Source organism: Lytechinus variegatus, chromosome 13 (assembly GCF_018143015.1).
Source record: "Lytechinus variegatus isolate NC3 chromosome 13, Lvar_3.0, whole genome shotgun sequence".
Classification (NCBI taxonomy): Eukaryota; Metazoa; Echinodermata; class Echinoidea; order Temnopleuroida; family Toxopneustidae; genus Lytechinus; species Lytechinus variegatus.
Window position 1 is genome coordinate 11411565 of NC_054752.1, and position 60948 is coordinate 11472512.

General features: G+C 37.7%; 1 protein-coding gene across 1 annotated transcript; it reads left to right on the forward strand.

Moving 5' to 3' along the window:
* Positions 1 to 29130: 29130 nt before the first annotated feature.
* Positions 29131 to 57952, forward strand: LOC121426163. The gene is made up of 7 exons (XM_041622353.1): positions 29131 to 30464; positions 45641 to 45762; positions 52917 to 53060; positions 53940 to 54126; positions 55698 to 55879; positions 56651 to 56914; positions 57615 to 57952. Exons 1-7 carry the CDS (start codon positions 29990 to 29992, stop codon positions 57825 to 57827), a joined length of 1587 nt encoding a protein of 528 aa, XP_041478287.1. The 5' UTR covers positions 29131 to 29989; the 3' UTR covers positions 57828 to 57952.
* Positions 57953 to 60948: the final 2996 nt, after the last annotated feature.

Sequence of the window (60948 nt, forward strand, 5' to 3'; positions counted from 1 at the left end):
CTACTACTACTACCACAACTACTACTACATATACTACTATTTCCACTACTACTACTATTGCTGCTGCTACTACTACTACTACTACTACTACTGCTACTACTTCAACTATTACTATACTACTACTGCTGCTACTTCGACGAAGACGATGGCGAGGAGGAGGAGGACGACTACTACTATTACTGCTTACATTAAGATCAGTGACGAATTCAGCTAGGTACATAGAGGATGTAATAAATTATCAGCACTGAGCGTTATTATTAATGCACAATTTATTGTCATATCCAGCTGGCTCCACCGTTCTGCTACTACTGATATACAGGCATGACAGTATTGACAACTACTACTACTAAAACTACTACTATACTTCTACTACACTATTACTACCACTAAAACCGCTTTTACAATTAATACTAATACTACTACTGCTGCCACTATTACTACTCCTACTACTACTGCTTCGTATATATTTCAATGAAACTTTAAATATAATTTACAATACAATGGTTTCACAAAATACACTTTATTTTGTGTGGGAAACTTCGTAGTCACTGCCCCCCCCCCCCAAAAAAAGAGAAAATGTTATCAAGTGTCCCTGCAAACTTGTTTACAGTCCATTTTAGCCCCCAAATTCAAGTGATGCTACTTGATATCACGCTCTTGTCTCATAATATTTCCTTGAGCATGTCGAGAGATTCCTTAAGTAGGTGCAGCGAATGAAATATTAATGTCCTGTTCATGAATTGAGTTGAATTGAGATAATGTGTAGCACCGGGATTGCGTCCGGTTTTATATACATACACATACACCCACAACCTCACACACACACACACACATATATATATATAATATATATATATATATTTATGTATGTATAAAAATGATACAATGAAAATAAAATGAAGGTCCTGCGTCGGTTGCCAAAGTAACAAGCAAATACAAGGTGAATAAAACAACCGTAGAGAAAAAATAGATCAATTTTCGCCCTAATATATCTATATGTATCTACAAATATATATATCAGATTACCGGGGTATTGTTGAGATATAAATGTAAGACCCTGACCTATCTTAGATATAGCCCCATCCCCCAACCCTCTTTCAATTGCTTGAAAAATCAGTCTGTGTGTGTGTATTTGAGTTTTGGCAGACGTGTATCAATCAGATATGATTATTTACGTCTGGACCGACCTTCAACGTCACCATCCGAAAGACGTGACCAGGGCTCGAACCTCTGCATCAATCTGTAACTTCTCCACATAGCTTTGATTACAGGCGCACGCCACAGCCATGACAGCGCCCAGTTGTGACCCCCACCCTTATGTAGTGCCGCCTCTGCAGTCATGGCAGTGGAAGGCTGTGTGTAGTGCATACCTGACTAACATTTCAGATCTAAATATACTTGACACTTGACGAAAATATGATGTGGATAATAAGTATGTGTGATAAATATACTACAGGCCTAAGTGGTAATTGAATGACTTTCGTTAGGAGTGGATGTTTGTATTTTGATTATTCAAGAGGTAAATAAATAGTACAGGTGTGACATTTCTACATTCTATCCCATGAAATACCAAGAAAATGAAATTTCTTTCGTTATGGAACCGAGAATATGAGCTATATGGCTGTAACGATAATCATGCTACTACACTCACCAAAACTCTCTGTCTTGCTAAATGACCCCTCGTTATGTGCAATAAAAATAAATATATTTATGTAAAAAAACTAATTAGTATCATATTGTAAAAGTTCTAAAGTAATCACTCAGAGTGTGATTCATTAACCTGATTTGTTTTGTTTTAAATGCAAACGTTGGTTGGGTTCGTTTTCTCCTTAAGTTGTGCAATACATAAACACTGGGGTGTAAACTCGACAGGTTAATTGTCATAAGGTGTCAGGAGGACGAAATCTCGTTTTGACCAAGTCATGTCCAACAGATCTTCATCGAGGTGATTTTAAACTGCTTATAATATGGAACAATATAGGAGGGGAAATAAGACCGCACTTTTGAAATGTTTCATGTGGTTGGTCAGACAACCCGGGGGGCCACTTCCATTGACGAGTGGATACCATGCGCGACCATGGGGTCTCGAAAAGCACCCTAAACACGTATTTTCATAATCTGAAAATGCTCCCTTTAAACAAGCATTGGCGTGTGAAACGCTACCCTTAGAAACAAAACAATACTCTTTGCAAGTATTCGCCCCTAAACAAGTACAGCGATATTTTATTGTTATGTCACGGGTCCGTCGGTGGTCGGTTGTACCTTTACACATCATTTTGTTTAGTACGGCCCCACACCTCGCAATAATCGGACTCTAAACACGTAGTGTTGTCGCAAAAAGGACTTCCTTTATAAAACATTTCAATTTGGTTTTATCATCCCCGCAAATTTGACCATAAACACGTAGCTTACCTGGCGAAATAGATACCCTTTTTTCATTATTTTTGTGTTTTTGACACCCTTATCACGTTACGTACGTAACGAGCCGTATCTTGAAAAAGACATTCTTTTTACGTGATTTTGGGGTCGCGCATGGTATCCACACGCCAATGTAAGTGCCCCCCCCCCCGGATCAGACAGTCAAACGCAACACAGGTTGTATGTGAATTCGTCGTTGCATAGGCACTTTGCGTGCGTACAAACGTAAAATGCACCGTATGGAAAGGATACGCACGCAAAATGTGCGAAAGGAGTATATGTTCACAATTTACCCTAATGTATTCTGGCCCGTATGGCCAACCATATGAGACAGCAAAAACTGTGGTGTTAAAGGGTGTACATAGAGGACCACATCAGTTGTTTTACACCGGTGTTAAATTGGTGGTGTTAGTTTTACACCCATAGGTGTTATTACAACACCTTTGGTTGTTACATTTACACCCTTTGTCGTTATGTTCAATCTCTAGGGTGTAGTTTTAACACCTCAGGGTGTGGTCCTCTATTAACACCAACTGGTGTCAGTTTTAACAGGAAAAACAGCATGTGACTTTCATAGACATGATAAAGTCTACAATGATTTTGACACGCGGTGAAAAGTAAATGTACATGTATGTCGGACATAATTGATACGGGTTATTCTTTACGCTTTGATGATGTCAATTAGATATACTTAAGTTTTGTTCGGATAGCAGTGTTGAATTGACTTTTGAGCTTTGTCTGTATGAATGAAAGTGCGCTTGAAATGACAAGATATTGAATGGCAGGAGAGCCTCTCCATTATTTTTTTTTATAATAAAATAAAAATTGTTTATTCTGAACAGACGTTTGATTATTTTGTCTCCTTTCACTTCGTGTGTGTATTCATTATTTGAACTTTGATAGGTATTCTAATTATCATTTTAAAAAGACCTTAACTGTTGCATTTGGGGTGGGGATATTGATTAGATACAAAAAAATCAATACGACAGCAGTAGAAATTGCGTTATAATTAGGAATGACATGAAATGGTTAGGAGAAAATAGAAAGTGAGAGGTAATAAGGAACAGAAGAAAAGGTAAATTCCATCAAAAAAACACACAGAATAGGTAAGGAGTAAGGGAGAGAGAGAGAGAGAGAGGGGTGCATGCGATGAGAGTAAAAACTTATAACAAACAGTGGCGTACAGAAAAGGTCTCCCCCCCCAAAAAAAAAAAAAAAATCTCGACCAAGAAAAAAAAACAGGAAAGGGTGAAATTATGATTTATTCTTTGTAATAGAAATATCGAATTATTTGACGCCCGCCTCGCTCGCTCACATTTTTTTTTAATTTCACGCATTACGCCATATCTTGCCCCCTCAAAGTTTTTAGCTCATTACGCTACTGATATCAAATGATGAAAAAGTTTTCTGGACGTACTAAAAGCAAAAACATAGATACTAAGAAATAAAAATAATCCCTTTTGGACGTACTGTACGTTTCGTCATTAACCGGTGGTCTCACGCGCATAAAAATATTTCCCATAGACTAATGTGTTAAAATGACACTTTTGAAAAATTCATTAAAAAAAACGTGAAATTAGAGGGTGGAATGTTTACTACCATTAGATACGATATATATCTGACATTTCACATCTGACCAGACAATGGTATTGTAGCTAGCTCATTTTAAAAATAAATCGCCATTTATGAAGATAGCTTTGATGGGATCAAATTCATTAACTGAAACAGTCACATAGCCCTAATTCTTCCGCCAGTCAAAAAATAGTTCCAAAGTCATTCTATATCTTCCCAATTTGGCCAAAGGGAGTTCAGTAGTTGCCGTTTCTAGAATCAGTGTTAGATTTTCATTTATAATTATACACTTTTGTCAATCAGCAATATCGAATTGAAAAACAAATCGAATGGGTTGGGTCGAACGAATAACTTTAGCCTTCCTGTTGTAATTAGGCTCATGGAACCATGTGGGTGTTTCATGAAAGTTGTCAGTGCTGACAATTTCAGTGAAATCCTTGGTTTTGATTGGCTGAAAGGTACTGGTCTCTGACTGTTACTATGGTAACTGTCGGAGAAAGACAACTTGTCAGTGCTGACAACTTTCCAAACTTTCATGAAACGGTCCCGTGTGTTTACCATATTCACTTTGAGATTATAGAGGGCGACATCATGTCAAATTCATCACCGAGCCCGAAAAAACTTCATAATCTGCCTTCACAAGAAATCTGTAAGCTACTACAAAAATAAGTAAGTAACCAAGTAAATGAATGAATAATAAATGAATGAATGAAAAATAAATAATTGATGAATAAAATCAGTAAATAAATAATAAATAATAAATAAAGAGATAGATAAATGAATAAATAAATTAATTAATTTAATTGATTGATTGATTAATTAGTTAATTCATTCATTAATTAATTAATTGATTGATTGATTAATTAATAAATAGATAAATAAATAAATAAATAAATAAATAAATAAATAAATAAATAAATAAATAAATAAATAAATAAACACATAAATGAAGAAATCAATGTTGTGGCTAAATGGATCAAAATGGATGGATCAAAATGCGTATGCTGGTCGACCACATCGTACAATTCGTGAGTGTTGTTGTTTAATACTCTTAATTAGAAGTGTAGAAGTGTTTTGGCCCTGTGGATAAGCCTTCGGACTTTGCACCACAAGGTCCGGGTTCGAATCCCACCGCAGCACTCGCGTCCTTTGGCGAGGCGTTTATGTACATTTGCCACTCTCCACGCAGGTGTAGCAAATTGGTACCCAGTAGGATGGAATTCCTTGAATGCTCGAGCGCTCAGTATAGCCGTGCTAAAGCTGGGAAAATAGTATGCAGCGCTTAAAATCATTTGTATCAAGCTCTATATAAATGTTGAATATCATTTATGTTATTATGAATAGATAGCTTAATAAATACTAGGAAATAAATGATCAAATAAATAAATATATATGTAAATAAATCAATAAATAAATGCATGTGTAAATAAATAAATAGATAAATAAATAAATGTTATTTAATAATAAAACCGGATCCGGGCATCATTTAAGATTGGTCTGAACAAACATGGCGTACAGATGATGACTTCTTTTTATAAAAAAAAAAATAGCTAAGAAACGTTGTTATTCTGGAAATTTACCATGGTAGCACAAGTATGCTGTTCATAAAAAGGGTCCCCATGATGGCCTTAAAGGAAAAACAACTCCATAAGATTGTATTTGATCTTGTTTGCTCTGTTTATATATACATGTATTTACATCAGGTAGGCTTATGGAAGAGTAGTTTTAACAGATGCACATCGTGCTAGTTTTTATATAAAAAGATTCCATATTTGAGGAAATAAAAGGATCTCTTGTCATAATGAGGGTGACACAAGCAAGACATAAGCAAGAAGAGGGCCGCTAGTCAAAGTAGTTCTGTTATGAATCGTGATATAGCAAACATCTTCCTCCATTTGACAAACAATCGCTTTAGTCCACTTTGGATATCCACCCTTTTGTCTATCATTTTCTCAAAGTTCCTCGAACGTTATGAACCTTTTGAATAATTACCCCTTTCCTAATATAGCTAGAAGGCTCTTTAGATGTGGCATGTTAGGACTGACAGCGACCCTTATGAATAATTTTCTCATGAATAGTGGTGAGCACTTATCGTATTATGAACCGCTGTGCTATTTAATGTGAAATGGATTCTGTATAACAGATGATGGCTCAATTGATTGTTTGACCTCAATGTGACAAACGCCCTCATTCGGTATGATAGTGGTTGTGTTTTCGTTTCGTGGAGGTTGGCAGAAATATTTTTTACCATCAGGCTCCCAAGTCTTCGTGACGACGTCTGTCTCCAATTTTGTTTCATGATTTTGAACCCTCTCTATACACGCAAACATTCTATCCCTTCCCCCCCCCCTGTGTGTTCCATTTTTTTCTTCCTCTACCTGTATGTGACCAGTCCTATTGAAAAAAAATGAAATCATACTCTCCTAAAACAACAGTGCTTGATAGATAATTATCGAAGAGGTAGGCCCTATTTTTAATAATTCTATTCCAAAGATCGACGGAGCTATTGAAATTAATAGATTTTGTTGTCAAAATGACAAGATCATTTTCATATTGACAAGTGCCTGACCTTTTTTTAAATAAAGATATTAGACTGAGTTCCCATCTGATCAAATTATTTTCAAGTGTTATAAAATTTGCCCCTCCCCTCCCTCCTCACAAATTATCCCCCCCCCCCCCTCTCTCTATTTCTTTCTCTTGTCATCTATAGAGCCATATATTTGGCCCAAATTAGATATGAAATTGTTTTGGCCAGCCAAAACGTTTTGCCCTTCCTAGCTCTCTCTGTCTACCTTATCTTCCGTCATGTCCATAACTATCTCTATTTTCCCCATATATACCAAGTATATTTCCACATTACCCGACCCCCCCCCCCCCTCCACTCGTCAGTGAACTCTGTATTCAACATCATCACAAACGCGGAATAACGTAGGCATAAACTAGACCATGAAGGTCATACTCTTAATGAAAACTTAATTCGAAACTTGCCTCAGCAGAGCAGCATTGGGCAATAATTAATATCAGCTTGTTAATAGTTAAAAGAGTGCCGAAAAGGAACCGACAATTTGGGCTGAAATAATTCGTAACATTGAGGTTTGGGGTTCTTTTGCCCTTTCTAAGTTCGCAACCGCTCCTGTGACTGCGCGGCAAATGATCAAAGGGGGCGTCCCAGCTGGAAATCGAAATTGCCGCTGCGTCCCCGTTCATTGAGAGAGACGTTGAGCAGTGAATGATGATGACATCGAGGCGGCTCGTACAACCAGTTAAAAGAAAATTCTTTCAAAGACGAGTGGAGGAGTTTAACGAAAGAAAAAAATAAAAACATTACAGATGCCGCTGATTACCATACGAACTCTACAATTTGATAATCTGATCAAAAGCTTCAAATTAGATGAAAGCTGTTTACGACAGACAAGAAGTTTGCAAAAGAAGTCCTCCAAAACTAAATGATAACAAATAGATAGGATACATTTGGAAAATATTTTGCGCGAAATCTAATTTCAATTTCAGAAGATGGGCTCTCTACTCAGTGAGCAATCTAAACGGGGAAGAGTATTAGCGGCACTTTGGTCGAATCCTTTGAAGTTTATTATTCAGTTACTGGCGATCTTCCGCTTCATGTAAAAAAAAGAATTCTGGGCTGAGTATGTGTATGTAGGAATGAGAAATTAAAATTCGATGTCGTCAAGCAAGAAATAAATCACCACCTCATTTATTTCTGACTACAGGCCCTACAACAAATAAGTGTGTGTGTGTTTTCTTTCTTTTATAATGAACTGTGAAGTCGTGCCGGAGTTGAAACCTAAAATGTAAAATGTAATGTAATGTAAAAGTTTTGTCTACTTGCTATAAACAATAAGCTTAAATCCGGGGAAAAAAGCTTGGGGAAGAAACATACCTTAGTCCAGTCACCACATGGTCTACTTTCATTTAGTCTAATGCCATTCCGTCCATCAACATTTCGTCTAAACATTTGGTCCAATTATCACTTCGTCTGATCACCATTTCGTCTAATAACCATCAGTTGGTCTAATATGCATTTGCTTTCCATTCATACTTAATTCAATTGACTAAATGGTACATGAACTAAATGGCTACAGGGCGAACTGCATGTTATTAAACGAAATGATGAGTGGACGAATTGGCAATTAGACCATTTGTATAGTGGACGAACTGATGGTAGACCGAATGATAGTAGACAACTTGGTAATTGGAAATAAACCACATACCTACCTACGGCTTATTCCTTGTTCGTTCAATTCAATTCTTCTCTAAGGAGTCGAATGGAAAAAAATGACTACATGAATTAGAATATGGGTGGAAAATTAATAATTTGAGTACAAATTAGGTAGGCTTTTCTTGCCTACTGCCTTGCTTCTCGGAATATTTGATTTACGGCATAAGGTCACAATTAGTGATTATAAGACTGGTGTTACCCCTATAAGATGAACTGGGTTAATGAAAACTCACCTACTTTCCTATTTTAGCAAACAAAGCAGCAGGAGGGTGACCGAGCTTTCTAGAAAAGGATGGGAAGGGAACTATTTGGATATACTGTGCGATTTTCCTCCTTTTTTTAGAAAATGTGTAGCCACATTGAAAAACTCTTGCCTTTTTCGCCCCCCCCCCCCCCCCCACCATCGTCAAGAAAATGAAAGGTACTGCCATATTTAGTGATTGCGCCGGGGAGGGAGAAAATTTTGATCAAGGACGGATTATTTTTTCCTGATCTAAAAAATCTCGGGGGGGGGGGGGGGCTCGGCCAATGCCCCCTCCCTGAACTGCCAATGATGGATGTTTTGTTTGAAGATTACGTTGTTGGTCCACCAGTTTGAAATTCCATTTTCATAAATAGAGGGGGTAGGGAAATTCTCAAATCCTGATTTGTCACGCCTGGTAGCATGAATACACACTGACACATGAAGGTCCGGGGTACGAGTCCTGGCCACGTTATTTAATAATTGGCCTAAATTACTCTCTTTATCTTAAATCAAATAAGCATGATAAATGCAAATGCTTTAGGTTTTATGATTGATACCAACGTGTGCACATGTTCAAACAAAAGTATGCACATGTTCAAACAAAAGTCTCATTGCTTTTCATGCACATCTGGCCATATTAAAATGCCAGAGCAGTTCCCCGGCTGGTAAACAAGTGTGTTCGGAAGCAAGCAATCACTGCGTCATATCGTTTCGCCAAATTATCCGACAAATTCGATCCGACAAGCTAAAGATCCGACACGGGACTACCCGCTGACACAAACCGTCTGTCAGAAAATTTGACAGGCGTCGGCTCGCTCCCACAAATTCAAAAGTTTCCCATCCTTTTTGCGAGACCTTTTCACACATGGTGACGCCAAGAAAACCGTCATTTTTATATTCTCACAAAAAATACGCCGATTACGCATAAGGGGCCAGACATTGCGTATGAGGCCAAATTTCTCAGGCTGCGAAGCAAAAATTTTGACCATTTTTATATAAATATCATATTTTGAGATAGATTTTGACATAACATTTCTGCTTTCGTTTTCCCATTTTTGTTGGTAGTTGTAGGGTCCATGTCCTACAAGCCCCCCCCCCCCCCCTCCATCTGTTCGTCACTGGCTTATAGTTATGCCTGTGCCGACAAACCTGCTTTAAATGGGACATCATCCGAAAATAGACCCCTTTGGGAATATGCGTATAAGTATGATAAGAGGATACATTTTCAGTAGCCACGACCCGCTCTCTCGAACCCCCTGACTCATCTCTCCTTCTTCTTCATCCAAACGTTTCTATTTGATAGTGAATTTTCTATATTAGTTTATAATTGTGTTGTCGATGATATGTTGGGGGTCATTTTTACCTTGATTTTTTTTTGCAATAATCAATTGCAGATAATTATTATCATCGAATTTGTTCCAACGAAAAGTTGTATTGCGTGTCATGTATTTTCTGTCATTTGCTTCCCCCCCCCCCCCTCTCTCTCTCGCGCGCGTTAGTCTTTTTTTTCTTGAAAGATGGTCAGTGGTGCATGAACTTGACCTACCAACAACCAGCCCCCCCCCCACACACACACATACAAATGTACACCCCCAGATCGTTCCACGATATCTGCGGCATACATAAGACATTATCGGGTTTTAACAATCATTTCACCGACGCTTTTTATGACGCAAAGAATCTTTTGTCAAGAGTCCTTCATAACATTACGAAAATCCGTTAATCAAAAGAGCAGTGTCGTCCTGGTGAGCGTTTCATGAAAGGATTTTATCCAACATGTCCTAATTTATCCGACAATTACCATAGCAACAGTACCTCTCCGCCAATCAGAATCAAGGAAAATTGTCAGATCTGACAACTTGTCAGACAAAAATGTTGATGAAATCTTTTGTCCGGTCGGAATCTTCGGACGGTCTGATGTCCCCGGATTACCGACTTCCGACAATATGACCTCTAATCTGACCATTGCGATTTGACGGGCATTTTCAATAGATTTTGAACGTTGCAGAAATCGTCTGCGAAGTGGATGCTAAAATACGCTAATTACAAGAGAAACACCTCATAAAATCTGTTGGTGAATGGCGGTTTCGGTGACGGGGAAGTTTGCGCCAAATGTGGAAGGCTTTTGTGTAACTGTGACACTTCTTGTTCGTGTTACAATTTCATTTCGTTCGCTGTCACGGCGCAGCGTGAAGACGGTCGGATGCGGTTTGATGTCTTTACCGCCAAACGAGCCGCCGTGTGCCCGTCATTAGGAGCCAGGGAGGGGGCACCAAGCCAATCGATGAGCCCGTTCACAGGGTATCCGGCTACCGACTTGATTGTTGAAAATGGTCGGTATGAAAAAAAGAATACTATGCTTTTAATGACCGAAAAGCTGATCTGAAAAGAAATGATTTGGTTTAATGGCCTAAACGCCGTAACTTGAATGTTAGTTATCAAAAGTCGAGTCGAGCCACATCGAGTTCGGCATGTTGTGGTTACAGTGCAGTCAGTCCCCATCCCAATGACCCATCTCTACGTCTAATCTTGAAATTAACCGTATGGAGGACAATTGATAGTAATATTACCCATGTTGAAATATGGTTACACACCTGTATATAGCCTCTATACTTCATATAATGTATCTGCCTTCAACATTGAAAAGTTATATACATGAAAAAACACACCACAGCTGAGGAACTCTTTCATTGGAAGGTTTATCGCCTTGTTCTTGCTACATTATGAATATTCTTGCCCCGACACTCACAGCGAATATTACGGATCAACAGGAAAACGAAAAAAATATCATATTTCACAGTTCGTAGTGATGAGTATATATGAAAAAATATAAAGTATGACTGATGAAGAGTATCTTGGAGAAACTTTTTCAACTTAAACTGAAAAGAATTTAGGCTTGGGGAATCTTTGATAGTATATTAAGAGTGCCCCAAAGTCGAGGGCTAGTTAGTTGATTACCCATTCGTATAATTATTTTGGAATTAACTGTGTTTTAATTGTCTTATAAACATAATTATAATCACGAATTTGATTTATTCAGTTGATTAATTCCTAATCTTCATTTTATTTTCATCATAATAGAGATGTCGCAACCAACCATGAATACTAGGTTGAAGAATATTTTTTCTGTATAAACACCTCCCCTATTTTCTCTTTCCAGAAACAAGAATCGATTTCAAGTTACTCACAGAACGAAATTTTATCTTTCTCTTTTGAAGATTTTCATTCATGGCTTCATACTGATCTCTTTTGAAGCGCTACCTTCTCCCATTATTCTATTCTTTTCAATTTACATAACGTATTTTGGCACGAGGTAAGGAGTATCGTTTTGCGATCCATTTCATGTCGGGGTTTATTAGATTTGCGGGCGGCTTTGTCAGCGGGTCGAGTTTCCCCCCGAAAATGCTCGATTAGAAGAAAAATAAGGGAGCGACACCCCCGCTCCGGGGCGATGGCCTAACACCACAGCTGGGTAGCCCATTCTTTCTCTTTTCTTTTATTTTTTGTTAATTCCTCGTACCTAAATTTCGAGAATCATTTCGATACCATAGATATACCTCAATGTCTAAGATGAAAATAAAAGCGGAGCTGGGTATCAAATCGCTAACATGAAGTTGGTGTCATTCGATTTTGTTTTTAGCGATAGGTCAACAGTCATGACAGTCTTGTGAGAAAAAAAATGGAAATCGATTAATTTGACATGAATCTCTGATTTTGGAAATATGTGGTACAATCATTAAACTATTAGTTGTAAAAAGAATAATATGATATTTACAAAAGCTTGTATTTCCTTTTACAACTCATTGCCAAAATATATAATTGATGACAATCAGGGAAGGAAGTTGTTGAGATAGGCTATTATCTTGCAATGTATATGATTGTAACATTGATAGTCTTTTTCACTAAGCTAACCGCCAGCTGCTTGATTTCCCCGTGCATGCCGTGGCGCGAAACTTGTTTTACATACGGATGGGAGGATGGGGTCAAAGAAAACCAGTGGAATTCATCTCCCTTTTTAAAGCATCAGGCGTATATAGAAATATTCTTAATGTGACAATATCTTAGCCTTTTCAGGGTTTGATAACCCCAAATACAGCTTAAAGTTTACGCAATATTGCTGGAAATTTTACCGTCCTCTTAAACATCTTTTTCCGGTTTACCCAACGAACGTTTTAATCAATTTTACCCAATACCTAAAGAGTCTGAGAGTGGAGAGGCAAGGAGACTTGTAGTTACCTCTATTACAATCCCGAAAAGCCCCATTATGTTATTAGCTTTATATAAAAATAAATAATTGTAATTAATTACCAATAAGTAAATAATGAACAAAAAACACCTGCCATGGAAAAATGCCAATCGAGAAAATCAATTTAAAGGTCAAGTCCACCCAGAAAATTGTTGATTTTAATCGATAGAGAAAAATCAGTAGTTGAAGGTGAGACCTCATACCTAATTGACCTTTGACCTTTTCCCCCTGACCTTTGACCTGGTCAGCCATGACGTTTGACCCGGTCAGCCATGAACTTTGACCCACGCCCTTTGACCACATGACCTTTAACCCGGTCAGCCATGACCTTTGACCACATGACCTTTAGCCACATGACCCTGGACCCCACGCCCTTTGACCACACGATCTTTGACCCACGCCCTTTGACCCGACCTTTAGTCCGGTCAACCATGACCTTTAGTCCGGTCAACCATGACCTGGTCAGCCAAAAGTGACCCGGGGGCGTTTCATCAATATTTTCGTTTTCCTTTTTTCAAATGAACTATTTCTTGGGGTGGACTTGTCCTTTAAAGGACAAGTCCACCCCAACAAAAACTTGATTTGAATAAAAAAAAAGAAAAAATCAACAAGCATAACACTGAAAATTTCATCAAAATCGGATGTAAAATAAGAAAGTTATTGCATTTTAAAGTTTCGCTTATTTTCAACAAAATAGTTACATGAACGAGCCAGTTACATCCAAATGAGAGAGTTGATGACATCACTCACTCACTATTTCTTTTGTATTTTATTATATAAAATATGAAATATTTTATTTTCTCGTCATTGTCATGTGAAATGAAGTTTCATTCCTCCCTGAACACGTGGAATTCCATTATTTTAACATTTTGTGCTTCAGGCAATGAGGTCCCAATCATCAAATTCGTAAAAATTGAAATATTGTATAATTCAAACAATAAAAAACAAAGAAATAGTGAGTGAGTGAGTGAGTGAGTGAAGTCATCGACTCTCTCATTTGGATGTAACCATGGTTACTGGCTCGTTCATATAACTATTTTGTTGAAAATAAGCGAAACTTTGAAATGTCATAACTTTCTTATTTTACATCCGTTTTTGATGAAATTTTCAGCATTGTGCTTGTCTGATTTTTCTCTATTGATTCAAATCAACATTTTTCTGAGGTGGACTTGACCTTTAAAACAGCATCGGTTTGATTCCAAGCTGGTGTTGTTTCAATACTTCTCTGGTGTGGACATATATAGATTCCGGGCTGGTGTTTAAATCAACACCGGAGTTTTTTGCAGTGTACCCGGTACATGAATATGTTACCCCCACGGGACCAGTTTGCCTAATTGGGAGGGTGTGGCGGGGGTTAAAAGAGTTTCAGGGGCGCTGGTAATGGGTCGGCAAGGGGCTTTGATGTATGCCGCCCTCACACCTCTGCAGATGGATGAGGGCCAAAGATGGGTGCAAGTAGGTTAGGAAGGATGAGCTGACAGGCTGATATAGTGGAGGATGCGATAGGGGTGTCTGGTATATACATGGTATAAATGGAGCCATGGAGAAAATACCGTGTACTATTAAATCAGATATCAAAATTGAGTTGAGTTTGTTGTTCTTGTTTGTGCTGTTGTAGTTGAAGGGGAAGAAGAAGAGGAAGAAGGAGGAGAAGAAGAAGAACAAGGAGAAGAAGAAGAGAAGAAGAAGGAGGAGGGGCAGGGAGAGGAGAGAAGAAGAAGAAGAAGAAGAAGAAGAAAAGAGGAGGCGGAGAAGAAAAAAAAATTAAGGATGACAACCAAGAGGGAGACATGCTATACACGTACACATTTAGTGAAATTAATTATGTAATTATGTAATAAAGTAATAAAAACAAAAGTGGAGTTATCATCATTCCTCGTTTCATAGTAGGCTCATTCTCATATTCTGCAAATACATGACGGCATGCATGATTGTTTTCAACAAATATTGCTAAACTTTAAAATTCCCTTACTGAAAATTGTCAGCGTTTTGCTTGTTTAGTTTACTCTTTACTCTACTCATCATCTTTATTTAGGTAGTGCCTGCAGTGCCTTCTTAAATATATCATCGACGCCTTTTAAAATAGCTTCTTCTTTTTTTAACGCATTCCACACTCAGGAGGTGTTGGGATGGGGTCGGGATGTTGACTAATTTCGAACTTTTTACTGAAAATTTTATCAAAATGCCCAAAGTCTGCAAACCCTTTCTTTTGAAGCTCAAAATGTGCACAACGCTTCTTAACTCGACTGCGTCCTTCTTGCCGATGATGGCTCGGTAAACTAGCAGCGAACGCCGTACCAACGATTTTCAGACAACTTTATAAAATTTTCTCAAGAGGGCCGTACGCAACCAGCATTGACAGACCCGTTCGTAGACCGTTCGTATAAGTTCGCACCTTCGTCGATGGTCTTGTAGAAACCATCTCTTCCTTAGGCGGCCGTACGAACGTCATTATGTTCATCGTAAGAACCATGTGAGATTATAGGGTTGAGAGACAATTCTAGAAGCCTTAAGTTATTACGATGATCGTAAGAACACCTTAAGTTGTTCATAGATGGCTCTTGCGGTGTGCTTAAGAACGCCGCAAGAAAGGAAATTCGTAGAACCACTGTAACGGCGTTGACAAGGCGTTGGTAAGGGCCATGTACGGCATAGTTATAAAAACTGTGCAACTTTTGAGTAAGATATTCTTACGAATGACTTGAGAATGACATGAGATTATCTTGTGACATAAGAAATCATATATGGCCGTAAATCCGACGAAATAATAACACAGGGCACTCTTAGTCGAAAAGTGTACGAATTCTAGGGCAATTGCGTAACCGAACACCAATTCGTGCCATATCTACTAATCCCAGTGCACGAATTCTAAAAATTCGTACGAACAGTGAGATTCGTACACACGTATTGTTAGTACGAGCCTTTGTGATCGTAGCTCATAGATTTAAATACGCATTAAACGTAACTTCACTTTTGTTCGTAAAGATCCCCCCTCCACCTCCCCGAGCATGCCTAGGAAAAAAACAGTAGATGCGTGTTAATACGGTGTAGACTTATCCTTTCTTTTCTGGAGTACAATCCTAACCATTTTAAACAAGGCAAATAACCCCTTACCTAAACATGCTAAAAGATGTTTAGATGCCTCTGAGCTCCGAACAACTCGTCTCCTATGACGTTTAGACTGAACATTATCTTACTTGTCATCTACCTTCAAATCATATCCGACCACTTATGTCGTCAAAATTGCACTATACTGTAAACTTTAGATTAAATCTATATCCGTCCCCTCTCGTTTTGTTGAAAAGTCAGGTGTATCGCACAAAGTCATTGCGGTTTATTTTCCATATTTTGAAAGTGCGATATACCTGCTGGCGATTCCGGCGGAACTCTTTGTGAACCTTCTTTTCAGTTTTCTAGCCACCTCAAACTTGTCAAAAAAAATTGTAATAGCAGAGATTGGTTTGTATGTTTAGCATATCCTCCAACCGAGGCTCAAAGAACAACAGATAATAATGGCTCGTCTGTGCTTTTGACCAGATCCGTGAAATCCAAATAAAAGTCTGTGTTTGTGTTGCTGAGGGGAGGAGAATTGATAGGATCAGGTATGGCTTTACCACGGTCTAGGTTCTGGATGACGTTGACAGCCATCTCAAGACTGAAAAGGACAGTGACTTGTACTTTTTTGTCCACTTCCGATAGCAACGGGATTGATGTAGACGTACCTACATGCAGGACAGCACGCCAGCGATCGAAATGGGATGGGTAGCATTTACCCGAAACACATTGGCGTACAGATGGTGGGGAGGGGAGGGGGGAATTTGAAGGCCATTGTCTCAAAATTAATTTAGAAAGCAAAAAATTGCAATTAGAAAAAAGCAAATCATGAGGGATGAGATATAAAATCTTTTTTAAGTGGTATGACTTAAATTTACAAAAAAAAAATCCTGAATGTTTTATCAAAAATACCTTAGTAAAAAAAAAAAATATATATATTATATATATATATATAATAAATATATATATATATATCTTGCAGCATTCTAACAATGGTTCCCCATATATTCGCCATGTCTGGCACCCTGTAATTTTCTGGATGATTGCGTCAAACTCGAAATTGATACACTAGGCATAATTACGAAAGGTTAACAGGAAAGGGTGGCTGGGGGGGGGGGGATTGCGGATGATAAACTTCGCAACCTTTTAAACGATAACCCCAAACGTTAATCAATCAATATGGTGCGAAATTATGACATTTTCATCCTTCTTTTTTTTACCGTTTTGCACGTTTCTGAAAAAGTTAGAGACCTACGACACTTGACGGATTACTTGTAATTGTAATTGTCAACACGTCATAAAACTTCAATGAAGCGAAAAGTTAGGGGAAAAAAAATAATTGAAATGGGCCTGCCAAAACAAACAGCCCCAAACCCCAAACCAAAAAGAAATCTGGTCCAAATATAGAGGGAGGGGGGGGGATATTTATATTTCACTTGATGTACAGGGTCAAAGAATTGTTCATTTAAAATGATTCGCGAATGGGCGCAGTTCATTTGACAAACAAAGCAAGTTCTAAGAAAGACACGTTGTTTATGGTCTATCATTAAAGGTCAAGTCCACCTCAGAAAAATGTTGATTTAAATTAATAGATGTTGGGGAGTGATGTCATCAACTCTCTCATTTGGATGTAATTGGCTCGTTCATATAACTATTTTGTTGAAAATAAGCGAAACTTTAAAATGCCATAACTTTCTTATTTTACATCCGATTTTGATGAAATTTTCAGTGTTAGGCTTGTTGATTTTTCTCTTTTTATTCAAATCAAGTTTTTGTTGGGGAGGACTTGTCCTTTAATAACACCTTTCTGGTGTTAGACCAAAACGAAACTGGTGTTGCTTAACACTTCTCTGGTGTGGACATATATAGATTCCGGGCTGGTGTTAGATCAACACCGGAGTTTTTGCAGTGTAAATGAAGACAGGTATTGAACCAGAATTTAGATAGAGATGGATAGAAATGTGCTATGTTTTTCACCTTACGCACTTCTATTTTATCCCTCCTTTTTGTTTCCTAAACGCCGCGATGGTGTTAATTTAACCCCAGCCTGGTATCTATATCGGTCCATACCAGGTGGGCGTTTCATGAAAGGACTTGTCGGACGTTTTATATCTCGACAAGTCCCATTTTATCCGACAGTTACCATAGTAACAGTACCTCTCGATCAGCCAATCAACATCAGAGAAGGATGTCAGATCTGACAACTTGTCGGATGAAAATGTTGATGAAACACTCCCCAGAGAAGAATGAAACAACAACACAAATAAAGAATCAAACCGATATTGGCTTAACACTAATTTGTGTTAGCCTAACGCCTGTGGTGTGGGCCGATATAGATTCCAGGCTGGTGTTAACACCGGCATTTTTGTAGTGCACTCTCTGTCTATATTCTCTTATCTTCTCATCTCTTCCCTCCCCTTCCCTTCCCGTCCCTTCCCTTTCCCTTCCCTCCCTTCCCTTCCCCTCCCTTCCATTTTTTCCTTTCCCTTCCCTTCCTTCCCTTCCCTTCCCTCCCTTCCCTTCCTTTTCCCTCCCTTCCTTCCCTCCCTTCCCATTCCCTCCCTTCCCTTTCCTTCCCTTTCCTTCCCTTCCCTTCCCTTCCCTTTCCCTTCCTTTCCCTTTCCCTTTCCTTTCCCTTCCCTTTTCCCTTCCCTTTCCTTTTCCTTTCCCTTCCCTTTCCCTTCCCTTCCCTTCCCTTCCCTTCCCTTTCCCTTCCCTTCCCTTTTCCTTTCCCTTCCCTTTCCCTTCCCTTTCCTTCCCTTCCCTTGTCCCTTCCCTTTCCCTTTCCCTTCCCGTTCCCTTCCTTTCCCTTCCCTCCTCCCTTTCCCTTCCCTTCCCTTTCCCTTTCCTTCCCTTCCCTTCCCTTTCCCTTCCCTTTCCCTTTCCCTTTCCTTCCCTTCCCTTCCCTTCCTTTCCCTTCCCTCCCCTTCCCTTCCCTCCCTTTCCCTTCCCCTCCTTCCTTTCCTTTCCTTTCCTTTCCTTTCCTTTCCTTTCCTTCCTTCCCTTCCTTTCCCTTCCCTTCCCTTCCCTTCCCTTCCTTTCCCTTCCCTCCCTTCCCTTTCCTTTCCTTTCCTTTCCTTTCCCTTCCCTTCCCTTCCCTCCCTTTCCCTTCCCCTCCCTTTCCTTTCCTTCCCTTTCCTTTCCTTTCCTTTCCTCTTCCTTCCCTTCCCTGCCGTGCCCTTCCCTTTCCTTTCCTTTCCTTCCCTTTCCCTTCCCTTCCCTTCCCTTCTCTTTTCTCCTCTTCTGACTTCTCCCCCTACTCTTCTCTTCCTTTCCATTTTCTTTGTTCCATCATGGAAGTACCTCCATGGTTTCATATACATGATATATCTTAAATTGGAATCCTCGCTTGCTAAGCTCGCTCGATATGTCTAAATCGGAGTGATGTCAGAAATCAACGATATCGATCGTATACTTGCTTTGTTTACTATTTTGTATTCATTTATATAGATTTGTTTTTTTTTTTGGGGGGGTTGGGCATATCCGAAATTTAAAGGACAAGTCTACCCCAACAAAAACTTGATTTGAATAAAAAGAGAAAAATCAAACAAAATACTGAAAATTTCATCAAAATCGGATGTAAAATAAGACAGATATGAGATTTTAAAGCTTTGCTTCATTTCACAAAAACAGTTAGGCCTATATGCACATCTCGGTTGGTATGCAAATGATGGAACTAATGACATCACTCACTATTTATTTTGTATTTTATTACATGAAACACAAAATATTCAAATTTTCTCCCCATTGTCCTGGAAACAGAGTTTATTTCTCCCTGAACATGTGGAATTACGATTATTTAAAATTTTATGGTTCAGTCAAGTTTGTCCTTATTGTCAAATCTGTAAAAATTTAAATATTGTATAATTCGAACCATAAAAAACAAAAGAAATAGTGAGTGAGCGACATCATCGACTCTCTCATTTGCATGTATTAAAACTGACTCGTTCATATAACTTTTTTTGCGAAAATTAAAGGGATGGTCCGGGCTGAAAGTATGTATAGTTTAATAAATAGAGTAAAATTCACTGAGCAAAATGCCGAAAATTTCATCAAAATCGAAACAAATAACAAAGTTATTGAATTTTAAGGTTTAGCAATATTTTGTGAAAACAGTCCTCATGAATATTCATTAGGTGGGCTGGTGATGTCACATTTCCACTTGTTCTTTTGTATTTCATTATATGAAATTTATTCAAATTTTTATTTATTCAATTTTTTCCTCCAAGAACTAGAAAAATTGGATTAATAACTGATTTAATTCATTAGATATTTATTGCTGCAACTTATTTCATTATAAGGGAGACATATTATTCACACAAGTATGAAACATGAAAAAAACTGATTTTATGTAATAACATAAGAAAACGGAAAGTGGAGATGTGACATCATCAGCCCACTTAATGAATATTCATGACGACTGTTTTCACGGCTAAACTATAAACTTCAATAACTTTATTATTTGTTATCCGGTTTGGATGAAATTTTCGGCATTTTGCTCAGTGAATTCTACTCTATGTAAATATTTTCAACCCGGACCATCCCTTTAAGCGAAACTTCAAAATGTCATAACTTTCTTATTTTACATCTGATTTTTAAGGAATTTTCAGCATTATGCTTGTCTGATTTGTCTCTATTGATTCAAATCAACATTTTTTCTGAAGTGGACTTGACCTTTAAAGAAAAAATAGAGAAAGGGAACCTATTCTTTAAAGGTATTGTTTTACTTTGTGAGCAGCCGATTTAAAAATATTCTCAAACCAAGATGAATCATGTGTACAAGTGCATGTATTAGAACTAATTAGCCCTGAAAACAACCATTATTGAGAACAAAAAGCTAAAACTACAAGGCAAACCCCGATTTTGTAAATAGGCGTCTTATAGACACCTAAATAGTACACATAAGTGTATGGGATGAAATTAAGATGGTGTTTCCGGTCACTTTATATTTCAATTTTTGAAGCACTAAATAATCATTTTCGAACGCAATTTTTTCTGGGCTTCATTTTTGGAACATATCACAGACACAGGTGACAAGTGTGACCTTCTAGCTCAGATTTTTTAAAAGTCAAACCAATGTTAACCAATCACTTTAAAATCAATGGCATGCCATTTAGAAGAAAAAGAAGATACGATGAATATCATCTGTCACCGTAGTTTACATCCTACAGATTATGTGGAATGTATTTCCGGGTAATTCTCACCATCTTTTGCTCATCATCATTCCTGTTGCCATGACAACGATCCTACCGGTTAACCTGAAGACTCGATCGCAGTCCATCTGGGGCATGGTCGGGGTTCTAATTGTTCAGGGGGTATTGTCATTTACTTGATGACAGTAAAGAATCATTTCAACAACTTCATTTGAAGAAATATAATAAAATCAACTAAAACGCGGCAACAAAGTCATGTTTACAGATGTTGATCTTCACTATAAAATACTATCACATCACAATGAATCATAAAGATGGCGACCTGGCATTCTTCATCATTTCCAAGGGAAAAGAACAAAAAAATAAACTTCTACGGTGGAAATTATGTTTGATATAATACATGTGCTTCTCATCGGCTCTGCCATTTCCTCACTATGTACTATATTTTGTGCAAGCAATAAATATGTCATCAGTCTCATATTTGAAATTGTGATTATAACTAGATTTTCGGTACTATGTTGTTCATTTTCTATATTTATCAAAACGATTCCCCAACCCTTACTCCTTGGGCCCTCTTTACCCCCCCCCCACCCTATCTTCCACGTACCGCACCCTCACCCCCCCATTCATGACCCTACCCCACCCATTACATTACCCCCCCTTCAGCCACCTTTCGTACCCCTACCCCACCCTTTACCCTCCTCCAGCCCCCTTTACCTCCACCCATCTCACCCCCTTACCCCCTTCATCAACCCCTGCGTGCACCCATCCGTCCCACAAAAGCGTGATTGTTGTCATATCTCTGTCATGCCCAATCAAAATATGTGCCTAGCGCTTAGGGGTCGGGTTACGGGGCGTTTTTAGAATAAATCGCCCTGCGATCAAATCTGATATCCTTTATAACCAGTACATTTGTCGCAAGATGCCGATTGACATACCGCTAGCATGGCTAGTATGAGCAGCGGAGGTTCTTACTTATGGGGAAGAAGAATGATATCATATACAGCCTCTAGTAGAAATATGATATCATTTATAGATGAATACTCTGACATCAGAAAAAAGTATAAGAAAGAAACATTATCATCATTAACGTTATCAAACACTTGCGTACAGATGGGGTGTGGGTTAGGGGCATGGACCACCCCCCCCCCCCCAAAAAAAAAAAAACGACCAATGATAAAAGAAGAAAAGGGATATAAAAAAGAGAGAAGGGATGAAATGTGATATTGTTTTCTATATAGTATTTCAAAATCTATCACAAAAAAATAAATATCGTAGTAAAAAACTCTCTTTTTGCTCGCTTTTTGCCTCTTACGACATGTTTGGACCCCTCAAAATTTATACATATATATGTACATGTATATATACAGCATCTTTGCCTATACATAAATATGTTTAGTGTTGTTGAATTTTTACAAGATTTTCAAAAATACACAAAAGAAAGTGAAATAATACAAAGGAAACAACAATATCAAATTTAAAAGAATGAAAATAAAAGTTTGTATTTCTTTTACCAATTGTGCGTTTGGCATAAATTCTAGTAAATCAATTGTATTTAGTAGCAAATCATTAACAAGTCTATCATACCCGGCCATTATACCTGTGGAGGTCAGTATAGAAAATGGTACGTTTGATAATGGATCCCCATAAGACGTATGATACAATAAACTATCATGCACCGACATTCCACCTTGGATCAAAATTATAGGTATGTAAAAACTAAAAGAAATAAAGTGAAATATTGGTCTGAAAATATAATGTAGGCCCTATTTATTCTGTCCTTAAAATGTGCGTTTCAACACCTTCAGCCATATGCATTTAAAAACTGCTGTAAAACCGTATAGGGAAATGTACAGACAATCAAAACGGTTTTATACAATATGTCTAGATATGCCGCCTCGGATATTATTTTTGTGTAAATATATCAATCTTTATTTCACGGTTTCTAGGTTTGTTTCGGAAAGCTCAAACACCTTCCTTAACAATCCAATTACGGGGAACAATTGCACCGAAAGGACCCCATCAACACAAGTTGATTACCCTTGCTGATAAACCATTAATCATTCCATTTAAAAGCCAATTCTCTTCGGGAGCATTCAACGGGACAGTTACAAATCGAAGCTGAATTGAATTAATTGAATTATGAAAAAAGAAGGTATTTTATTTGATCTTTTGTCCGGCTGCACTTCAGTGATAAAGAGGTCTCGCTCCGACGCGTAGGGGATGACGGTTTTTACAACATCAATGGGAAAACGGAATAAATGGCTTTTCGGCTTTACAAAAAAGGTGGGAGTTTGAATACTTCGTCTTTCTTTCTTCGAAGTATTCTTCCTTTCATCAAAATAATTTGCCTATCGTGTTTGCGCATTGGTACATCGCCGACAGATTCTGTGTAATTCAAACCACGATAATTTTCAATTCACTGTAGATCGGATATTGATAGATGGGAACAGATATATCACCAGGCATAAAGTCAAAGCAAGTGTTTAGAGCAAACAAAATACTATCAAGCGACGAGTCACGCTGACGGCCCTCACAAGCTTTAGAACATGTATGACACGTATGTGTGTGGGGGTGATAATGTTATTGTACAATCATAATTATCAACGGGACCAAATACATATATATATATATATATATATATATATATATATATATATATATATATATATATATATATACCAGGTATACAGTGTGTATAAAAAAAAGTTTACACTTAGAAAAAATCCTGTAAAATTATATATTTGTAATATCTTGAAGATTTTTTCCACATTTGGACATTGGTGCAGATCCATTCAAACAAAGGATGATATTAACTGTCAAAAAATAATTCCGCTTGAGTGAGCACCACTTACTTTTGAAATGTTAGTGAAAAATGATTTGCGCAGAACTTTAAAATAGTTATGCGAGTAAAAGTAGACCTCAATCATGACGAACACGTATAATTTAGCTAGTAAAATGATTTGAAGATAACTTTTACCTTTTTTAACTTGTTTCCTTGGGTTTCCTTGCCCAAAACACTTTGAAGAGTGCATTGCGCCCCACCGCACTCCCCCACACACCGAGGCCATTGTGACGATATTTGCTTTACACTGAGATGTGATTTACATGAAATGGCTTAGGCTTTATTTTTATTTTGTTGATCATTCTCAAGCTTGGGAAAGTGTGGAGAAACAAGTATTAAATGAAAAATTAAAATGGAAACCCACTTTAAACGATAAAAATTAGTTAAAAAATGCTGAAGATGTCTGATATATAAAATTTTGTTCAGATTCAGCTATGTCCTCAGATCCAGCTGGCACAAAAAGGGTAAAGGTTGTGCTTACTAAGTGTTGAAATTTCGATTTGGGTGGCAAATTGTTACAAAATGCTTGAACGTATCCGTTTTATATCACTTGACTAAAAGTGCAATGGAAATGTCTGAGAAATGTTTCACAGGGTAAGTTTAATTTCGCCCTTTCCCCTTGACACAGCCGTGAAAACAAGCATTTCTGCGCAAACAGATTTCTGCGAGCTTTACAAAGATGGACAGTGCTCACTCAAGTGTAACATTCTGTCAAAACTTTTACTTCCATTAGATAGATGAGACCCAAACCCAAGATTATATATGAAAAAATACCCACATGTTGTATATTTTTTTAATTCCCAGTGCTTTTTCAAAGTGTAAACTTTTTTTTATACGCACTATATATATATATACATTATATTACACGAATGAAGAACAAGCAAGATAAAACGTGAATTTTGTTCGATTTTCATTTTTAAAAGGTCAAAATTTTCGCTCTCTCACTTCGGTTTCTACCTTCCTTTTAGACAAAGTTCTACTCATAATTATGGGATGTTGCATGTGCCACTTGACTTTGTTGGCTCATAACACCCACCGAAAACGAGACTGAAACAAAGCTGGGACCGGTTCGTAAAGATCATTATGATACATATCTTGAAATAAAAAGTCAGGTTAGGTCCTATATACACTGTACAATTATTGTTTAGACTATAAGCATGATAAAATAAAACTGCTAATATGTATTTTAACTTGAAAGTGAAAATAAAATACAAACTCGTAGCTCTTTTTTCTATTTCCTCCCTTTCCTGTCCTTATTTCATTTCATTTCATTTAATATTTCATTTGCTTTGAGCAGTCGTAGATTGATAAAGCGCTATATAAATGCCTATTATTACACTGTAAAAACTATGGTGTTAAAACTGACACCAATTGGTGTTAATAGAGGACCACACCCTGAGGTGTTAAAATTACACCCTAAAGATTGAACATAACACCAAAGAGTGTAAATGTAACAACCAAAGGTGTTGTAATAACACCTATAGGTGTAAAACTAACACCACCAATTTAACACCGGTGTAAAATAACTGGTGTGGTCCTGTATGTACACCGGTTAACACCACAGTTTTTGCTGTGTATTATTATTTCCATTTCCAATATTTACAATATGCTTTAATGTTCCATACATCTTGTCTAAAGCGAGAAAACAAGGAAAATTCATAATTATGTACAATATCATGAAGAAAAACATATTGGGAATGGAAGAGGCTGTTAAAAAGCGCAGCTTGTAAAGTATTCGTAAAATATTCGTATCAACATTTACAAACAAATTACAATAATAGCGTGGTGAAAATTTGAGCATAAAGTCGGTGAGATTAAAAAAAAATGAAAGAAAGAGAAGGGGGAGGCGTGATTAAAAGTCTCCAGATTCCAAATTCCTGACCCCGTATGATGTTCGTGGCCTTTCACTTACTTCTTTGCAATCACCGTGGTTAAGGCCCTGATTTTGAATATTGAACGAAAATTATTTATTCAATATTAATACAATGAGAAGAAAACTGGAGTCAAGTTGACATTGCATATTCGCTTTTGTACAAGCATGGCATCCGGTGGACCGATAAATTTCTTGCACCAATTACCGTGATTACCAAGGCCGAGTAATAATATCGATAGTTGGAAATAGACAGCTCGCATCCAAATTGATGTCGAACTGCACGCCTGCATCCTGTTATAATAAATAGAGAAAAATCATGAATAGGACGTAAATTCTTATTTTCTATATTTTTTTTTGAAAATATAGCCGGTTAACAAAAAATCACTTTTCCCCGTGTTTTATTTGCATAGAAGAATGGCTTATTCTTCAAATTTCTGGTCATAATTTTTTTTTCTTCTGAATATTGATGTTTTTCATTATCATTTTCATGTTCAACCGTTTAATGGGCAAGTGCAGCCATTTCCCCTGGATAAATGTAAAATAAACAAAAATCAACCAAGCGTAATCATGCATGGTACACAGCAAAAACTGTGGTGTTAACCGGAGTACATAGAGGACCACACCAGTTATTTTACACCAGTGTTAACTTGGTGGTGTTAGTTTTACACCTATAGGTGTTATTACAACACCTATGGTTGTTACATTTACACTCTTTGGTATTATGTTCAATCTATAGGGTGTTATTTTAACACCCTAGGGTGTTGTCCTCTACTAAAACCAATTGGTGTCAGTTTTAACACCACAGTTTTTATAGTGTATAATGCTGAAAATGTCATCAAAATGGGAAAAAGAAAAGGAAATAATATGACAATTTGGTATCTTGCCTTTTTAATTCGCATTATGAGAAATAATCATAAAGTATTTCCATTTTACTCATTAATTTGTTTACATAGGCTCTCCCTCTCCCTTGGAAGATATGTAATTTATACTTGTACACTGACTTCCTTACCTTCAAATCTGCAAACGTAAATATTTTAGATTTCATACTAAAATACAAAAGGCACTATGCAATATCACCGATCTATCATTTACATACTCCGCTTGCCTTGATGTGCATACAATAACTATTTTGTGAAAATAAGCGAAGTTTTATTTTGGGTTGTCACACCGTTTTTATATATTGGCCTATATTTTACATAGTACAAAATGAATATTGAATATGTACACTCTAAAAAAGGTTTCCCCGATGGAAACATGCTTGTTGGTTGGGTAAATTTTAAGCAATCTTGCATTGAAAAGGCCCCAAATGGGGTGAAAAATATGCCCATCAAACATCCATGTTCCCTTTCTACCCAACATTGTGTAACTGAATTTTACTCGGTGTTTTTAGAGTGTAACATCAACAACTCTCACACTTGCAGCACGTTTCTGTGTTGTTATTAGTAGGCCTATAACTATTTGGTTTAATAAACAAAACTTTTAGGGGTACATCCGGCTCGTGCATGCCTATATACTCCCTTGGAGAGTTTAAGAGGCATATAAACATATATATATATTAGTGTCGTGCATGCAAGATAAGACATTATTTTTTTAGCTTTGCAGGATTTTCGTTATGAATCACCCTTATTCGGGAGTGGAATTTCTTTTTCTTACTTGTCAATTCCATTTTTGTTTTTCTGAACAAAATCTTCCCTTTAGAAAATGCGGGATCTGCCCCTGCTTTTCAGTTTTGATAAAAGTTCAGTATTATGCTTGTTTTATTTTCATCTATTTATACAAATCATTTTTGTCCGGGTTTGGCTTAAATTTCAACGAAACTGGATTATGAGTCTAACGGATGTACGGATATAATATTGCTAGCTTGGAAGATGAGTCGATTTAATTTCATCAGTGTCAAGAAGAATTGTCAAAAGATAGCCCTATATAAATAAGCCCCGGTAATATAATACCCGTCTTCAAAATGAAACCGGAAAGATTTTCCGTTGACCGGCCGCACCTTGACCGCTGAATATCTTCGCTAACCTTGACCTTTGACCGAACATTCCACAGAGAATATCATAAAGAAAACGATTTATTCTTAGCTTGAAATGTCCATGACCTAAAATAACATTTTTGTTCCTTGTCAGTGGTTGCAAGCTCCATCTGATATATTTTCATAGCCAAATGAATGGGGTCCGTTTTTAGATGTTCGATCTTGGATAGGGAGAGGTCTAGCAAAAGAAATGTCGCCATCAAAAGATAGACATCAAAAGCTGACCCAAATCACGAGACAAAACAACACTGTTTCTACGTTTTTACATGATGGTAACTTTTAACTGGTCACTTTTTTGTTGGGGGGGGGTGTTCTCACACCCCGAAATTAGCAAACCTATAGTTTTCATTACAAATTTAACACCAAAAATAAAAAATAAGAATATGAGAATATTAAACTTGTTAAAGATAAAAAAAAAACGTTCTTGTGTGATTTATAATTTACGATCGCTTCGCTCGCTCGATTATGACTACATTATTCTTCACTATCCATAGATCATATAGATAACATTAATGAAACAAATATGACACATTAGCATCAATCAATCAATAATCTATTACTGCAATCATATAATGATTTTAGCATGCGGACGAGGGGAGGGGTGCAAAAATAGGTGTATAACGCCCAAACCTGAATTTGAGTCTGCGACATAGAACCGACTCGACTCACTACTACATGTACAACAGTCGGTGTCGGGAGAGTGCCACAGGGAGTACTTTACACCAGTGTAAAAGTCAAGGTGTTCTCGAGCACCAGTCAGCTTATTAGGATTATGATAACCTGGATAACACTTTAATGTATGTTGTTTGATATTATTATTAATTTTGGTGTCATATTACACATGTTGCAGCAAGTAAGCTGGTGATAAAGACGGTCATATTCCTTGTGATTTTTTTTCTACTATATAAATACGCATACTGCTATCCATGATCATGTTGTTATTTTTTTTTTCGTCTTCCAGCGATACATCATTTTGATCACTTTTAAAACTTCGTAAATGTTATTGAATATTCCAACCAGGGAGGTGTTCCAACTTCCAATTCTCAATTTAATTTGCAATTTCCCTTATAACTGCATGTCTTTTTAGGAAGCCAACATCATTTAATGAGACAGGTGTTCAATGCATGGAGCTAACTCCATGTTCAACGGGTTGGCTTTCGGTTATGGTCGGCTTCTTTTTCGGAATGTCATCGGTGAAATCCCGAAGATTTGTCGGCGATTCGAGACACAGGAACGTGAGCATTCCACCCCCAAAATTATACACATGAAGATGAAAAAAAAAACATAAACCCGCGCGTGTTGGGGTAAATTCCCATTGGCTGGGCCCAGCAGGAGTTGCTCCAGAAAAACATTTGATATGGTAATGAGATAGTAAAAGACGCCTCTGATTGGCTGGAAGGGAGGAGGGTTGGTTTAATGACTGCAGGCGTTTACGGATCGGTCAGCTTTGAAAACCAGTTCGAGTGGTGGAGAGACAGAACCCGTTCTCGGTTTATGTTTGTTTTCGTGGACATTAAAACGAGTCGTTTGATCTCGCCGACAGCGAGCGACGATCCTCAATATCGCGCATAATCGACAGTTGCAGTTATCCATCGCGGCATATATCATTGTATTTCGAAGTACGGCGCAGTGATTTTTTCCCCCGTCTTTGCTGGAATCTTATGACTCCATATTTTATTTCAGCTTTTACAGATAGGTTCTCGCCCTTCGAGGAGCAGTTATTATTTATACCCGCTAATGTTGTGACAGTCTCACACTGGAGACAATCCCCGCGTAACTTGAAGGAATTTAAATAGACCGACCAAGGAGTGTTTCGGTGGTAGACGCTCAATCGAGTTTGCTCTCTGAAGTTTGTTACTGTTTATTTTCACATCGAAAGGTGATCGACATCATATTTTTTTTACTCGCCTGCATGGTTTTATTTGCCTCGTGTTATTTCGGAGATTTGCTCCTGAATTTAGCTCGCTAGCTGCGTGACTACTCAAGGCGTCGAAGTTTAGTTATCAATCACTCGTGATATTGATTTCTCGTGAATTTGTGGGAACTTGGATAAAACATGAAAACGTGTTTTTCTTACACTGTATTGGATATTCATCAGTGTAGCTGTAATTTCTTCGTCGAGGTAACGGACCGCCTATATTCGACAAAAGGAATTGCCTTTGATTGAACTTTTTAATAACAAATTATTTTATATAGGCCTACAATAATACACAACCTATCATCGGACTTGGGAGACCGTCGATCTTGATTGATCTGATTTTAAGGGGAGTTTTTAAAACAATTTTCACAGAAGAGAACGGCTTCAAACTTCCAAGATGGGATTACTCGATCAGCCGATAATTTACAGGACACACATATCGTTATTTCATATATTATGTTGCTTTTTGCAACTTTCGTCAACCCTTGTTAGCAACACGTACAGAACCGACATGCTATCGAACCACGGACATCACACCACGGCGGAGCTCCAGCTGCACCGCTGGGCCGTGGCGGCCATGGATTACCCACGGACATTGGACTGCACCGTAGTCCCATTCATAAGGGAACGCGAGTGCCTTCAGTTGACGCAGCGGCCTGAATCGGAAATGAACTTGTACGTCGCCCCGCCTCGCCCCGGTGGTTACCACGCCGTGTTGCCAGACGGCGGGCTCAGTGGCAGTGGAACACACGACGTGGTGCTCGCGATAGACCCATATCCACGAGCAAGTTTTGGGCATCTCGTGATTATCTTCTTTCTTGACTTTGATTTGGATCTCGATGCTTGCCGAGAAAGACGAGGAAAGTACCTTGGTGAGTGCTTCACGTGTGTATGTGTATATAGATAAATTTATATATTTTTGTCCAATTATTTTGTCAAAATCGTGATATACTCGATACTGCACTCTTTTTTTTTTTGGGGGGGGGGGGGCATGATCAAAATAATGGTAGTCGTGAATGGTATAATGCAGTGCAGGTTTATACATGTTAATTTACCTTATCAACAGAGCCTCTGATAATTTTTGGAACTTGTGATTGTGAATTGCATAATATGGCAAAAAATAAAGGAACTTGACACCAAAGCTCAATGAGGTTCTGACTCATCAAACAATGTTCTCGGCCCACCCATCACCCCCCCCCCCCCCAGGCGCGTAGCCAGGGGGGGGGGCGGTGGAAAAACGTCCCAAAAAGAAAAAAAGGAAAAAAGAGAGGAGAAAAGAAAACGGGAAGGGGGAAAAGGGAAGAAAGGTAGCTTTGTGTTTGTTTTTCTTTTCTTTTTATTCTTTTTTTTCTCAAAAGAGAAACTCCTTCACTCTTGCTCTAAATTTATATTCCGCGCTGCGCACGGTTAAATGACAATATTGAAGTTCTCCATTGTTTCCCCCAAACCCTTTCTCTAACTCTGTTTTCCCACCTCAGCTATATGTGTCTCTTGCCAGTTTAAAGTTCAAATGTATACATTAGGGCATGGAATTAGAGTAAGGTTAGGCCGAAGTATATGAAGTTATCTTTTTTTTTAATTGATCGTGCAACTTTGGTCTGGTCGGCTTTCTGCCGTAACCTCCATAAAGTCAACTTTTCCAGCTTTTCAGCTCATTACTAAACAACCATAACTTTTGGCCATACAGGTTCCTAATTTAAAAAGAGGAAGGTATAAAATTCGTGTCGTATTAAATAAAAAAGACAATATTTTTAAATCAAATTCTATTAAATTTCATGTCATTTCCCTGCACATTTATCTCCTGTCCTGTTTTGCGCCCTCAGTTTGAAATTTTGAATGACACTTAAGTTTGTTTATAATTCAAAATGAAGCGCTTCAGGATAAGTCAAAGAAATTAGGCATCCTTTTCCTTGTAATAAAGTTCAATAATCTTAGAAAATCAATTGAATTAGAGCCGATGGGGTATTTGAGATATTTGCATTAATTTTGATGAAACGTCCGCCCTTTGAAATTTCAGAGTTTCATTGCTCTGCGCGGGGAGGAATATCTTCCTCCCGGCACATACACTTCTTCTCCTCTGTTTTGCGAGTTAAAGATATGCACTGTCGCTAAATTGTTTGTAATCAAATCTGATCATTCCAATTATATATCTTTGAGAATACCCTTTTCTCGGGACCCTTTTCATGGGCCCCCCCAAAAAAAAATGATGAAATGCTTTAGCTTCCGCGCTGTGCGCGGGTTTATTACTACTTTAATTTCCTCCATTGCCTAGCTTTTTTGTGCGTTCACAATCACTCTTAAAAACAAGGTTCATGAAAACAAGGTTCAAAATCACAATTAAGTCAACTGAATTGGAACTGAAATAGATATTAGAGACAAGAGAGACGGCTCCTTTTCATCTCACTTTATGAAACACCAAAAGCTTCGCGTTTCGCGCGGGAGGGGGAACTCCCCCTCCCTGCACCCAGCCCCTAGGGAGCGCGCTTCGCGCGCTCTGTAAGTGTTCGCACGCTTCGCGTGCATTTACCGCCCCTCCAAAATGAAATCCTGGCTACGCGGTTGCCCCCCCCCATGTCCTGAATATCTCGATCCCCTCCCTCCCTCCTGATTACCTTACATGTAAACTTTTTTGTACAGTTTGGGTAATAATTTAGCACTAAAAATGTTATGGAGGAGGAATAAAATGGGCCAGCTATATATGACAGGAGAATTTCACCATGTTGTAAATAACTAATAAGTTGGTAAACTTGGTTTTAAAATACCTTACAAAATAGGCCTATTTAAACAGTAAAATATCACCGAAGGCAGGTTTGATGAAACTCCGTCAGAGAACTGCGGAGTTATTAAATTTTTTAGTTCCTTCATAAGCTATAAAGTGAGGCCTTATCGTGTAAGGTATTCTGTGCATTCCCCCAAATAGCATGGATAATCTGCTTGCATATTATGACGTCATAAATCTAAAACTTTATAATATCCTAAATTCCTTATTTTTTAGAAAGATTTTCATCAAGCATTCACCAATATATATATATATTTAGAATTTTTTCTGCTGTTATTAAAACCAACTTATTGCCAGGAACGTCCCTTCTACATGAAACTTGAAGTAACATCTAGAATGGAACAAAGTGACCCCCTCCCATTCCGTTTTGAAAGCATGTCAATGATGCTTCTGTAAAAACGAGGTACCACTCACCAGCCTTAACCCCCCCCCCCCAAAAAAAAAAAAAATAAAAAAAATAAATAAATAAACGCGATATTCTATTGTAGAAAAAATATCAGGATACTAATACAATAGAATAAATCATATGTCGAGATATTGTTGATAGAAGACTCCTGCGAAAACGCACAAGGATATTGCCCCCCCCCCCCGCCGCTTCTCCCTGTTGGTAGTTCATGTGGTTTGACACTGCTGTTCAGAATGCTCTATGATTGACATATACAATGTGCATTTGATTTCACGGTCCAACATTAACGTTAGGGAAAATGAAGGTCAACGACCTCTCTGCTGTCGTCAAGGTAACACCCATCTTCACTTCGTCCTGTCATGCCTATGGATGCGCTGCCGTTGGTAACCGACGAAGTTATCAGATAAGTGCAACCAGGATCGGATGGGTGGAGAGCAGTATCCCTTGCATGTGCTGGCTAATCGCTATTGTGCTTCCCATGGAAATCGGACGGACATCACGATAGCAGACAATACGGTTTATTTTCATTTGGTTTCATTCCAATCTGTCCAATTACCAACTCGTCTATTATCATTATTTTGGTACGTCTAAAATCAGTTCGCCCACTTTCTAAATGGTCTAATTGCCATTTCGTCCAATCACCATTTCGTTGAATTTCGTTGAAATATAGCCATTTAGTCCATATAGCATGTGGTGTGATTGGACTGATGTTAATTGGGTGAAATGAATGAAAATAAGATCGATATTAGTTAGCACAACTGGTTATGACAATGAGACGAAATGGTCATAGACGAAATGGTGATTAGACGAAGTGATGATGGATCAAAATGGTTATTGGACCAAATGGTTCTCAGCCGAAATGTTGATGGACGGAATGGCATCAGATTATAGACCATGTGATGATTGGACGAGTTGGCTATAGACGAATTGGCAATCTACCGACATTACTCCTTCACATCCCCATATGCAGATATACTACGCAGATAAACGAGTGAAATTAGGACCTTCGAATATACTTTTTTGCACCTCCTCTGATTATTTAAAGGTATTGTCATTTGACTGTTTTCTGAGTCCATACAAGTTCAAAAGAGAATTGTTCTATGGCCCGTGACGTTCCAAAGTCACGTGCAGAAAAATGATAACGGTATGAAAAAGCTCCTTCAAATGCCACACACCCTCCTTTAGATTCCGGACCACCGTCCCTCCCCCTTCCATTAAAAAAAATAATGGAGAATTTGGGGTGACTAATCACTGTGGACCCATTCCCAAACCATGACATTGGTTCAGCTTTTTAATGGAAGTTTCAATATTCAATTTCGATATTCTTAAACATGATCCGCAACATCTCAATTTCTTTAGGAAAAAAAGAGATTCGAACATGTCTAAGATACGAATATAACCATGGTAACGCAGTATCACAGTGTTCTGTCCTGTTGGCCGTCTCTCGTCTGAGACCAAGCCAATGCAGCAAAGTGCATGGACCTTATTTCCTTGGGCCATACTCGTGATAGCAGTTCATATCCAGAACTTTTTCATGATCAGCAGGCCTGCATTCATCTAACACATAACCCATGTGAATTCGATAGTATACATCATTCTTTTAAACTTGAATTCCTCCCAATGTGTGAAGTAAATTGGGGAAAACATGCAATGGGTTGTTTTTGAAGCGTGTACACGAATACACAAAATGAAAACCTGGAAGGAAATGAAATGGTATTGGAGTTATTGACCAAGAGAAAAAGGATAAAGGGAAAGTTATTCATCTTGCGTCCTCCCGTGCCAACCCTGATGACAAGTGCCCGAGTTGTCCTTGACGTCAAAATTTAAAATTTGTAATGTAAAAATGCTGTTAAAACAGAAGTGTGCACCCCTCCCCTTTGATTTTTTTTTTTTGCTTGTCAAATTTTTCCTTGGGAAAATGTGCCCCCTCCCCTTTTGGAAAATCCTGGACCCGCCCCTGCTATGAAATATAGCGAAGGTAGCATCATTGCTTTTGATTCCGTCATTACCGGCCGCGACCATGTTTGCCTAATTACTGTATACATCTAATCATTACGCGACAACATTCACGAAGAAGGACGTTACGCCGAAGGACGTTACGTCATCAACATCTAGCCAACTTTATTTTCAGGCACCACTTCCCTTTCGACTGCTACCACAGTTTGACCACAGACGTATAAACAAGTGGTCCAAAGCATGGACCTATTAAGACTGCATTTTCTTCAATCATGGATCTTACGATCCATGCTTCAATCAGGTCCATGCTTCAATCAAGTCACTGACTTGACCATATCCCCTAAAATAAATTACACATAATTTAAAATCATGAAAACAACCGCTGTTGGTATCAGGTATTGAAGCACTATGATTATACACGTATATTTTGGATTAATTTTCGATTGATTTCACCATAAGCCCGCCTCTTCCCATTGATTGATGTTACCCAACGCCCACTTCTCTCGTCATGCAATATTCCATTTCCTGCGTTTATTCTGTTCATTTCTTATTCTCAGGACTAAAGGTTTATTGTTTACTTTATCATGTTTATTGCTAACCTAAACCATTTAACTTTTGTATGAATATTCCAGTTATCATTTACCGTGGATTTGAGGGGGGGGGGATTCTAAATCACATCAATTGATCCCTCCCCCTTTAATATGTGGGAGAATGAGTGTGATTCAGATATCTTCGAATGATGGAACCTCTCTTTTTATTCTCCCAATGAAACTGCGACCACAAACTTCGACAAGGGGCAACGTTTGTGACACTGAAAATAGGCGGAGTGTAAAGTAAAAAGAAATCGCTTTATGTGCCGTACAATTACCCATCTAAATCGGTTTTCTCTCTTGGGACTCGAATGGCAAAGCAAGATGAAGCACAGGAGCCGTCGTTTCACTCTGAACTTGTTGATATACGGTATTATTAGTGGTAGAAAAAAAATCTTAGAAGCGACGTCGTGCCGATATGCGATTGTGTTTACCAAGCGCTTCTATTTGAACTTTTTTTTCTGCAGGACTAGTTCTCTTGGTTGGATCTTGGCAAGAGTTCGGGTGTGGGTTTTGCCTGCGAGACTCCTTTTATGATATTAGGGTTTACCTCGGTCTTTGGTGGCTGCCTGAGTGTATATAGAATAGGACTCAGTTTGAGGACTTGGTCCCTGGAGGCGTACCCTGATAATTGGCCTAATTGCATGTCTGGATATCGGGTAAAAGCTAGGGTCAGCCCCGGGTCATATCGGCTCCCATTGGTGTAAAGTGACTTCCAAAAGGCTTTGCCGCAGATTCAAAGCCAAAGAGATCCTACTCCTTTCTCCCATTCAGCCCCCTAACTTCTCTATTTTCCATTTTATTTTGCAATATTACAATTTTATTCCCTTCCAACAAAGCGAGGAAAGAGGACTGAGGCATACGTTTGATTTTTAGCCGAGGTTGTCGGTGCGAGTTCTCCCGGGTTTTTTGTGGCTACTGGGTGTGATATAGGCATGGTGATACTTGTAATGTATCTAATTGCAGTTGCGGCGCTTTGTGGATATCAGATAGGCGAACCGAATATCACAGAGCGGGAACTTTATCTAAACAGAGGCGATTAGAAAGGATTTCAGAAACGGTTTTTGAGCCGGGAAGGCCAACCGGTATGGCACCTACTCCTTTTGGGGATATACCGTGTTCGTCCCTTGGGGTGGGTATGACTGAACTCTTTGGTGCGTGGTCTTAATTACAGCCTAGAGTAGCGAACATGCCGTATTGGTAGAATCAGCACCCGGGGTCTTTACTAAACTATTGTTACCACGAAATTTCATGACTTTCACTGAAATCTATCTCCTTCCACCAAAAGCCATAACAATGAAAAGCGGCATGTATATGCCCCCGTCTTTTCACCCTCTTTCTAACCGTGTAATCGCAAGGGTAAATCGAAAGGCAATGTTAGATGATAACAAATATGAGATCCTTTTCAAAGTGAAATAAAGGAAATAGAAGCCATCCAGAAGATATTGATTGAGATGTATAAATAGGCCTACTCGGCCATATAGCACGACTACTCTAGATCGAGATGGAAACTTTTGTAAAGTAGAGTAACATCTTATTGATATCTCCAAAACAGACCCATATTTTCAGTATTTTGGGTAATTACAATGTTTACTTTAATTCTCAAAAGCTTAATAAGATTAGGCACCATTTGTATGGCCTACGTGTACCCTTGATGGTTATCGATATCTCGCAGACGTATAGCTTTGTATATTATTCATGATTACATGCCCCCATGGCATTTACATTTTAATGGATACGAACCGTCATGGAATTGTATGTTATCCGTTTATTTAATATTTTGTTCTTAACTGATCTTGGCCTCCACGTATGTGTCCACCATCGAATATCATTTATAAGACTGGAGGATCTCCAACTTATCAAAGGTTTTAAAACTTGTTCTTGTTGGGGCAAACGTTTCAATGTTATATACTTTCTGGCATGTTCCATTTCAAACGTCACTATTAGCCTATTGCGATTCTAAACAGTTCATCTATGCAAAGGTAGATATAAAAATGTCTTGTGAATGAACGTGGTTTCAAAAGTTGGATACTAAACGTCTCAAGTAGACCCGTTCGAACAAAACTAGTACTGATCACAAGCTAAAGAAAATGTGTTTTTGGTTAAACTCGACTTTCCTGATGAAGTTACAAACGTGAAAATTTTCCAGAACAGTACTAGAATCTTCATTTTCGTAGCTGAACAATCTGGACAAATTTATCGCATCTCGATAATTCACAAGTGCACATTGTAAACACTGGGCCTATGGGATGTGTTATACTCTAGATGCGAATTCCAGCCGTGCTGTTGACACCGCATGTCTGAAGTTCAACATGAGTCTTGAGTGGGCGTTGTAACACGTCCCAACAATCAAAATCGAATTAGACATACGAGATCACGATATTTGTGTAATTTCCAGGAAAAGTGCAAAATATTTTTGCTGCACAATCTGCGCACATGTCTGAACGAGCTATTGGAATGTCGAGTCTGCTTACCCAGATGTTCTCATTTGTTAGTAAAATTGAATATTTGGTGCGTCTAAAAATACACGTAGGGGCTACACGAGATGGTGGGTCTTTGGGGGTCCTCGGAGTCTTGTGTTTCTCAAAGAAAGGGCACTAAAAACGTAGGGCATGAGGACTTCCTGACGAGGCTAGGGAGCCCACCTCCCTTATGTTTACCCTAAACAGATTAACGTAGCAATTCCTCCTCTTGGATCTATACAGTAGTCGGAGATCTAAGAGCAGGGAAATAGAATTTATGTTTCCCTGCCCTCTAGGAGGATGATCGGAACTGCTTCCAAGGGCATCCTCTTACCAGGCCAGTGCTGACAATGGGTTGCTTTACCCATAGACAGACATGCCAGAGTCCCGGCTTTGCATTTTGGCTTCGGTTGCATGTGAGCATCAAATGGACTGAGGTGATGTCCTTTCTACAGGCGTAAAATCCATAAATTTGATACTAACTGGTTAATTGAAATGGATTGACGTAGATTGAACCAACAATCGCCTGGAAGGGGTTACTAGACTTCTGTTCTCCCATGTTGATCAGCGCCAATTCTACCACTGGGTTGTCAACTCGCCTCGTTTGATTCTTCGAGAGCCCTCCCCTCGATTGTGAAAGTTTAGTTAATTCTATTCTCGATCTAAGTTGCATTGTGTGTCTGTCTTATTATGACAACTCGGTATATAAAACAAACGTCGGCACTTTGTAAAGAAAACATTGATCCCTTGGGTACACGATTAAGAGCAATCAAAGGATTAGTACCAACACCTGTATCGAGATAACACACGAGGCAGTCTGCATACGTCAGAGACGAAGACTGGGAGCGCAGTATAACCCACGACCATGACAATTGTGCAAGGCGCACCACAGATGGACATGATGGATGTCGGCATTGGGCATTACCATTGTAATGAAGAATACAATCGAAAATCAGAATATCACGGTGAAATTTATACGCGCCCTGTAGTTTGCAAGTCGCATGAGGGAACTTAATGGAATTGTGATGATTTGTTTTTGACAAAAGGACAAAAGTAACTTTTGCCAGTTCAAAGTGATTCTAGCCAATTTTAAAATCCACGCTTGGTTTAAAAGTTAAACTTGTAGCCAAAATAAGCCAACATGACAAAAGTATGGACAAACGTTTTTTTCATTGCAGTTGCTTGATATACATCATTTTCATGACTTCTTAATATCAACTTACACATTTGTAAAGATATATGGTTTATGCATTTTGAGTGTCCTCGCATGAGCTCTTTTTTGTGGGGGCAATTTACGTGTAATATTGTGATGGTACAATGACATAGTTGAAATGAATGGATTTGAATATGAATATAAATATCCATTCGCTCGCTTGAACGTCTTAACAATCTGTGGAACACACACACCTAAAGCCATAACACAAATAGTAACAAATTAAAAGAGTGGGTAGTCAACACATCTCAAAGATAAAGGCGGCAAATCAAAAAGAGGTGACTAATTATATATGACCTTTGTCAATACATACAACATAGCATTACACGTAATTTACTCTTGGGGAAAGACCTTGTGAGGTTACAGTCTTGCTTTCTGCTCCTTGGTATGATCTGCAAAATGCTAAATGATGTTAACTCTTCAATGAATCTGACCCAGGATTCGTGAACTTTCTTTTCCAGTCATGTCAATGAGCAAAGTGATTTAGTAATATGAATGTAAGAAGAAATATTGTCAAATGTCAAATAATATACCCTGTTGTCCGACATTTCTTTCTCGTATCACTAAGACTATCTTCCGTGGGTGTAGGTAGCTTATAGGTCTGAATATTCCTTCCTATTCCGTCTTGAAATGTATGCCTATGTCAACACGGTATTAAAATGAAAAGTTTTGGGCCTTTAGCCCATAGATGAGAACCTGGTTCACCCCAGCCCCACCACCAGTACCATTACCCCACCCTGAAACCGTTGATTCAACCTTTGTAAGGGGTTGGAACCCGTTAGGATTCCCTAGATCCCACCACAAGTACCAATACCCCACCCCGAACCGTCGATCCAACCTTTGCAAAAGACTTGGGATCCCTGACATAAATCTTGGGTATATCTCTACTGTGCGACCGTTCTGATCAAAGCTCAGTGACATGATTACGATGCGTTTACCGTCAACAAACGTGGGTTGATAGGGGCGGTGTGTCAAAGGCAAGGTGCGAATCCTTTCCCATTACCTGTCAATGCTGCGTATTGTCATTGTAGTCTCAGTGTCAAGACCTTCTTGATTGCGGGGGCTAGCCAACCTTGGTCTAACATAGAACCTATCATCTTAAGTGAGTGATGGCAGGTCAATATTCATGGAGGTAGGTATATTTCTACATTCATGGTATTTGTAAACCAGCATGACCAAGGAAAATTCCAATTTGCCTGTCATATCAATAGAGGGCAGAACCAAAAGGTTCGCCAATGACTGACGTGATTATGGCTAACATGTACATGTGCAAGTGTATACCGTACCACTTGTATAATGCATTTCTTGTTTTATTTCGTTGGCGTCAATGTGGTAATTGAATTAAAAGAACGGCTAAAGCGGGGGGGGGGGGCTCTATCAAAACAAAAAAGCAAATATGAAAGTATCACAAGGATAATAAATTGGGTTGGTCCAATTTTCTTAGTATTAATCTTGCATGTTGTTACGCAACTATCCCGATAATAGATGCATGTGTATATAGTTTGGCCAATCGATTCTGAAGTTATCCCCAATTCGAGAATCCTTGAACAAAATCAAGGTATTAAAATAACATCCGTCTCAAGACACACTTCTCACTATGGGACAGAGGGTACTTGAGATATTAACAGAACACTCCAAAAACTGTGGTCGCAGTATTTTCACAGCCGACACACAAAATATGAAATTAGAAATTGATGTGTGCCCAAAACGTATTTGGTCAGCAAATAGTAGGGTAAATATACACTTCGGCGTCAATATAGATTGGGAAAACTTGGTCCCTTTCTTTGGTTGGAATAGGCTCTTGACACTAAACCCATTGAAAAGGGTCTTCTTGACCTCATTGGGATTGGAAAATAAAACAACGGAAGGTACCGGTTTAGGTAAAGTTTACATAGACCAAAAAAAGGGAGAAGGAATGTCTCGCATGTGAAAAAAGAATCAACTTACTCGATCGTGGTCAAGGAAAATAAGAACGAAATTGATTGATTCATATTCATAGATTAGCGTCTTGAGATGTTTTATCAGTTAAGCAGTGATGTAGGTTCCGCTATTGTCATTGTATAAAGTAACCGTTATTGTATAAGTTACCGTTATTGCCAAGGGAATTATTCCTCAGACTTTGAAATAGCCGAGGTTAGAGGGTTCGAATCCCAGCCATAGCATAACTGGTCTCGTCTTACCAGTGTCCCGTGAGAAATCATACCCCTATTGCAAACATGGGATGAATTGTAAGTCTAGATTCGGACTTACGATATGAAAAACGTATCTTTGAATCCAAAATTAATGAATATTGTATAAGTTGTCGAAAAACTCGATGCCCTTGTTTCAAACTCTCGATGGAATAATTATAATTAAACGGGAAAGAAGGTGCATAGTTTCAAGAAACCTGCAGAAGAAGATCAAGTCGGGTATCAAGTTCGAACGGATATCACCAAATTTATCACCGTTCGTGAAAGTAGCCCAATGTCCATTTTAAACAATCCTTATTATTGTAATAATCTGTAATGAAATCGAGAAAGACACAAACATACCTCTAAAAACCCATCCTTGAAATTAAACACATGATGCAGAGGAAATGTATGACATCACGTCTCATGGCAGGACCTTGCAATTACAAAATCTATGAACAACGTTCTTGTTCAAGAGTCGTTAGCAACCCATTTATAGAAAGTGATTGTAATTGGATAGTGTGCTCATCATTTGACATCCGAAACGTTTGATATCATTCAAGGAGTCATCAGTATGTCAATCGCTTTTTTTTGGCAACCCAGTTTAGAGTTGCGCAGGGTCGTCAGTCTCCATTGTCTCACCAGGGAAGTGATATTCCCTGGTCTCACCATAGAGCTCTCTATGGTCTCACCCTCTCGTTCCTACATGTCCTCCGTCCATCTTTACCCAGTAACGTGATTGGAATAGATTCACTTTTATTTTTTGCCTATCGTCTCCTCACCATGAACTAATTTGAAATATCAGCAGACATTATCGGCTGTGTGCCCACCAGAGGTTAATTCCCCACTGATCATTTGGAATTAGCATTGTTTAATCATGGACCTATGATATAGTTCAGTGAAGTTGGTCCCTATTGTCAAATTTGTAAAAAAAAAGAAATATTGTATATTTCAATTTCAAACAATGAAAAACGAAAGAAATAGTGAGGGGCATCATCGACTCATGTCACTGAGTTGTGCATATTCACTGTTTTGTGAAAAATAAGCGAAACTTTAAAATTTCATAACTTTCTTATTTTACATCCGATTTTGATGAAACTTTCAGCGTTATGCTGGTTTGGTTTTTCTCTGTTTATTCATGTCAACATTTTTTCTGTGGTGGACTTGACCTTTAATATCCCATACAGGGTCCCGTTGCATCAAAGTTACCATCATGGTTACTTTGCCATCCAATGGAACTGCGTGGAATCCTTAATTCTAATTGGTTGTTGATCATCGTCACCATGGTAGTTACCATTGGATGGCAAAGTTACCATAATGGTATCTTTTATGCAACGGGGCCCAGGAAGTCATTTAGAGGGGAATGTATAGCTATACAATATATTCATTTCCTGTTGAAAAAAAAAATATTGTAAATGAGAAATACCAAGGAATATCACTGAACCAGAAGCGTACCTAAGATTTTCCAAAGGGGGGGGGGCAAATTCGCCCGCAAAAAAAATTGACAAGCAAAAAAAGGGGGATCTTCAAGTTCATAGGAGGGATCAGTTGTGACTAGTCAGGGGGGGGGGCAGTCTTCCCCCCCCCATAGGTACGCTAGTGCACTGAACCATATCACGAGTGTTTTAATTCTGGGATATATTTTATTTGTAAACTTTGCCAATTGTAGACTGAATGGTGTATATTTTTGTTTAATTAGTTGTCTATCATTTTATTCGTTAGTGATGGCTGTAAGTGTAAGTATGATTGTAATACTAAAATCAGCAATGTCATGAGAACGTGATAAAGTTTTCACACGGATGTCCTATCGATTAGTCATGATTTCATGTGAGAAAAAAAAATAAAATAGAAGAAGAGTACCATAATCTGCGGACAAATTGAGGTTTAATTTAAAATTGAAGAAATGTGACTTTTTAAACATTTTCAATGGTTCTCCCATTGTCTAATGACATGAATGTGGGAGTTTATAACGAGACGACGTACTTATACGGGAAACAATGTATATTGCGCAAGTGAAGAATAGGATGAAACCAAAGTTTTGGGGAATGACCTTCATAAATTGCTCATTAATTAAAATCGTCACGTTTGACGGTAGGAAAGGTTAATGCACTTTGTGATGCATACCACTTTGCAGGGTCGTCTGTAGGCCAAATTTACAGACTTGGAAAGAAGAAGGGAAAAAATTCCCACCAAAACAGATATGCAGTCATGAGATCGTGATCGATAAATGGTAATGACGGTTACGATGATCAATGTGAACATTGCACAATTATCATTGAAAGAACCACATTCTATGTACGCACTTTTTTCTTTATCGAGACTTTGACCAAGATGACCGAGGCATAGTGTTTTCAGAAAATTGATCAATTGGTACAATATTACATTGGTGTTACTAGTTACCAGTGTGGATATGTGTGAAGTTTGAAGATGGCTCTCAAAATTACTCTGTGATTAAAGTGTGTGATATTACACTTCGAATTCTATCGCGTTTCCCTTGTTACGAGAATATCAAGCGTCCTCTAAAATTGTCCTCGCAGGTCATCTACAGTTTCTTTCCTTTCCTTTCCTTTTTTTTCCGATAGTCTCATTTATAAAAGTTTGTCTAACTTTGGCTTGTTCAACTTTTTTTTCTTCTACAAGCCAGCATTTAAAGGTAGCCACAAATAGACAATGGGATTTGTATAATTTTTGCAAAAGTACTATAACAAAGTCGATTCACTTGAACATTAGCAAAAACCCTACTTGTGTTAAAAAGAATGAATTGCGCATAGTTTATACAAATATTGAATTATTTTTCAATCATTATACAAAGTACAAAATGCAATTTTTGAATTATATTCACATGGAAATTGCACATAAAATTAGCGATGAACATAGTTTTAAAATGAAAATGTATTGATTAATATCTTGATAACTCTCTCAAAAGCATATTTTGGCCGTTGTTTGTGTTCTCAGACTTGGTTTTAAATTACGTTATACGATTGACAGATATAAAACCTTACATAAAATGTATTGAGCACACGTTCAACATTTAAAAAGTTCCTGTTTCTGGATCTGTTTGCCTCGCATTTGAATTATTTGTATTTGTTGTTTTGTAGTTCCTTCACAACACGACCTCCCGAAATGGGGCAACGCAATACAAATCACATTTTACCGTTTATCAGTTATGACTACAATTCGAAGACAGATTGAATACCAGTTCGCGTGCTTTTCGTTCTTCATTGGAAAAAATACCTTGTTGAATTATTCACCAAAACTAGATTGAAACATGATTTATGTTATTTACGATTCGAGAAAGAATCGTAAATTCACCAGATTCTGTGGAAAACATGTTGATCAATAGTACCAAGCAAATTGTTTACCCTGTTCTTTGATTTGAAACATTTCTTGATGGCAAGGCATTTTACACCCATGATGCACCTGATTTCATACGAACAAACCACCAACCCTCATCCATTAGCAAAATAATGTCTCGGTTTATTCTTCCCTCGCATACTTTTCCCGTGACCCATATTCGTATCCCATACCACGCTACGTAATATATATTTCATCCCATCCTCTTCCTTTTTTGTAATTTGTACGACAAAGTTTTTTTTGTCTGGGATGAAATTGTAATTGACTCGACTTGACTTTTCGGTCGATATACCTGTCATGTATTCGGGTCGGCGAAACAAGAATTCGCTGCTCCCACTGCCATAAATCATCCTCCACGTTGCCTCATCTGCGTCAAAGTAACATGCTTCAATAATATGGGAGGCAGAAAATCAATGAAGAATTTTGAATAAAATTAAGTAGTTCTTTTAATAAAATTAACACCTCCTGTACTGTATCATGCAGGAAACAGAGTTTGCAAATGTGGCATCCTTACGCATGAATGTAATCGCATTTATGTTGCCATGGTAACGTATGTGTGCTCTATTTTTTTCCTCATTCATCATTGGTGTAACTTGCTCTCCTTTTATTCTCAATGTCTGTCGCTGGTCTTCATTCTTGGCGGTACTGTGGTAGATTTACCCACACAGACAGTAATGAAATGAGCAAAAGATGTTGAGGGGACACCACAACGCAGGCAACATTGCAGATAAGATAAACATTATAATAAGACGTGATCGAACAAAACGTCGTGACCCTTTTTTAACGACGAATGTATAATTTGTGATCAATTTGACAGGCATATTCCGGAGTTATTTCATTCTGTTGGGGGTTTTGTTTGGAGGAGGGGGGGGGGGAATCTTGTCCAGGCCTTCAACCCCCACCCCTTCCATCTATCAGTTTGTGTGCGCTGGTGCACACAAACGGGAAAAATGGAATCGGTAAAAAATGAATAAATAAGAATATGGTAGCATACCTATAGGCTAATGATGTTTAAAATATTTCGTTTTTCATTTGTGTATATATACATTTTTCTGTTCAACTCTGTTAAGAATTATAACGAATATAATTTTTTCTTCATTTTTCTCGTTATATCCACCAGCTAGCGGTGAATGTCTCCAGCTTGCTGAAAAGCAGCGATGTCGAAACCGATTATGGCCCCGAAGTGGACGGCGACGATGCGATATCAACTTCCTCCCCCTCGTCTACTCCCCCTTCGACGAGGTTGGTTTGAATCTTTTGCGCCCTCTTTTGTTTATGTTAACACACAATTAAAAAAGAGATAGTTTGCAGTCTCTGAACGACTTAATTTTGTTATACTTATCTATTAACAATTTGAAAAAAAGCCCGATAACAGACATGTAAATGTTAAACAATTAAATTTGATAATTCAATTCAATTCTTTATTCCATTTCCATTCAAAACATAATACAAAAGTAATATAAATTAATACAAATGAAGTACAACTTTACAGACGAGCATTCTTACTTCGTAAAAAAGAATAATATAATATTGAGCATAAATGGAAATTAGGTCCACTAAAAAGCAAAGCTTGTAAAGTGTGGATTCCCCTTGGAAATGAAGGCAATATAATCGACTAATTCATATATGCGTTTATATACAGGAAAGAAAACAAAATAGAAGGAACAAAAAGGTCGAAATCACAGTTGAGATCACGGTAACATTAATGAATTCATTTAGATTTCATTCGTTATTTATTTTCATTATGTATTCGTCGTATTTTATTCAATCTTATTTTTATTGATTTCTTTAAGTGATATTTATGTAAGAGGGTCCATCGCCCCAAACCCTCTCTGTAGAACCCCGTGGAACTTAACATGTTAATAGTTTCATGGATTTGATCACCTTTTCACAAAAGAGAGGCCCGTTCAGCACTAATAATTTAAAAATTATTACAATCCAAGCATTTAAAGTAAGACTTCAACATTTGAACAACATGAAACATGCATACCATCGTATACCTGAAAAAATAGTCCGATATCCAGTACTACCACACATACCATTCTTGCTTTAAAAATTCTACTTTCTGTTGTCTAGTTTCAAGTAGTAACCGTAATGTGTTGTTTTATGTTTCTCGCTAATCCACTTAATTCAAGTCTATCGAGGTTCCTTAGGCACCTGCTTAATCCCATTTTCAAAGGACTTGCGCGCGTCAAGCAATTCACACCTCCCCTATAGTTCGCGCTACTTACCTTTTGTTCGAAGGGGTATTATTGACCCCTTTTAATCAATAAGACCAGACTTTAATGCAGTCTGACTCATGACAGTTAGTTAAAGTTGCTGAGTGGACTGATAAAAAAATGGAGTTTAAAGATTGATTGGGTTTATGACCTATTTCTTAGTGTTCTATTCCTAGATGTTTTGATAGAGTGTCGGTCGGAATTACCTTTTTTGCGAACTATGAATTTTACTGTCCAGTCTTCTGCGAATTGTGACAATGGTCATTGATGGTGCTAAGGGATGGGCTCTGTGGATGTGAAATAGTTTTGTTTATAAACAAGGTAGTAAACGAACAGAATTTGAGATTAGTACATAGTATGTCCATGGTTAATACAAGGAGATGTTTGCCGGCTATCATACGCGGGTTTTAGGATATGTCGATATGGGCACTTTAATGGCCGTACGCAGCTTGGCGGGGGGCAATCTCCCCCCGGAAATTTAAAAACTTACATTATTTAACATAAATGTTTCACAAGAGTACACAAAATCCTTCAATTTCCCGTATTCGCTGTATAAAATGCAAACGACCAAAGACAAGCTCGGTCGTTTTGCTCACTCGCTTTCAAGGTTCTTTTTAAAAAAATATGTGTCTTGTCCCAACCCCTCCCCCCGGAAAAAAATTGCGCGGATTGCAATGGGCACTTTCGTATGGAATCGGGTCTTTACGCCTGGGCTCTTGACCCCAAGCATTTCAAGACCAAGAAAACAAAAGCAAATGGGTAAAATATACATTTACTTAAAGATGTTTCTTGTTTCGCTCTACCCCAAATGTTTAGAAATTCTTCCACACCTGCTAACAAAATGCAGTCAATCTTGTTAGGTAAAATTGCAACGAGGACTTTGTTTTGATGGTTGAGCTTGTTTTTCTACCGAAACGCAGCACGATTTTCATCACAACATGACGAATTTAACTGCATTTGCATTTTATGGTTGTTTCTACATAATCGTATCTTAATGGGTTAAATTTCATCGATTCACCGATGCATGATCATTATCCTCATAATCAGATGATGTTGAAAAATTCCCTTTGAATAGGATTTATACTAAAATATTCGAACTCCAGAACTGCAGGTGCGCCAGGCAGACCACCAGGTGTTATTCAAAGAGCCCCGACACAGTGTTAGTCAAAAGGTGTTATAGAGAGTTATCTGAGGTATTGATTCAAAAGTTTCGCCAGCTTTGATGCATTGTTATTTTGTTGAATTACTTTACATTTATCGACAGAAGGATACAATAATGTTCTGCAAGTCACGTGCATTATCGTAAAATGCTGCGAAGAGATGCACGTAAGCAGAAAATGTTATAGCCGCGTTATCAGTGGTTTGATAAGTTATTAGTGTTTGTCGAGATCACTGTCTAAACGTTTTATGATTTTTTTTCTTAGATTGTTGATTTAAAAAAAATAGGTGTTGTTTATTTTGATGAACTATACACGCCAATTTGAAGAATTTTCATTGAAGAGTAAAATTGGGTCGAATGAAAATTATTGCCGTGATAAGAGACGTAATTTTTAATTTTCACGCCCTGACAAGTGGACCCTTTCCCTGATCACGATCTTAATACAGATAATATGAAAACATGAAATTCAAAGCCAATTTAGTGTTAATGGAAACTCGTTTCGTTGATCATTTCAAAACAAACGAAAAAGGCCGATTTTATATAAGAAATGGAAAAAAAATATATAGGCTATATATAAATATTGATAACATATGAAGAAATAGTACGAAATGCATGGTGACTGATAATTTCATGCATGGTTTGGATGGAGTTTTTACGGTTGAAAGGTACGTAGGATGTCGTTACATTTCAGGAATGGGAATGGTAAAATTCTGAAGGAAAATATATAATCTTTATTTTGAATTTGGTTTTAATTGATTTCAATGTAACACGCTCTCATTTCAAAGCTCACTCGGCGGTGTTAGACCCATTTCAAATCACGGTTGGCACGTTTTGATCATGACAATATATAATCTGATTAAACAATTATTTTTTAAAGAAAATCTATGTTTTGCATGATTTTGTAAGAAATAGATAGTAACTAGCAATATTTTTAAAAGGTCCCGCCTGTCAAACATGTGATCATAAACTAAAAGAGTGCGAATACTGGGTAATTATTTTTTTCCAGGTATGAATTCAAAGGACCCCGCCAACTCGTAGAAGTTCTGCAAAACGTAAAAAAGAAAAAAAAATGCACAGAAGTGTTACAAGAGTTACAAAGACTAATGAGATAGGTTTCAGGTATATTTTTCAAAGAGCCCGCAAAAATTCTCAGGTGTGTTATCGTGTTTTGGGAATCATAAAGAGCAACGAGATTGGTAATTATTTGGATGTGATCAAAGAGATACTATCATATAGGCACACGGTGGGAAAACAGTGAGATTATACGATTTGTTGGCTCGTGAGAAAACGAGAGATCATCGTAAATTTCTTCTTTGAAAATGATTTGGTTGACATTAATCTGCCTCTTCTTTTTCGAGGGAGAGAATAGTCGGCTGTCTCCCGACGACTGGGGTCCAGTTATACACTCTATATTGCCGCCATTGGCTGGCTTTCCTCAAAATCAGCGGGCTATAGCCCCACCCACCCATCCACAATTTCTTTGGTATCTGCTACAGTTAGCCTGGCCCGTTAACTCTTATTCAAGAGTTTTTGTGTGTGTGTGCCTGGGAGGAATAGTGACACCAAATCGCCCATTATATTTGTGTATAATTTGTGGACCTCTTTCTTAAAAAATATGAAGTGTATGTAACAGAATTTAAATTGAGAGTTAGGCTGCACCCCCCCCCCCCCCCCCCCCCCCCAAAAAAAACGTGAAGATCCTCCCAACCCAAAAAGTTGAAATGAATTAAAAATGGAGAAAGCTAAACTATCAAAACTTTGGAAAAATCATCCAAAACGGATGTGAAATATCTGACATTTCGAAATTTATGTTCGACCGGGATATTCGATTTTGAAAGTTTTACTGTTCGATTTGTGGCGTGCAAATGGGGGAGCCAAAGAGTCTTTTAATTGTAAAATAACAAAACATTTAGAAATCGTGCAAAAAAATATCAAAATGTCTGTACACGTAAGATTCTCAAAGGCTCACTATATAGTTTAGTATTTTATCACACGAATTTTTTTAACTATTAAAGCGTATTTACAAATCCACTCGTGTAGAAAATATAAAATTGCTCCGTTTACTTTTCGAATGCCAACCATATAACGGCGTGGGTTTGATTTCAAAGCTCAAATCTACGTCTTATATTTTTTTAAATTCTCATCTTGAGTGTTGAACCGAAGTTGTTGGCGTGGATATGCACCCTTCAAAGAGGTTTAGATTATTATTATCTTTTTTTATTATTTATTATTGTTATTATTTACAAATTCTCAATATTTCATTGTAAAATTGGTGCTCGCATGCTTCTGAGAAACCAGGTGAAACTTCGTTCTTGGGGGGGGGGGGTCATTCTATGACTCTTCACGAATACCTTGTACGCATTTCTTGAAGTTGGAGAAATTCAACGTCTCGCTTTTGGCGTAAAGGATTGTTCCAAGGTCGGTACCAAATTTAAAACGCCACATTTCTGACGTAATGGGGGTATGTCTTGAAGAGAGTGCAGTTTCTCTGAATGTTAGTATACATTCATATTCCCAGGGATTTGTGAACGATATTTGTTTATTCGTGTATTTGGCGTTTATTTTGTTTATTATTGCGTTGAGGGTATCTGTTTCTACAAGTTTAATAAATTCACTCACCATCAGAAGTCTACTCCCGTCCTTCCTCGCATTGTTCTTCCTGGCATCCCTTTAGAAAATAGCGAAAATAATGGGGCGCAGGCTGGCTCGCATTTGTTCATTGCTTCGATGTGAATAATAGTAATGCAATTCTGTATTCTTCCGAATCAATTGAGCATGGACATTGTAAAGAAAGGGCAGTTTAAATAGCAGAAGAGGAAAGCGAAGTAACAAAACAGCGGTGAGCAGAGATCAAAGGGAACGAACCGCCGAGACTGTCGGCGTGCTCTTTGATGTTTGGCCTACCAAAAGGCCGCCTCGACATACAGCTATTCTAATGGCAACGTTAGCGCTCCACGCATTTTAAAGGGTGTTAAGAAAAGAACTGTTTAACCTCTATTATTCTCCACTATCAAAGATACAAAAAGCCAACTGTAACCAATTCTATCGGCTCTTTATTCACCTTGAAAGGCGACTTTTTGTGAAATGTCAATCGCATTTATTCGTCTATTGGAAATATTTTTGTTTTGTTTTGGATTTTCTTTCTTCGACTTGTAAGTGCGCTCTGCCATTGTAGTGGAGGGAGACGTATTGAATCTCCGAGCTCATCTCGTGTCATACATCCATTTCTTTTCATCATAGATTGGGGTCTGTTTAAAGTTAAATTAGGTTTCCGATATTTGTTAGAACTGCCCATAAACAGGCTTCATCCGAAGCTGTAAAATCTGGTGCGTCTATTCGTCGAACTGTGAAATTAAAAAAAAATCGGAAATTCCACTGAAGCTATCTGGGCAATGGTGATACTACACTCTAGAAAACAACTGCGAAATCTCTTTTATTTATATTCTGATCTTTCCCAGTTCCTATTTCTGGCTGTGTTTCGGGCGAAATCAAACAACATTTAGCGCTAAATAGCAAGCTCTTAATAGCATGCCAATAGTCCCATCTATGTAAATGCTACCTCATAAAACAAACTGAAATCTACGCTGTCGTCTGCCATTGTACGTGTTTATGTCCTGCTCACATTCAAACCGGTAATTTTATGCCCCTATGAAACATTTTCCGCGCGCCTTTGATGTTTCCCGCGGGAGCCCTTGAAGTTGAGCCCCTGTAGGATCTCAGAGTTATTTCAGTCAAACTGTTTCGATTATTTCTGGTGTCATTTTAAATTTAGAAGCATTGTCTGGCTATTTAGTCGTTCACAAGGCATTTTTAGTTGGGAAAGTCATGAAATTTCTCTGAAGCCTGTATTATGACAAGTGTAATATCCTAGAATTAGGACCCCAAGGAGATCAATAATTGCTCTTCCATGAAATTTGTTTTTAATTAGTTAGTCTTTGTAATTATGATTTATTCATTTCTTAAAAAAACTAATTTGGATACTACTGATTTGAATAATATGTTGATTCGTTTTTTTATTCATTCATTATTTATATAGTACATTTCATTCATCTCTCAATCTATCCAAGTATTTTTTTATGAATAGCCATAGACCTATGTATTTATATTCATATTTATTTTTGGTGTTTGTTTTCAGACATAAATCCAGAACTACTACCTTCTTACATCTAAAAGCGTCATTCTTTTTTATGTTTATGTATTTATTGGTATAAAATCTATCTCAAATCAATCAAAATATTTACAAGTGATCCATAATAAGGGGGGATATAAAAATCATAAAATAATATTTTGATCATGCATCAAATGTGTGGAAGAAAGATTGATTGGCTGTTTGCCAATGACCGATTAGATAAATTCATGTGATTTCTGTGGCCAGTATTCTGAAGTCTAGTTTAACTTATACTCAGGTTTAAAGTTTTGGTTAAAGTATGGACAGTTAATTCTTACATAAATCACTAAAAGTAGAGACATCATATTTCAGCTCATTTTGCTCTCAAACCATTCATAATTGTCTAGGAAGTATAAATAAATGATTGTTTTCACCATCGATGAATCAGTTCAGAGCACAGTTAACATAAGAAACATACAACTTAATACATTGATGAATCAGTTCAGAGCACAGTTAACATAAGAAACATACAACTTAATACAAATTTGGACACTTTAGGCTTCCCATAAATTTAGAACACCAAATTCCAGGGCTGCCAAGTATTCTGTATTATTAGGGAGGCCCCCTGAAAATTAACTGATTTTCAAATGAAAAACTGCAAAATAATATTAAATTTTTCATTAATCCATACATTAATTTATTTCATTGGATTGTGTGTAATAAAAAAAATCTCCCTGCTTCCTCAGTAAATTGGCCCTGAAACTGTAAATGGTGAATATTTATCTTGACAGCTCTGGAATTCCATTCATACAATGTCAAATTTATCTATAAGAATCAAGATTAGTCATTGTCTTTTCTTTCATTAATTCTGAATTATTTTCTTAATGTATATTATTTGCATCATATATAGGCAAAAGAGCAGCATCTTGTGTGTCGAGACGATTCTATTCTAGGGTTTGGGGCTTGCCCGACGTATCGCAGTGATGCAGCTAACTACTCAATGAACTGTGAGCTCAACAAGAATACAAGGCGATGTGAAGTTCCATCTTTGAAGGTAAATTATGAAAAGCATTTTTTTTTCATTATTAAAGGTCAAGTCAACCCCAGCAAAATGTTTAGTTGAATCAATAGGGAAAAATCAAACGATTTGAGCGCAATGCTGATGATTTCATCAAAATCGGATGTAAAATATGAAATTTTAAGCTTTCCTTATTTTTCACAAAACAGTTACGTGCATAACTCAGTGATATGCAAATGAAATAGACGATGATGTCCCTCACTAAAAGTACCAATTTTGCATCAAGGACCAACTTAACTGACCAATTAAATGTTATAACACTGGTAATACCACATGCTCAAAGAAGAATAAAACTTTTTTTTTTCAAACGACAATGAGGAGAAATTAGAATATTTTATATTTCATATAATAAAAGTTAAAAAATAGTGAGTGATGTCATCCATCCCCTCAATTACATACCAAAAAGGATGTGCACATAACTGTTTTTGTGAAATTAAGCAAACTTAAAAATGTCATAACTTTCTTATTTTACATACGATTTTGATGAAATTTTCAGTGTTATGCTTGTTGGATTTTTATCTTTTTGCTAAGAGAGCATGAATGCTTGTAAGCAAGCAACCAGTGGACCAACGGCTTTAAGGTCCTCTCTGAAGGACCTGGTACTGAGGATTAATGCCTTACCAATGGGCACCAAGCATGCCAAGTGGGAATTGAACCCAGGTCACCAGAATACGAATCCCCGCTCTACCGACTAAGCTATCGCGCCTCCTATATCACTATGTTTGTCATATTTTTTTTATGCAGATGAAGACATTTCATATTGTACAATGATCTTTGAATTTATTTAATAAAAAACCCTCTGGAAGGGGAAAACAATGTTTCATCATATTTTCATAAATTTATTTGCCATTTCAGGTAAAAGCAAGATGCAAGGTGTATGAGATCTGCGATCAAGCAGTACTTATCTCCGGGGGCTGGAATAGACAGACGAGTCCTCAGTCATCGGCAGACAATGTACAAGATATGTATTCTGTTCTCAGGAAAAATGGATTCAGGAGACCCAACATCAAAACATTTTTTGCTGATACAAGCAGTGTATTGGGTATGCATTTTATATACACTCTAAATTCCAAGGATTTGAAATAAATCCAGATCGACTGTGAATAGTGGCCAGCAAAATTTTAAATTATTTCAAATTGTAAGGATTAACTTTCAAATCTCAAAAGATTTAAATTCAAATCTTTTACATTTATATTTAAACCAACAAGGCTTTTATCTAAATCTAATATTCAGCTGGCCACTATTTATAGCTGATCTAGATCTATTTTAAATTCTTGGATTTTAGCTATAAAAATAGAGCAGATAAGTATTTTGATACTATCTGTTTATTTATCTGTCCATCTATTTCTCCATCTATCGCTTATTGATACTTATTATTATTAGTTATAGATCTATCTTGCTACATAGTCATATCTATTTCCCTATCCAGCTATCCATCTCTTTCTATGCATATCAATCTACTGATCTATATATCTATCTTTATATATATTGCTATCATATATAATTCATCTTTATTTGCCCTAAATCAAAACAACAAATGATTATAAACACAATATTAAAGCAGAATTAATAAAGACGGAACATCCACATAAATGTATCTATCTTTTTATCTGGTAATATAAATTGGTTCTAAAAGAATCCTGGGAACGAGCTAGAGGTCCTCAAATGGGTCCACCCTCAAAACGAATCCTCATTCAAATACTAAAGGTACTCTCAAATATTAAAGACTATCAGGGCAGCGTATTACAGGGCACTTTTCATCTGGGAATTGTATCTAGGGAGAGTTATCTTCCCGAGTCCCTGTTTTTTGATATGAAGCTAATGGACGCACAGCACTAATAGATTCCGGTCATAATGAGTTTCCTTAACCTGTACCTAAATGGCGCCATTCATAGAAATAAATTCATGTAAAATCAATATCTGAGAACTTTTTATCACATGAATATGAATTAAGACTATTACTGCTACAGGTAAGTCCAGTTAAGTAGTATCTTTTGATTTGCTTTGTATTTTGAGGGGACTTCTTTAGTTGCCCAAGGATACCTATCATCACTATTGCTGCAGCTAAGTTTCAATAGTACTCTGGGTTTCAGATCCCCTACTGAGAAAAAAAGAGCTGAAAAAAACATATCATATTCTCAGCAAATAAAGGATATTTGATGAAATGTTAATGACAAAGGTATGAATTGTGTTATTAACACATTTTTTTGCGATTTTATAAAGTCTCATGTTTAACACATGAGCCTATGGAGATATGTGCATTGCCTAATATCAAGTCACTATACCATAGCCATTTTGAACAGCGCCACCTCTAGACAGACCTCAATTACTACCTCATTGACATCCATGCAGATTGCATTCTCCTCCAAGAAAAAAAATATCATGATCCTACTCAAGTGGAAGGGAGAATGGAGGGGATGACACAGTAGTTCATCCTCCACCTATATCCTACCCCCTCCCCCTCTCTTCCTCTCCCCTCCCCCGAGCAACAGGTTTGCTATTTGAATTTACATCATTGATCCAGAAGAGCTGTCTCCTTTAAGTAAATGTCGAGAATGATATGATGGAGATATTAATGTAAACATTGTTTCTTCTCTCTCTTTTTATCAACAGAAGGCATCGATGAAGAAGGTTCAAGACACACTTATCCAGCAACACATAAAATGGCTATTCAGAGCCACCTTAGTACTCTGTGTAGAACGCCGTACTGCGTAGAGAGCCTCGTCATCTATCTAAATAGCCCCACCTTAGCAGATGGAACGATGCTTCTTTGGGATACGAATCAAGATGGCATCGTAAGTAAAAGGTGTTTTTTAAATATGTGTATAGGTTACCATAGGAAGAGTATATATTTGCAGGACTAAAGTATCTTCCACAGTCTTTTTTTTCTGCAGTTTCCATTTTTTTTCTTGATGAAACATTTGGATTAGCAAGGAAAAGATGTTTTAAGAGATTGCTGAAGGAAAGATGAATCTCTGACGTTCTCTTTTGATAAAGGCCTTTCCACAATCAGTTGAAATTGATCAAGAATTTAGGAAGAAGTGGCTGTTTGAAGTTTGAGATCACTAGACTATGTAAATATGCGATTGGCAACTCGGAAAGTAAATTGAAGCGTCCTTGTGTGAAGTAATTCAGACTCTCTACAAATAGCTTCCTTTAATATTGTTTGTGTGATAATGTTTATATTTTCACCTCACTGCTTGTCTGACTTTTCCCTTTTTTCCTCTGAAAACATCTTTTTATTTGGGATGGATGCTCATTTTATATCGTTTTAAAGTTTGGTAATGGTTGATAATTGATTGCGTGTGATTTATTTGAAGGACGTGGGGTTGATTCCAAGCCATGGCGTGTTTTCCTTCAGCAAGAAATTTGCCCACATTGTGCCGCACTCAACCCAGGTGAGGTAAATGGGTACCGGCAGGAAGTAATTCCTCAAAAAGCTGTGCGCACCGGAATCGGTACACTAGCTTAGCCGGGGTAATATAGGAGCGCCTTGAGCACCTAGCAAGGTGGATACGTGCGCTATACAAATCCTATATTATTTATTTTATTTATTTATCCAACAGGCTAATGCCGATGAGCAGTACACAGTTGCTGAATTCCTAGAAGACATCTCCGACTGCAATGCACGGCACATCTACATCATAGCAGACCAGAGCTTTTCCGGTAGACTGGTAGACGCCCTCGAGCTAGCATCGGACACTAGCCGCCATGAGAATGTTGTCGTGTTCACCAGCGGAGGGAGTCTGGAATACTCATGGAACAGCGAGTTGACGAATCGATGGGTGAACTCTAATCACACGACGATGTGTGTGGATGAAATACACAGGGTGAGAGCAAATTCTTTTAAACGAGTCCGTCCATAATTAGTTTTTTTTTTATTCAATTAAAAAAAAAAATTTATTTTTCGTCCAATAGACGTACTTTATATAAATAATGCAAATAAAGAATAGTGATAAATGAATACAGTACCCTACAAATACGCCAATGTTAATTTAATACCAGCCCGGAATCTAGATATGTCCACACCAGAGAAGTGTTAAACAACACTAGTTTGGTTTTGTTTTGACACCAGATAGGCGAACACCAATTAGTATTAAAACAGCATCGGTTTGATTCCATACTGGTGTTGTTTCAATACTTCTCTGGTGTGGACATGTATAGATTCTGGGCTGGTGTTAAATTGACACCGGTGTTCATGCAGTGTACAGTGTTTGTATTATGACATAATATCAACACTGTATTATGTGTTCGGCATGATTTTTAAGAAAGGAAAAATAATCACTGAGAATGCTTCCGATTGTCTGCCAAAGTTTGGTGACTTGTTTTTCGTATTCTCATCCTCCACAAAATGTTCTTGTGCCCTTAGGAAGTCTTATTTTAGTAATTTTGACTTGCATTCAAAGTAACGCGAAAGAAAAGTGATACAAATTTTTTATTTTTTATTTTTTATACAAATTTTTTTATTTAAACTTGGCTTATCACATCTAGTAAATGTTCTTCTTCTTTAATGTTCATTTCATTTTACAGGGCTATGAAGACACTCTATCTTCCTCGCCAATTCTCTACGAGAGCTCGCAAAATGCCGCCAATACAACTCTTTTTGGGGCACCCTGTGATATGCTTCCCTTTTTGACCCCGCACGAACTCCGCGTCACGTATATGGGGTGTCAAAACCTTCCCATGACCCTATGGTGGTTCCGCTTCCAGTCCACGCGGTCGACGCGATCAACGTATCGATAGCACGAAATGGAGATCATTTTGTGAGGACGTATGATCAGAACATTGATGATCAGGACAATGTCTTTTTTTGTGTAAAGTTTGCTTTGTAAAAGCAAGCTGAAATTTCATTACAGAGCTTTCCTCTCCATAAAGCTTTCTAAAAGTTGTGGACAGACAGGAGAAGGAATTGACTTTGGTCTATAGCGATTTGGACTCAAGATGGCGCTGTTCAACATCAGACTCTGATGTACTAGCACTCTTGTCTAGTTATGAGGAGCTGTTTATGAGATGTGCTTATTATACACTTGAAAAGCAATGGAAACACTGTCATCCTAAATTTTCACGTTCATTGTACGTGATTGACTCTGAAGAGATATGGTACTGCAAGCAGTGGCGGACCGTGACCTCGGGGTCACAGTCCGCCACTGACTGTAAGTGTCCAAAAGTGTTAAAATGATTTGTTTTTAAAGTATAAGGGAATCGTTCGTCATAATCCTAATGTAGTTGGTATTCTATGAATGCCTTTGGCCTTTTATCTCTAACCCAATCCAGTTAATCTCACTGTTGTTTTAGGCAGTGCATTCATTATTAATTCATCCCAGTTTTTAAAAGATCAAGAAAGGAAAAGTTAGCCACCAATCTTAGTTCATTGTCATAGAGTTCAGTTCGCATTTCGTTTTTGTTCATACGTGAATAAAAATTATACATTTGTTGTTAAATGATTAGAGTGAAACCAAATGTTTTCCCACCGTATTCATTTGCCATTTGTTCCCGTTTGTTATGAAAATTAAGATTTCTTCATCAGAATTTTGCATTGGAGCCAATTGATAGGCTCAACTAATATGTTTCAGGAAAGTACCAAAACTTTATTTGGGGGGTATTATACCTGTTTTCTCATGTTATGTAATATTTGTTCTTCATTTTAAAGTTGTTTTCAAATTGCGTGGTTCAGTTTAAAGCTCAAATTCTTTCTGTTACCTTCCGCACTGTTAAAACAACCTTCAATATTTTCTTGCCAATGAAGGCAGTTTTTTTTTTGTTCTTTGCGTTAGCCATCTCATGTTCTTCACACAAAATCATTTTACCAATATTTCTATTCATTAAATTCTTTTTTCAAGAGTGGTCTTGTATATTGAGGCAATGCCTGTATGTAAATAAGCATATTTATGACTGTATATGTACAAAGTGAACAACAAATTATGAAAGAAAAGATTATGAAAAGTGTTGTAATTATAGATAGGCCCTATTTTTCATATGTAGCCTATATAAGAGAACGATGCATTGCTTTTTAATGTTGATGAAGTAGTATAGTGATATATCCCAGCCTGCATTACAGTGATAGGGTCCCAATGCCTGGAGAATCAACTCGATTATTCCAGATTGAAATATTTTTGGCTTCGTTGGTCTAGTTTTTAGAGTCTTGCTTAATGGACTGGTTGTGAATACTCTGTCTCCCTGTCAAAATATAATTGGAAAGTGTCAAACCCTTTGAGTAAGTAACCAGAATCTATTTACAATAATAGTAATAAAAATGATAAAATTAATTTCCTGATTTATATAGGTATTTTTACAACAGAACGACATCTCTAAGCACTTTACGGGTGTATCATTATCCTGGTTATCTGATCCTGGCATGCCCACATACAATGTATTCACTCTTTACGTTCCCTGGGAAGATTGAATTATAATAATAAGTATATAGGTATATTTACCCAGGGAAGCCACTTCAGTTCTGAAAACTGTTCTCCCAGCGGGCCCTGTTATTATTATTAACCGGCTTTAGCTGGGCCGCCTAGGTGCTCAAGCATGCAAGGAATTTCTTCGTACCGGGTACCCATTCACCTCACCTGGGTTGAGTGCAGCACAGTGTGGATAAATTTCTTGCTGAAGGAAATTACGCCATGGCTGGGATTCGAACCCACGACCCTCTGTTTCAATGTCAGAAGACTACTCCACTGGGCCACAGTGCTCCACTCTTTGCAGTTGCTAGGCATACTACATAGGCTTTCTCATCCTACTGGGTACCGACGGGTGGAGAGTGGCAAAGTGGGGATTGACGCCTTCCTTGCCTTTAGATAAAAGGTAGATACCCGAACTTGGAAGATTCATATTGACTCCCTAGCCAAGCTAGACTGATCTGGGCCCTGTAACATTCAGCTTAGCGATCGATCTTGGTGTTTACTTATACGATTGATTGCATTGATGATTGTGTATCATCAATCGTAAAAGTCAACCACATGATTCCTCGCAAAGCTTTATGTTACTTGCACTTGATCGGGCTGGTATGGGCAGGGGGATCCTTGCATAATCAAAGAGGATTCAGTTTTGAAGTTAAAGCAAAATCACTGGATCATTGTGTTCTCTTTAATCTGTGATCGATCGAAATTTGATATATTTTTTATCCCACAAAATATGGCAATCGAACTCAACTTAAGATGTCAAGCATGATAATTAAATGCTTATATTGGATTGAAATTCAATCAACATTTTTCTTTGAAGTGTTAGCTTTCATAACTCTGGGCAACTGATTTGGAATCACTCCCACTTCTGCCTCTGTCTTAATAAAATAGATGTTAATGCTTTAGAAGGAATTTGTTATCAAGGTATTTTGTTAGCATTTTCACTGTTTAGACCATGGATGTTTAGACAGTTACCTACTGTTGTTTAGTTCATGGACCTATTAGGTCCATGTTTATTTTCAAGTTCAAACTGCAAACTTTAACTGAAAGCACCCCCCATACACTCCGTTTCTCCATCTCATTTTCATCTTCTTTTTCTTTCTCTCTCTCTTCCTCTTTCTATCTGTCATTGCATGTAGGTTTTTATATAAAAATATTTCCTTCCAGTCGAGCCCCAAAGTGTAGCCTTTGTTTATTAAACATGTTTGACTTATGAATTATATAATCCAAAGGTTTCATAGTTTTTAACAGGGACCAATTGGCTAAAAAAAAAGGCAAGAAGTTAATGTTTATGTATAAGGAGACTGGGCTAACCAGGCATGGAGGCTGGGGGTCCTTCATTGATTCCCACCGTCTATTTCCTCTTACAATATTAATAGCTAACCATTATTTATATCTAATTTCTAATTAGAAACAAACGTGAGTTCTGTAAGTTGCTTTTACCTTTGTTATTTTTCCCCAGT

Excerpts from the sequence above, each read along its gene's own strand:
- LOC121426163 (XM_041622353.1), top strand. The coding sequence starts at position 29,990 with ATGGGATTACTCGATCAGCCGATAATTTACAGGACACACATATCGTTA. Across the intron at positions 55,880-56,650 it reads ATACGAATCAAGATGGCATC|GCTAATGCCGATGAGCAGTA; the intron begins GTAAGTAAAAGG and ends TTTATCCAACAG. Across the intron at positions 56,915-57,614 it reads GTGTGGATGAAATACACAGG|GGCTATGAAGACACTCTATC; the intron begins GTGAGAGCAAAT and ends TTCATTTTACAG.